Source organism: Gorilla gorilla, chromosome 5, assembly GCF_029281585.2.
Source record: "Gorilla gorilla gorilla isolate KB3781 chromosome 5, NHGRI_mGorGor1-v2.1_pri, whole genome shotgun sequence".
Lineage (NCBI taxonomy): Eukaryota > Metazoa > Chordata > Mammalia > Primates > Hominidae > Gorilla > Gorilla gorilla.
The window spans coordinates 32,588,672-32,660,760 of NC_073229.2; positions in this window are offsets into that span (position 1 = coordinate 32,588,672).

The following is a 72,089-nucleotide window of genomic DNA, read 5'->3' on the forward strand; positions in this document are numbered from 1 at the left end:
TTTATCAGCCGCATGAAAACAAACTAATACACATTCCCCCCAGGGGCCGGAGACAAGAGGAACCAACCCATGGTCCTGAATTCCTCCCCTCCCGTGGGATCACTGTGAGGCAAGATGTGTCCATCTCACCCAGTTTCCCCACCCTTCTGGCCCGCTGCAGTTACCTGAGAGCCTCCATCTCACTGGGCCAAACTTAATTCCTCTGCTCCAAAGAAAAGGTGACAATTTCTTTTTGTGCTAAGCAGGAGGATGTCAGGCTTCACACCAGAGCCCATCCTTACTCATTGTTCTCTGGTTCTCAGTCTCCCTCCAAGGCCAAGTAGAACCCTTAGATCTCCTAGTATCTTCTTCAATAAAGCCAATCCACACAAGTCTGTGCCTTCACTGAATTCCTATACAATCTATTCCCATATGGCATCATATTATCCTCTAGCTGACTTCTGCATGAATCTCCTCTGTCTCTACTAAATTTATAAAATATTTGGAAAGACAGACTGTGTTCTTTGCTATCTCTTTCTGTCCAGCCCAAAACTAGCCAGATAAAACCAGGGGTTTAATAAATGCTTGTTGTTTGCGTAGAGAATAGCAAATAGTAATCAAAAGCAATTTTGTCCTAGGTCCAGGTTAGAAAGAATCAGGCTTTGTTCCAGAGGAGGGCCAAAGTAAAACTCAAGTATAGTAATCATTTCTGCTCACGAGTTTTAGCATGTCTGAAAAGGAAAGAACGGCTCAGACCAAGAAGCAGGCTCAGCGAGGATGGCTTCTCCGTGTCCTCTAACTGTGCCTCATGGGGATATGCCGAAGGTGGGGACAATGGCCAGCAGCCCATGAAGAATAAGGAATCCCCTGTGTGTTAGTTAGGCTAATGCTGTCTGTCATAACGAGCACACTCCAAATTCTCAGGGGCTTCACAAGATACAGAGTTATTTAATTTTGCTCACGTCAATGGTAGAGACTGGTGGTTGGGGATGGAGGGAAGGAGGAGAATGGGGGAAGGGAAACTCAGTTCACACAACCATGGTGAACAGACCTGACAGAAGCTCTGCCATCTTCCACACATGGTCCCCATGCCCTGGCCCTGGGGGCTGAGGTCAGTTGGCATTCCTGGAAAGAGAAAACATGTACAGGATCCTGTAGGAAAGTTCTGGGGCCAGGACTAGAGGTGGCGTCATCATTTCTGCCCACACTCCATTGACTGGAACTCACTTTCAGGGCCCTACCTGGATCTAGATGGGCTGAGAAAGCAACAACTTTACTGTGGGAAGGGAGCACAAATCACCAACGGCAGCTGTCCTCTCTGCCACTTCCCAGGTCCAAGAAAAAAACCAACAATGGGACTTCCTGGCTTTGATCCTCCCTCTTCTCCTCAGGAAGGTCCATGCCTCCATGCCAAAACAACCTATGCCACCATGCAAAGCAACGATTTTGTCACTCAGTAAGCCCTACCTCCCATGCCTAACATCCAGGTTCCAGACCTTAAAATCCTTGCTATCCCTTCTCTTGTAAAGGTTCCCTTTTCTGCATCTAAGCCCCAAGCTACGTAACCTTCCTTTATCTGCACCTGCATCACAAAGCCTAGGTCTTCCATATAAATGAGTCTGGCCAGGAGTTCCCATAATCCCCAACAAGGTGTCTTAGTCCCTTTGCATCACTATACAGGAATATTGAGGCTGGGTAATTTAGAAAGAAAAGAGGTTTATTTGCCTCATGGTTCTGCCGACTGCACAAGAAGCATGGTGTTAGCATCTGCTTCTGGTGAGGACCTCAGGAAGTTTCTACTCATGGCAGAAGACAAACGGGGACTAGCAATGCATGGCAAGAGACAAAGGAAGAGAGAAGGGAGGAAATGCCAGGCTATTTCTAACAACCAGATCTCCTGGGAACTAACAGAGCAAAAATTCACTCAATACCAGGAGAACAGCATCAAGCCATTCATGAGAGACTTGCCCCCATGACCTAAACACCTTCTACCAGGCCCCATCTCCAACATCAGACATCAAATTTTAACTTGAGATTTGGAGGGGACAGACATCCAGATTATATTACAAGGATAAACCAAGTCAGAAGCTTAATCCACCCTGCTGTGTAGAATTTGTCTTGGGCATTCAAAAAGGGTGGATAGTTAAACCCTAGCAGAGTTGTAAATCACTCACAAGAATTGTTCTAAGCCAGGGAAGAATATCACTTGGCTGGAAAAGGTCAGTCAATACATGAGAATGGACCTGATATCTCAAATTCCTTTCAGCTCCGAGGGAGTCCAGTTCCAGTTGCTAGGTCCTAGTTCTGTGTGGCTAGAACACCCTTCAGTTGCTCTGTTCAAGTGAAGTGGCTAAAGTCCTACTTGTCATGTGGTCTTCTGCCTTCAAATGGTTCTCAATTGCACCGAGTGGGACGCAAACAACATCACTAAGGTTGGCAGTCATTTTTGTGTTTCGGTAGGCTTAGTCTCTAAAGAATGCTCAGGAATGGCTGGGTGCAGTGGCTCATGCCTATAATCCCAGCAGTTTGGGAGGCTGAGGTGGGTGATCATCTGAGGTCAGGAGTTCGAGACCAGCCTGGCCAACATGTTGAAACCCAATCTCTTCTAAAAATTCAAAAAAATTAGCCAAGCATGGTGGTGGATGCCTGTGATCCCAGCTACTTGGGAGGCTAAGGCAGGAGAATCGCTTGAACCTGGGAGGCGGAGGTTGCCGTGAGCCAAGATCGTGCCATTGCACTCTAGCTTGGGCAACAAGAGCAAAACTCCATCTAAAAAAAGAAAAAAAAAAAAAAGGAATGCTCAGAAAACCCATTCTATAGACTCAGAATACAGACTCAGAGATGCCAAAAGCTGTAGGATATTTAAGGGCATTCTCCAAGCTTCTATATCTCAGAAAGGGACACAGGGATACCCAGTTTTGATTTTCTAGACTCGGGTAGAAATTTGACTGTTTTCAGTCTGGAAATCTACTGCAAGTAGCCATTGTTTGACTTCGAAACATGTGCCACTATGAGTTACCAGAAATGCCACACTCTGAAATTTTTTATTTGTTTATGAGCCATGAAATGACAGTTAGAAAAACAGCTAAAGTGGGGTGAACACATCCATAGAGTAAGTTCCCCAAAAAGTGCCAAGTTAGAAGATAAAAGATCCAGAGCATAACTCAGACTGATACATGAAATGAGAGGAGAGAGATAATAAAATACTAAACTTAAAGACAGCATTCGTATGTGGAAACAAGTGGAGCTGAATTGAGACAACTATTGTGTCATGGCCCTTGAAGGAAAACAGCAAATAAAAAGAAATACTCTCACACCACCTAAAACAAATTTACATGATGTTAAGAATGTTGGGCCAGGCACGGTGGCTCACACCTGTAATCCCAGCACTTTGGAAGGCAAGGCGGGTGGATCATGACATCAGAAGATCAAGACCATCCTGGCTAAAACGATGAAATCCCATCTGTATAAAAAAATACAAAAAATTAGCCAAGCGTGGTGGTGGGCACCTGTAGTCCCAGCTACTCAGGAGGCTGAGGCAGAAGAATGGCGTGAACCCAGGAGGTGGAGCTTGCAGTGAGCCGAGACTGCGCCACTGCACTCCAGTCTGGGCAACAAGAGCGAGACTCTGTCTCAAAAAAAAAAAAAAGGAATGTTGAGCATGACAAATTTTAACCCTGGGATTTAGAAACTTGAATATATTTGAATTAATTTTACAGTAGAAGGGGAAAAATAAAAAAATGGAATGAGGAAGCTTTATAAGACAAAGATACCAATTTTAAAGCTGTTCTATTTAGCAAAAGAAGTGATGGAATACTAACAACCCATAAAAAGTGGATGGATCATCCAGGTCCTTGGGAAAGCAGAGATGAGACATTTATTAGCTGAACAGTACACAACAGCCTTAGATGAGACCACAGGGTGGGTGACAAATGGCCTCCCTTCTGAAAGACTCTCCTCTTTTTTTCCCAGGAGAATACCCAAAGTAAAACATATGCCTTGGGCATCTGAAAAGATGGTGAAATGTAAAGCCTCCTACTATGGCTTTAATCACGTAAAGCTCTCAAAATAAAACCTAAAGGGGAAAAACACAAGTCAAGCAACTTAACATTCAGCCTATGTTTAAGAAATAAAACCAAATAAAATAAGAAGTAAAACTCCATACTCCAAGGTGTGCATCTGGGACAATCTATATTGTGAAAGCCAGACTGTAATGGAAACTGCAAATGTCATTAGCTGCAGAGCTGCCAGCAGACCCTGCCACAGCAATGGCCATGCAGCCACACCCCACCAAGGGTCCCCGGAGGGCCCATTGATGGGATTCTCACAAGACACTGTACCCTTGATTGGACTAACTATGAATAGTTATTCCCTTCAAAGAAGAGGAGAGTTTAAGAAAAGAGGTTTCTGCTCCTTGACTTATGACAGAATCTTTTCTATATTGGAGAAGGAGAGCAAGAGCACACTGCCATGGTGGTCACCCTGGATGGCCTCCAATAACCTACTTCTTTTCATAGTCACCACCTTGTGTAGATCCCTCCCACACTGAGTCTGGGCTTGGCCACGTGACTTGCCTTGGCCAGTGAAACTTGGCAAGAATGACACAAGCAGAGGCTTATCCTTCGGGAATGCTTGTTCTTAGAGGCCTGGGCCACCAAGTGAAGAGGTCTCTCTATCCTACTGGTAAGTCCACGTGGAGTGACAAACCCATAATAGCAACCAGCTCTTCCAGCATCCCGGAGGCGGCACCAGACACTTGTTGAGTGAAACCCGTGGAACAGAATAGCTACTCAGCTGTGCTCAGCCCAGATAGCAGAGGTGGGGGAAATCATAATTTGTGATTGTTAAGCTACTTTGTTTGGGGTAGTGTATGATGCAGCAATCAATAACAGGTTTTGTATTTACCAATGAGAGGACTTCTTGTCAAATGCTTTGACTGTGGAGATCAGTTGGACTTTAGTGCAAAACTCATAACCACTATTGACTAGGAGTGTGATTTGGGGTTGTTTATTTAACCTCACTTCATCTTTTTAATGATAAAGTGGGTTCCTGTTGGTTGCTCCACCACCTTAGCATTTATGCTTTTCCCTTCTAGGGATGCCAATTCTACCATAGCTCCAGAAGTTGGACCAAGGAACCTTAGAAAAGCTATTAGTGTGTTCTATCACCTGGCCACATACACATACACACACACATGCACAATGGTTTAGGGCTAGTCTTTTATTTATTATTATTATTATTATTATATATTTTTTGAGACAGAGTTTTGCTCTTGTTGCTCAAGCTGGAGTGCAATGGCGCCATCTCAGCTCACCGCAGCCTCCACCTCACGGGTTCAAGCAATTCTCCTGCCTCAGCCTCCTGAGTAGCTGGGATTACAGGCATGCACCACCACGCCAAGCTAATTTTGTATTTTTAGTAGAGACAGGGTTTCTTCATGTTGGTCAAGCTGGTCTTGAACCCCCAACCTCAGGTGATCCGCCCGCCTCGGCCTCCCAAAGTGCTGGGATTACAGGTGTGAGCCACTGCACCCAGCGATGGCTAGTCTTATGACCTAACCCAGTCTGATCAGAATGAATCTCAGGACTTCAGCTGAAACTGTGAAAGATATTTCTTATTCTAGAAGCCAGCCTGAGGATGAAACCAACACACACTGCAGGGAATATTCAATAGAAAGAAATCAAAGGAAAAAGAATTTGAACCCAGATCCAAATGCTCCTAAGTGAGGATCTACCTTGAACTTTTTCAGCTATGTGAGCCAACAAATTGTCTTTATTGTTTAAATTAGTTCAAGATTTATTACCTACAACCTAAAGTATCTGAACTGAGACAACTGGTCGCCTAGTGTTTTAACTGCCTCACACCCCTTTCTTCTTCTGGAAACACTACTTCCCTTCTTTGGGGGAACTGTTCCTCCCCCCACCACCACACACACACGCACAGACATACACAGTTCTAAAGGAGGCTGCAAATTAAAGCCGGCCCCAACATCCCTTCTCAACCCACACGGGAAAATATAAGGCCCAACAGACATATCAGAGCCTTTCCCTGCATTTTAGGGACTGAAGGAAGACAGATGATCCCTCTCTGGTAGTGAAACCAAGAGCCGCCTACAGCCCTACTTCCAGCTTTGTGATAAAAGCCAACTGAGAGACTGAGAGGAGAATCCTAGAACATTTAAAACCCTGGTTCCAAGTGATCTTGAGGCCATCTGCCACCTTGAACCTTCGGTGAACTGGCTGTGTGCACCAGTGAATCCCCCCACTTCTCATCCCTGCATCTTTCTTGGGTGGGTTTCTTCCCTTTCTTTGACCAGGAGTCCTGATCCTACCTTTCTGACCTGAAGCAGACACCCAGAAGCTTCCCAAAGACAAGTCACAGAACCCTCTAGGCTGCCTTGTGCTCATCTTTGAAGTGAAGGGGTTGGGTTAGGCACAGTGGCTCACACCTGTAATTCCAACACTCTGGGAGGCCAAGGCAGGGGGATCACCTGAGGTCAGGAGTTCAAGATCAGCCTGGCCAACATAGAGAAACCCTGTCACTACTAAAAATACAAAAAATTAGCTGGGTGTGGTGGCATGCACCTGTAATCCCAGTTACTCGGGAGGCTGAGGCAGGAGAATCACTTGAACCCAGGAGGCAGAGGTTGCAGTGAGCTGAGATCGCACCACTGCACTCCAGTCTGGGCAACAAGAACGAAACTCCATGTCAAAAAAATAAAAAATAAAGTGAAGAGGTTGGATGAAACTTTGTCTGGAGTGCCCCTTGGCTTTATTCTGGGCCTGAAGCCCTCCCAGACTGCTGCTATGGTTTGAGTATTTATGTCCCCCTGAAATTCATATGTTGAAATCTTAACCCCCAACGTGATGGTACTGGGAGGTAAGACCTTTGGGAGGTGATTAGGTCAGGAGGGTAGTACCCTCATGAATGGAATTATTGCCCTTATAAAAGAGACCCAAGGGAACACATTCATTTCTTCTATCATGTGAGGACACAGCAAGGTACCATCTATGAACAAGGAAATGGTCCCTTACCAGACACTAAATCTACCAGCACCTTGATCTTGGAATTTTCAGCTTTCAGAACTGTGAGAAATAAATTTCTATTATTTATAGGCAGTTTATGATATTTTGTTATAGCAGCCTGAATGAAGTAAGACAAGCCCCTGTAGCCTCCAGCAAGAATGACAACAGCACCCACTTGGTCTACATATAACTTTGCACACCTTTCTCTTCTTCTTATCATGCCCCATTTTTGTTAAAGATTGATTCATAAAGTTAACATCGGCTATCAGCACATGCCTAACAATATCAACAGCTTCCATTTATTGGGTGCCTACTTGGTGCCAAGTTAGGTGTTTCATATATTGTTTCCAATCCTTACAACCCACATGTACCAAATGGTAGTAAAAATAGAGGCGAATTTTCAATATCATACTGAATGGGAAAAAGCTGGAAGCATTCTCCTTGAAAACCAGCACAACACAAGGATGCCCTCTCTCACCACTCCCATTCAACATAGTACTGAAAGTTCTGGCCAGGGCAATGAGCCAAGAAAAAGAAATAAACGATATTCGAATAGGAAGAGAGGAGGTCAAATTGTCTCTGTTTGCAGATGACATTATCCTATATCTAGAAAATCCCATTGTCTCAGCTCAAAAGCTTAAGCTAATAAGCAACTTTGGCAATATCTCAGGATACAAAATCAATGTGCAAAACTCACAAGCATTCCTATACACCAACAATAGACAAGCAGAGTCAAATCATGAATAAACTCCTATTCACAATTGATACAAAGAGAACAGAATAAATAGGAATACAGTTAACAAGGGATGTGAAGGACTTCTTCAAGGAGAACTACAAACCACTGCTCAAGGAAATCAGAGAGGACACAAACAAATGGAAAAACATTCCTAAGAATCAATATCATGAAAATGGCCATACTGCCCAAAATAATTTATAGATTCAATGCTATTCCCATTAAACTACCATTGACATTCTTCACTGAATTAGAAAAAACTACTTTAAAATTCATACGGAACCAAAAACGAGCCTGTATAGCCAAGACGATCCTAAGCAAAAAGAACAAAACTAAAGACATCACACTACCCTACTTCAAACTATACTACAAGGCTACAGTAACCAAAACAGCAGGGTACTGGTACAAAAACAGATACGCAGACCAATGGAACAGAATAAAGATCTTAGAAATAATATCACATACTACAAACAACTGATCTTCAACAAGCCTGACAAAAACAAGCAATGGGGAAAGGATTCCCTATTAGGAAATGGTGCTGGGAGAACTGGCTAGCCATATGCAGAAAATTGAAACCGGACCCCTTCCTTACGCCTTATACAAAAATTAACTCATGATGGCTTAAAGACTTAAATGTAAAACCCAAAACTATAAAAACCCTAGAATAAAATCTAGGCAATACCATTCAGGATGTAGGCACAGGCAAAGATTTCATGAGGAAAATGTCAAAAGCAATCGCAACAAAAGCAAAAATTGACAAATGGGATCTAATTAAACTAAAGAGCTTCTGCACAGCAAACTAAACTATCATCAGAGTGAACAGACAACCTACAGAATGGGAGAAATTTTTGCAATCTATCCATCTGACAAAGGTCTAATATCCAGAATTTACAAGGAACTTAAATTCACAAGAAAAAACAACCCCATAAAAAAGTGGGCAAAGGGCTGGGCATGGTGGCTCAGGCCTGTAATCCCAGCACTTTGGGAGGCTGAGGCAGGCAGATCACCTGAGGTCAGGAGTCCAAGACCAGCCTGGCCAACATGGTGAAACCCCATCTCTACAAAAATACAAAAATTAGCTGGGCAAGGTGGTGGGTGCCTGTAATCCCAGCTACTCAGTAGGCTAAGGCTGGAGAATCGCTTGAACCCAAGAGGCAGAAGTTGCAGTGAGCGAAGATCACACCATTGCACTCCAGCCACCTGGGCGACAGAGCAAGACTTCATCTCAAAAAAAAAAAAAAAGTGGGCGAAGGACATGAACAGACACTTCTCAAAAGACGACATGTATGTGGCCAAAAAACATGAAAAAAAGGTCAACATCACTGGTCATGAGAGGGATGCAAATCAAAACCACAATGAGGACCCTCTCGTGCCAGCCAGTCAGAATGACAATTATTAAACAGTCAAGAAACAACAGATACTGGTGAGGCTGTGGAAAAACAGGAACACTTTTACACTATTGGTGGGAATGCAAATTAGTTCAACAATTCTGGAAGACAGTGTGGCAATTCCTCAAAGACCTAGAGCCAGAAATACCATTTGACCCAGCAATTATTATAAGTGAGAACCTGCAGTGTTTGGTTCCCATTACTGGTATTTCTATCATTGGATAATACACCCAAATGAATATAAATCATTCTACTATAAAGACATATGCATGTGTATGTTCATTGTAGCACTATTCACAATAGCAAACACATGGAATCAACCCATATGTTCATCAATGATAGACTGGATAAAGAAAATGTGGTACATATACACCGTGGAATACTATGTAGCCATAAAAAGAATTGCAGGGACATGGTTGGAGCTTGAAGCCATTATCCTCAGCAAACTAACACAGGAACAGAAAACCAAACACCCCAGGTTCTCAGTTATAAGCGGGAGCTGAACAATCAGAGCACAGGGACACAGGGAGGGGAACAACACACACTGGGGCCTGTGGGTGAGGAGCTGGGGGAGGGAAAGCTTCAAGATAAATAGCTAATGCATGCTGGGCTTAATACCTAAGTGATGGGTTATAGGTGCAGTAAACCACCGTGACACACGTTTACCTATGTAACAAACCTGCACATCCTGCACATATACCCTGGAACTTTAAATTAAATTAAATAATAATAAAGGCGAATTTTGAGCCAACCCCTCCCTTTTCAGTCCTCCAGATCCTTGCCTCTGCTTTCCAGTAGTCCTCCTCTCCAAACATCTCTGAGAATCTCATGTTGTGCCTCCTCAGGCCATCATGGTAAGAATTTGTTCCTAGTTCCACCGATGTGAGGTTCTCAATCCCTCTCCTCTTGTGTCTTTCCTTGATTCCTCAAAAGCGGAGGGAGCCCAAACTGGAAACTACTCCCATTGCTCATCAGCAATAGAATGCATGAAAATGTTGTGGGATATTTACTCAATGGAATCCCATGCTGCAATGAGAGTGAATGAATGACACCTACCCACAGCCATATTTGCAAAAGAAGTAAGATGCAAAAGAAAGTACAGGAATGATTCCACTTATATAAAGAGCAAAATCTGGTAAAATGTACCCAAGGCTTTTTAGATGTCAAGATAGGGGCAACCTTGGGGAGAAATGACAGGGAGGAGGCAAAAGTAGTACTTCTGGGGTGCTGGTCACATTTTGATACTTAACCCTGGTCAGGGATTAGGTTCAGTTTATAAATGTTTATTGAACTGGACACTTAGGGCTTGTGAGTTTTCCTGTTCTTTCTCACACTCCAATACTGAAGTCTTAAAATGAGTATAGGAGATGTGCTATCCTGATGTCCGGGCTGCAGTGCTTGGCTGCTGCTATCCTGAGTTCTTCTCCAGGCCCACCAGTGTCAGAACCTACAGAGCTTTCATTGCAGGGCCAACACTGCATTTGGGGGACCTATTTACCTATGACACAGTGGTCCTGGTATCCTGTGCCATCTCTGCTGCTGCTGCTTTCTGGAAGCCTCATGTTCCATGCTGCTTATCTCCTGGACTTATCTCTCTCCATCCGATATGGAGAAGCCCTTTGTTTTTTTTTGTTTTTTTTTTTTTGAGACGGAGTCTCGCTCTGTTGCCCAGGCTGGAGTGTGGTGGCGCAATCTCGGCTCACTGCAAGCTCCACCTCCCAGGTTCACACCATTCTCCTACCTCAGCCTCCCAAGTAGCTGGGACTACAGGTGCCTGCCACCACGCCTGGCTAATTTTTTTTTTTTTTTTGTATTTTTAGTAGAGATGGGGTTTCACTGTGTAAGCCAGGATGGTCTCAATCTCCTGACCTCGTGATCCGCCCACCTCAGCCTCCCAAAGTGCTGGGATTACAGGTGTGAGCCACCGCACCAGGCTAGAGAAGCCCTTTTTATCTCAGGGGCCCAGCTCTTTTGATACAAGGGTTGGGTGAGGGTGAGGCACCTCTCATGCTACTGTAACTTCAGTTTTACTGCCCAACTCTCTGAGAAAGTCTTCCCCAGGAGAGTTTATTATATTTCCAGTAATAAAGAACTCTGTTTTCATCACGCTTCTCCTGCCTGGGATGTGTTAGCACTCTGGCAGGCAGTTAGTTCAATGAGGGCCATATGGTATTATGGTTAGGAGCATGGCTCTGGATCACTGCCCCCTCAGTCCTCACTCTGCCACTTCCTGGCTGTGGGTAAGTTCGTTAAATTCTCTGTGTCTAAGTTTCCTAATTCAAAAAAAAAAGGCCTTCTTTATAGGGATTGGAAAGATTGAGAGTATATTACATGTTAATTGCTTAGAACAGAGTCTGGCATATGGTAAGGTTTCAACTAAGCTTAGCAACAGTGATTATTTGTCCCTACCTGTAACCTGCTTTTATCTCTTGTCCTGCCCTGAAGCCCATTAGCCATGTCTGTTCACTCCTGAACCCTGGTTGAGGGCAGAGTTCGTGTTCTCGTCCAATATTTCATGCCTGTTAGAGAGGTTTTATCTATGCAAAGCACACAACCCCCATAAGTGGGCCACCTAAGTCTAAATGCTGGCATAGCCACGTCTTAGGTCTGAGCTGGCCAGGATACCATCAAAACCCCTGGCAGCCCTGTGAAATAGGAAATGTGAGGCCCGTGTTGCAAATGTGGAAACTGAAGCTCAGAGAGGTGTAGCAACTTGCCCAGACTGATGTGGCAGGTACATAGCTGAGCTGAATTCAAGGCAGGCTTTTGCTGACTCTAAAACTCAGGTCTTTCCCATTAGGCCACAGCATCCTCTCAGGCACCAGGCACTGTGGATGACAAGGAAAGAAGTGGCACTATCCACTTTACATAAATTGTAACCTAGCGCAGGAGGGAAGACATAGACACGAATCAAAAGTTAAAAACTGGCACAGCCACAGATTATTAGGTCTACACAGGCCGAAGCTTTGAGGAGAGCTGCCCTCAACCAACCGACTGAGGTTAGATATTTTATTCTTTAAAATGAAGTTTCCAGAGAACAATTCTTAGAGGAAACAGAAGGAGCAAAGATAGTCAATGGGTCCAAAGGGTCACAATTGGGATTATGGGGCTAGAAAGGATGGACAAGCCAAGGACCAGAAGTCAGGCAAAGGCAGAGCCAAACAGACTCTGCCAGGCACTGAGCAAAGCACTTTATCTATCCATGTCTGTGTTGGGGTCCCCACAACTACCCTCAGATTCAATGATTTGCTGCAGGGACTCAGAGAACTCAAAAAAGATGGAGTAAAAGTTACCATGCACTCCAGAGAAAGGACGCAGATTTAAATCAGCAAAGGTAAAAGGTATAGGCCAGGTGTGGTGGCTCACACCTGTAATCCCAGTACTTTGGAAGGCCAAGGTGGGTGGATCACCTGAGGTCTGGAGTTCAAGACCAGCCTGGCTAACATGGTGAAATGGTGAAAACCCATCTCTACTAAAAATACAAAATTAGTCAGGCGTGGTGGCGCATGCCTGTAATCCCAGCTACTCAGGAGGCTGAGGCAGGAGAATTGCTTGAGCCCGGGAGGTGGAGGTTGCAGTGAGCCGAGATCATGCCATTGCACTCCAGCCTCGCAACAAGAGTGAAACTCCACCTCAAAAAAAAAAGAAAGAGAGAGAGAGAGAGAGAAAGAAGGAAGGAGGGAAAGAGAAGAAAAGAAAGTTATACCAAAATAAGTTTACTGAGTTAGAGATCAAGCTGGTTAATGACCTACAGGACAATAAAACTATAAGCATTGAGGTTATCTTTTCTACCAATAAAAAATCATTTATGTCTCTAATAAACAAAAGTCTCTAAGTTAACGTGTAACTTCACAGCTTCTAAGCCCTAATCAATAGTAAACAGAATTCAATGAAAAGTACATTCTCTTGAGAATCAAATAATCTGTGGGTGAGCTTGTTAGACAAGACCCCAGGGTGACACCAAAAGTTTTGCATAATTTTTCTAAACGATTGTTATGGTTTGAATGTCCCCAAAAATTCGTGTGTTGAAACTAATCACCAATGTGATAGTACTAAGAGGTAGGCTGATTTAGGAGGTGATTAAGCCATGAGGGTACAACATTCACGAGTGAGATTAGCAACCTTATAAAACAGCTGGAGGGAACTAGCTAGGCCCTTTTTGCCCTTCCATCCCTTCCACCAGGTGAGGACACAGCATTCATCGCCTCCAGAGGTTGCAGCAACAAGCTGCTATCTTAGAAGCAGAAATTGGGCCCTCACTGGACACTGAAACTGCCCAGGCCTTGATCTTGGACTTCCCAGCCTCCAGAACTATGAGACATACAATGCTGTTGTTATAAATTGCCCAATCTCAGGTATTTTGTTATAGCAGCAAATAGACTAAGACAATAAAAGACAGGGGGTTTTTTTAATGTAAAAATAGTTGAGAGTCCTACATCAACAAATCACAATTTGATTGATAACTTCAGATTGTCCACTTTAGGTCTACAGCAATTTGCAAGCAACTATTTTGTCATTTCCCAAGCTTATCTGACAGATTTTTGCATTACAAACAGAATTGCATATTCTGTATTATAAGAATATTGTTAAAATGCAACATACTAAAAGGCTATTTCCAAAGCAAATAGAGGCATCAACTGCCAGGGAAAAACAGGGATTATCAAAGAATATCAGTTAAAGCTTTACCAAAAATACTAATCCCCTAGTATTATGGTTAACTATTTGTTTAAACACACTTAATCCATCAAAGATACTGTTTTGATTGAGTCACTTGTCTTTATGAATAAATGGTAATGGGCTTGAATTTCCACAGTACTTTTTACTCTTTAATTTAGAGTCCAATAATTCAGGTTTTTTGAAAATCCAGCAGAGGCTGTTCTGAAATTTGTTTTTGCACTGTGCATGAAAAAAATAGTTTGATAAGAATCTCAGTAGTGGCAATCAAGTTTGGAGAGCAGGCTTAGGAAAGAGTATTTTAACTACTTATTAACTTTAAAATATTGTGAACACTTTAGAAGCATCTATTTACATAAAATCAATGCAGTAATTAGAGATTATTCTTATATCTTCATTAAGATAAGTCTCCTGAGAATCTCTATTCATCACTTAGTGCAAGTCCCTTATCTGACTTCATCTGAAACACCTGGAAGATGCTTTAAAAATAGAAATACACAAGACCCAGCCCACCCCTGAGATTCTGATGCAGCAGATAGAGCCCAGGAACATCTCCTGAAAAGCTGCCAGTGACTATGATGCACGCCAGATATGAGGACCCCTAACCAGGAGGGACACATTCTTCTGCTGGACTATCTCATATGACAGTGCATCCTCAGGATCACTGGCTCCCAGGTCTGAAAAATAACTTAGCAAACATGTAGCTTGATATAGAAATTCTATATGTCCTACAATTCTGACTTTTAAGTAACGTGGACTGGACTTAGCCCCCAGATCGTTCTAATGAACTCTGTATTTCAATCTTGCAATTCATAGCAGGAACCCAGATTCAGTCAACCCTGTCCAGTGCTAGAAACTGAACCCAAAGCTAAGGGTTGGCAAGCCTTGGCCAACAGGTCAAATCTGTCCTTCTGCCTGTTCTTGTAAATAAAGTTTTATTGGAACACAGACATGCTTATTCATTTAGAGATTATCTATGACTAGGCAGAGTTGAGTAGTTAGAAGAGAGACGATATGGCCCACAGAGCCTAAAATATTATCTAGCCCTGGCCTAAATCTTCACTTAAATGAATGAATACATCATTTTTTCTTTACAATTAAATATAAAGAACTTCAATCCAAAATACAGCTCTTACAATTCAATAAAAAGAAGACAGTGCAATTTTTCAAATGAGCAAAAAATGTGAAGCCAAGCTTCATCAGAGAAGATACATGAATGGCAAATAAGGACATGAAAAGAAGCTCAACATCATGAGTTATCAAGAAAACATGCATTAAGACCGGGCACAGTGGCTCATGCCTGTAATCCCAGCACTTTGGGAAGCCAAGGCAGGTGGATCACCTGAGATCAGGAGTTTGAGACCAGGCTGGCCAATATGGCAAAACCCCATCTCTACTAAAAATACAAAAAAAAAAAAATTAGCTGGGTGTGGTGGCACATGCCTGTCATCCCAGCTACTTAGGAGGCTGAGGCAGGAGAATTGCTTGAACCCAGGAGGCGGAGGTTGCAGCAAGCCAAGATCATGCCATTCCACTCCAGCCTGGGCGACAGAGTGAGACTCTGTCTCAAAAAAAAAAAAAAAAAAAAAAAAAAAAGGAAGAAAATGTGCATTAAAACTACGTGCTTACTAGAATGGCCAAAAGTAAAAAAACTGATCATGCCAAGCACTGAGAAGGATGCAGAGCAACTAGGACTCCCATATATTGGTGATGGGAATACACAATGGTACAACCACTTTTTCGTTTTTTTGTTTTTTGAGACAGAGTCTCGCTCTGTCGCCCAGGCAGCAGTGCAGTGGTATGATCTCCGCTCACTGTAACCTCTGCTTCCGGGGTTCAAGAGATTCTTCTGCCTCAGCCTCCCAAGTAGCTGGGATTACAGGTATATGCCACCATGCCCAGCTAATTTTTGTATTTTTAGTAGCGAAGGGGTTTCACCATGTTGGCCAGGCTGGTCTCACACTCCCGACCTCAAGTGATCTGCCTGCCTCAGCCTCCCACAGTGCTGGGATTACAGGAGTGAGCCACCATGCTCAGCCAGTACAACCACTTTGGAAAACAGGTAATTTCTTAAAAAGTTAAACATAAATCTACTATACAACCCTGCCATCCACTATGAAATATTTACCTGTAAGAAATGAAAGTGTATGTCTATACAATTGCTTGTACACAAACATTCATAGCAGTTTTTTGTTGTTTTGTTTTGTGGGTTTTTTTTTTTTTTTTCTGTAGAGATGGGATTTCACTATGTTGCCCAGGCTGGTCTCCATACTCCTGGGCTCAAGTGATCCTCCCACCTCAGCTTCCCAAAGTGCTGGGATTATAGGCATGAGCCACCATGCCCGTCCACAGCTTTATTTTTAATAAAAACTGGGAACAACCCCAATGTTCATCAACAGAAGAATGAATAAACAAACTGTGGAATATCCATACCATGGCATACTACATGTAATAAAAATGAATGAACTATTGATACATGTAACAACATGGGTGAATCTCAAAATAATTACGCTAAGCAGAACAAGCAAATACAAAGTACATTTTAAAAAGGCAAAACTATGGAGACAAAAATCAAAGCAGTGATAGCCAGGAACTGGGAGTAGAAGAAGGAGACTGACTATGAGTTCAGTATAAAATAACTTTCTGGGGCTGGGTGCGGTGGCTCACACCTGTAATCCCAGCACTTTGGGACGCCGAGGTGGGTGAATCACTTGAGGTCAGGAGTTTGAGACCAGCCTGACCAACATGGTGAAACCCCATCTCTACTAAAAATACAAAAATTACCTAGCTGTGGTGGCACGTGCCTGTAATCCCAGGTACTTAGGAGGCTGGGGCAGGAGAGCTGCTTGAACCTGGGAGGTAGAGGTTGCAGTGAGCCAAAATCACATCACCGCACTCCTGCCTGGGCAACAGAGTGAGACTGTCTCAAAAAAAAAAAAAAAAGAACTTTCTGGAGTGATAAAATGTTCCATACCTTGACAGTGGTGGTGCTTACACAGCTGTATGTTTGTCAACATTTATCCAACTATTCTCTTGAAAGGGATGGATTTTTCTGTATGTAAATTATACCAAAATACACCTGATTTATAAAAGCACACAAAAGCCAGTTGGAAGGGACTCCCATCAGCCAAATCTAGGACAATTTAAACATCAAAATAAATAACAATATTAATGAATAATAAGCCACTGAGTGAAAAAAGATTCTCTGAGTCCATGCTGATATAAATAAATAAAGAAATAAATAAGGGAAAGGAGAAAGTTCATGCTAACAGGAAATGCCAGCTGATAAATGTGAATAATAAAATTAGAAAAACAAGCATTTGATTATTACTGTGATAATGATTAACTCATTCAAGAATCATCAAGCCAGGGCCCAGCATGGTGGCTCACACCTGTAATCCCAAAGGTTTGGGAGGCCAAGGTAGGAGGATCACTTGGGCCCACGAACTTAAGACCAGCCTGGACAACAAAGTGAGACCCCATCTCTACAAAAAAAAAAAAAATTTAAAAATTAGTTAGGCATGGTCGTGCACACCTGTAGTCTCAGTTACTCAAGAGGCCGAGGTGAGAGGATCCTCTTGTAGCTTGAGTTCAAGGCTACAGTGAGCTACAGTGAGCCACGTTCACACTACTGAATTCCAGTCTGGGCAACAATAACAACAACAACAACAAAATATAAATGATGCTAAAAATAATGGATAATAGTTTGTTGAGAAACAGAATACTTGTATAGTCTGGAATTATCTCCCCACATTGTACTTATTAATTGCAAAGGGAAAAATAATAATTTTACAATATAGAAACCTGGTAGACGAATAAAGTGATCAAAATCTATCCTCTATAATGAGACAAACTGACATTATAAGTCTTCTATATAAAACACTGAGAAGTGCTTTAAATCTTTGATATAAAACTTGACCCTGACCAGGCATAGTGGCTCACACCTGTAATCCCAGCACTTTGGAAGGCCGAGGTGGGTGGATCACCTGAGGTCAGGAGTTCGAGACCAGCCTGGCCAACACAATGAAACCCTGGCTCTACTAAAAATACAAAAATTAGCCAGGTGTGAGGGAAGGTGCCTGTAATCCCAGCTACTCAGGAGGCTGAGACAGGAGAATCACTTGAACCTGGGAGGCGGAGGCTGCAGTGATCAGAGATCATGCTGCTGCACTCCAGCCTGGATGACAGAGCGAGACTCCACCTCAAAAAAAAAAAAAAAATGGAGAATGATGATGAAGCACATGTGATGAAATTTTAATATTAGGGAATCTGAATAGAAGGTAGATAGAAATTGTTTCTACTGTTCCTACAACTGTTCTGTAGATCTGAAATTAGTTCAAAATGTAGATGTTTAGGAAATAAATTAACTGAGCCCTGATTCATGGATGTATTATGATTTTCTCGTTGTATAGACCTGACACAAATTAGGTACATTCTATGGCACATCTCATTTAGGGAAATTAAAGGGAAAAAGGTACATTCGGGAAAAGGTGAGCACAGGGATGAAGACACCATCTCCATATCCCTCGGCTGCTTCATTAACAGCCCGTTATTTTACAGCGAGGCCAGTGACACCTTGTCTATGCTTGAGTTTTCTCCACAACGCAAGCAAAGTATGATGAACAGTATGATGCGGTACTATTTCCACAGTACCATGGGAACTAGCTAGAGATTTCTCACCTGCTCCTTCATGTAACCTTTTGGCTTTTTGTTCCTGTCCTCTATTTATGAAAGAAGTAAAATGATAAGAAAGCATGCACAGTTTGTGATAGTGGGTTAGCAGGTCACAAGCAGGTCTGTCTGCCCTCCTTCCAGGACATCCGAGTTTCACCTTTGAAATTACAATGGTGGATCTGTCCCCTCCCCGATCTAACATTTTAATGTCCTCCTTTAGGCTTTAGACATCAGTGTCCAGACCTCCTATGAGTGGAGTCTCCAGCACCCACAGAAGTGGCTCCCTGTTGTCCCTGTGGCTCCCCAAATGTCACTGCTCTTCCCCAGCAAGAATTTGGCCATGGCTTGATCCGAAGCAGCTGTTGCATGGCGCAACAGTGCAGAACAGTTTGGGACAGGAAGTGAAAGAGACCACATCCTCTTGAAACTGCAGGGAAAGTTTATTAGGCCTCGTATCATGGCTTCACATTGTTAGGAAGTGGCAGTTGGACTCTCCTCTGCCTCAGGAGTTTGGATGAGGCATTGGTCACTGTGGTGTCTGCCTCTTGATTTTCATCTGGAGAAGAATGCCAATGCCTACCCCGGCGCTTGACCAGAAAACTGCTTAGACAATCACTGTGAAGGCTCCTAGAAAGTGAAAATCGTGAACATGTATTGAAGGCCTGCTATGCTTCTGTCTGAGCACTTAAAACACTTAGAATTTGAGAATCCTGGAGCCACTTAAAATTGGCCTTGGAGTCTGATATGGTTTGGCTCTGTGTCTCCACCCAAATCTCATGTCGAATTGTAATCCCCAGTGTTGGAGGAGGGGCCTGGTGGGAGGTGACTGGATCATGGGGGTGGATTTCCCCTTTGCTGTTCTTGTGAGAGTGAGAGTTCTCACAAGGTCTGGTTGTTTAAGGGTGTAGCATCTCCCCCTTGTCTCTCTTCCTCCTGCTCTGGCCGTAGAAGACGTGCCTGCTTCCCCTTCCCCTTCTGCCATGATTGAAAGTTTCCTGAGGCCTCCCCAGCCATGCTGCCTGTACAACCTGTGGAACCATGAGCCAATTAAACCTCTTTTATTTATAAATTACCCAGTTTCAGGTATTTCTTTATAGCAGTGCAAGAACAGACTAATACAGAGCCCATTTCACCCAATCTGACAATCTAGTTGCAGTCAAAACATACACACTAGCAAATATCCTTGCAGTTCCAGGCCATGAATTTAAGAAGTCAGATGTACGGTAGCGGTCGTAAGTGCAGGAGGCACAGGGAAAGCTGTGATTATGGAAATCTTAGGACTGCCCTCCTATACCCAAAGAGAGGAAGCTGAGGAACCCTGTCCCCAAAACCTTAATTTCCAGAACAAGCCCTCCACCTGAGGAAACAGGAATTAACAGGCAACAAAGATAAAAGGGGAGATGGGTTCAGGGTCTTAGGGCTAGGGAAGGAGAGGAGCAGGTGGCAAGTTGAGAGGGAAGGTTTAATAACATGAGATTGCCTCGGTTCAACAAAGAAGCTCCTAATCTCGAAGCTGAGTCTCTTACACATGTGAGTTTTTAATCAGAGGCCCCAAAACAGTAATCAATCTGTAGTTTCCACCAACACAAATGAGACGCATGGGAAGGAAGGAAGTAGGAAAGAAGTACTGCTTTGTTTTTGGTTTGTTGGGGCTTTTTTCTTTTCTCCTCTGGTCCACCTAAATCTGTTTGTGTGCTTAGCCCATTGCCTGAGGTATTGTTTGCATTGTCTTTCTCCTCTAGCCTCCCCAGCTACCATCCCCTTCATCTCACATCCAAAGCTCTGGATGTGGGTTCCATAGGAAGATGGCAACCACCAGCATGTACCCCAGATCAGACATAAGGAGTAGAGCCTGTCTGGCAAGCCACCAAGCTTGGCTCTCTTGGAGGTTCTGCAAAGGGAGATAAAATGTGCCTTTTGCAGTGAAATGTTTGTGGACTTTGTATCAAATTCATGGTGCAGACATCTCTGCGGGGCAGCCGGACACAAAGCAGAATCCCCAGTCCGGCTCGCTGCCAAGCCCCGCCTCCCACTGCGCAGCCCAGGACCGTGCAGCCCTGGCCTTCGGTGCTCACCAGAGCGGAAGAGAGCTGCTACGGGGCCTGGACATGGGGGCTGTTACCTCCCCACACACAGTGGTCAGGCAGGTGGTATGTAACAGAGGTCCACAGGCATGGCCTGCCACCATTGCCTGCAGGCTTTCCACTTTACGTTAGCCCACATGCTGGTGATCAGCCAGTCCACGCAGTTTGAGGTCCTCTGGTTTTCAGCCTGCATTGACTTATAATCTTCCTCATTTCTGAAGCTGAGTTAACAGACTCCCTCTGGAATGCCCACAGGTTCCTGCAACCACACAGTCTAGGGGTAAACCCTTCCCAAGACCAAGTCTGTAGGAAGCTCTAAGGTTAGAAATGGGTCACTGAGAGACAATATCAATTTCAATTACAGCTCTAGGCTCCTTGAGACCTTGTGACAAGCCACTTAAGGCAAGACTGAGTTTGACTCTGAGGCGCCTCTAGTAGTGAAGCTCCTTTGCCTCAAAGAGCAGCATAACATCATGCTTCCCAGTCATCTGTTCCTGGCTTCTCTGTCCCCTCCTGCTTCCGCCCACTAACAGATCAGACTAGGTCTAGGCAAAATCCCAAATCATTTTCCCTCCCAGTCTGTGGGTTCCTGAAGTCACCAGAATTAGACTAACTCATTCACCTTGCTCAGATGAAGACACTGTCACCTTGTTAAATTGCAAAGACTTCACCTGTTCTTGCTTTGCAAGAGTTAATTTTTCAGGAAGAGTTTACTTTTGCCCAGCAAAAAACCTGAGGAAATGCATTTGTTAAGGAAGCAGAGGAAAGGGAACTTTGGAAAAAGGAGTGAGGTAGGGTGATGACAGGATTACAGGGAAACAGTATAAAAGAAGAGAAAGATCAAAGCTGAATTGGGGTGAGGAGATGACACAGCTAAGGATATACTGTTTGCCTCTTACAATTTTTGCTGGAGTCAAACTTTAAAAGTTGAATAGCCTCCCGACAGCTGCTATATTTCTCTTCCCTTTGCTTGAAGTAGGATTTGGAAGAAAGTTATTTGTCTTTGTGCTCTCAATAAAGCATATTAAATAATATGTCTGTGTGTCTCAAAGACCTTGAACAACCTCAGATGGACTCTAAACCAGCCCTTATTCCTTCCTTCTGCAGGTTCAGAATTGTATTCACTTCCCAGGGCGAAGGTGACCCTCTGGGTGGCCTCCACCCTCATTCTAATTAGTATCAGCCGGCCTTTCAGAAAGGGAACGTGGAATAGAGAGGTAAGAACCATCGTGGATGGCAAAACCATCTGCCTTGATTAAGAAAACAATTCTATTTACAATAGCATCAAAAAGAGTTGAATACCTAACCAAAGAGACAAAAGGTTTACATACTGAAAACTACAAAATGTTGCTGAAAGAAACTAAAGACAAAAATAAATTAAAAAAAAAACCCTTGTTAATGATTGTAAGATTTAATACTCTTAAGACGTCAATACTACCCAAAGTGATCTGTAGATTTAATGCAATCCCAATCAAAATCCCAATGGCATTTTTTGCAAACACAGAAAATTTCATCCTAAAATTTATATGGAATCTCAAGGGACCACAAATAGCCAAAACAATCTTGAAAAAGAACTAAGTCGGAGGTCTCACACATCCTGATTTCAAAACGTATTACAATACCATAATAATAAAAAACAGCAGGCTACTGGCAAAGAGACAGACCAGTAGAATAGAATAGAGAATTCGGAAATAAACCTTTGCATATACGGTTAAGTGATATTTTGCCAAGACTATCCAATAGGGAAAGGACAACAGTGGGCACTGGGAAAGCTGAATATACACATACCATATACAAAAAAATTAAATCAATGTGGGTCAAAGGCCTACATGTAAGACCTAAAGCTATAAAACTCTTAGAGGAAAACAAAAAACCTTCCGAGACTGGATTTGGCAATGATTTCTTGAATATAACACCAATGGCAAAGACAACAAAAGAAAAAACATACCAATTGAACTTCATCAAAATTAAGAATCTCTTTCCATCAAAAACCACTATTAACAGAGTAAAATGGTCACCCACAGAATGGGAGAAAATATTTGCAAATCACATATCTGATAAGGGTTTAATAAATATCTAAAATATAGAGAGAATGCCTAAAACTCAACAGCCCCCAAAAAATCTATTAAAAATGGGCAAAGGACTTGAACATTTTCCCAAAGAAGATATACAAATGTGGTCATCTTTTTATGTTTCTGAGCTTCTGAAAGATGCTCAACATCATTAGTCATTAAGGAAATGCAAATCAAAACCACAATTAAATATCATCCCATACCAATTAAGATGTCTACTATAAAAGAGAAAAAACAAAAAACAGAAAATAAATATTGGTGAAGATGGGGAGAAATTAGAACCCTAGTGCCTTACTAGTGGGAATGTCAAATGACCAGCCTGGGCAACATGGCAAAACCCTGTCTCCACAAAAGTCACAAAAAATTAGCCAAGGCCAGGCACGGTGGCTCGTGCCTGTAATCCCAGCACTTTCGGAGGCCAAGGCAGGCAGATCACCTGAGGTCAGGAGTTCGAGACCAGCCTGGCCAACATAGGGAAAACCTGTCTCTACTAAAAATACAAAAATTAGCTGGGCATGGTGGCGGGCACCTGTAATCCCAGCTACTCGGGAGGCTGAGGCAGGAGAATCAATTGAACCCAGGAGGCGGAGGTTGTAGTGAGCTGAGATTGTGCCACTGCACTCCAGCCTGGGTGACAGCAGCAAAACTCCATCTTCAGAAAAAAAAAAAAAAAAATAGCCAGGTGTGGTGGCACATGCCTGTAGTCCCAGCTACTCAGGAGGCTGAGGTGGAAGGATCGCTTGAACCCAGGAGGCAGAGGTTGTAGTGAGCCAAGATGGTGCCACTGCACTCCAGCCTAGGCGATCCTGTCTCAAACAAAAAAAAAAAAAAAAGAGAGAGAGAGAGAAAGAAATTTACTATAAGCAAACCCTCCAAACCTACAATAGCTCTCTTTATAGTTTTATCAACTTGGCTTAATCCAAGTCTCAACTCTGATTTGCAACCCCTTCTACAATTCATCTCATGTTATCTCTTACTGGTCCTTATTCAGGGCATACCCTCTGGTCCAACCAAGATGCTGTTCCCTGGGTCATTCCTCTGACTTTTCCAATTACCAATGACACCCTCTCAACCCATTCAACCTTTCTACTCTTCCTTCAAGACCTAGCTCATATCCCCACCTTCTGCACACAGACTACAACTATTGGAACCTACCTCCTCTCCCAGTTCTCTGAGGTCCTACCATGCTATTGAGAGGTAACAGCCTGCTGGCAGCCCTCACAGCACGCTCGCTCTCTGCACCTCCTCTGCCTCGGCGCCCCCTCTGGCGGCGTCTGAGGAGCCCTTCAGCCCGCCGCTGCACTGTGGGAGGCCCTCTCTGAGCTGGCCGAGGGCGGAGCCGGCTCCCTCTGCTTGCGGGGAGATGTGGAGGAAGAGGCGCGGGCGGGAACAGGGGTTGCCTGCAGCACTCACAGGCCAGCACGAGTTCTGGATGGGCTCGGCAGGCCCCGCACTCGGAGCAGCCGGCCAGTGCCGCCGGCCCCAGGCAGTGAGGGGCTTAGCACCCGGGCCTGCAGCTGCGGAGGGTGCACCAGGTCCCCCAACAGTGCCGGCCCGCCGGTGCCGCACTGGAATTCTAGCCGGGCCTCAGCTGCCTCCCCACGGGGCAGGGCTCGGGACCTGCAGCCCGCAATGCCCAAGCCTCCTCCTGCTGTGGGCTCCTGCACGGTCCAAGCCTCCCTGACACGCACCGCCGAGGTCCCATCAACCACCCAAGGGCTGAGGACTGTGGGCACATGGCGTGGCGCTGGCGGGCAATTCTGCCAGGGGCCCTGGTGCGGGACCCACTAGGTGAAGCCAGCTGGGCTTCTGAGTCTAGAGGGGACTGTGGAGAACCTTTATGTCTAGCTAAGGGATTGTAAATACACCAATCTGCACTCTGTGTCTAGCTCAAGGTTTGTAAATGCACCAATCAGCACCCTGTGTCTAGCCCAAGGTTTACAAATGCACCAATCAGTGCTCTGTGTCCAGCTAATCTAGTGGAGACTTGGAGAATTTTTGCGTCTAGCTCAGGGATTGTAAATACATCAATCAGCACCCTGTCAAAATGGACCAATCAGCTCTCTGTAAAACAGACCAATCAGCAGGATGTGAGTGGGGCCAGATAAGGGAATAAAAGCAGGCTGCCCCAGCCAGAAGTAGCAAGTGGCTCTGGTTCTCTTTAACAGTGTGGAAGCTTTGCTTTTTCACTCTGTGCAATAAATGTTGCTGTTGTTCGCTCTGTGGGTCCGCACTGTGTATGAGTTGTAACACTCACCATGAAGGTCTGCAGCTTCGTTCCTCAGGCCAGCGATATCACGAACCCACTGGGAGAAACGAACAATTCCGGACGGAAGAAAGAAACAACTCCAGACGCGCCGCCTTGAGAGCTGTAATACCACAAAAATCTGCATCTTCTACTCCTGAAGCTAGCGAGACCACGAACCCACCAGAAGGAATAAACTCCAAACACGTCTGAACATCAGAAGAAACAAACTCCAGACACCCCACCTTTAAGAACTGTAACACTGACCGCGAGGGTCCGCGGCTTCATTCTCGAAGTCAGTGAGACCAAGAACCCACCGACTCTGGACACACTATTGTCTGAACACTGTAATTTAGTGCTTTCTTTATTGGGCTAACATCACCTGAACCCTCTTTGCATTCAGACCGCTAGGCTAGAGACTAAATTAGATTCCTCAAACACTGCTCTTCAGCTGACTCATTCACAAATCCTGCCCTGACTACCAGACGGTCAAGTTTCTTAAGGATGAGACCGTGCATATCTTTTCATTGCCTCTGCACAAGACGTAGTGCTAGGGCCAATAAAAAGGATTCATTGCTTTCATTGCAAATTTAGTAACAGGGTAGATATAATAGGAAAAAAAACTTTAAAATCTTAGAATTTGAACAAAAGTTCAAGAGTTCAGGAGTTTGAGCAAAAGCATTTATTCATGCAAAATTCTTCCTGGTACTCCTCCCTTCTCACCACCAAAAATCCCTTAAAGTAGGTAATGTAAGGGGAGAAGCATGAAATTAAGATAGGCGCTGTGGAAAAAAAAGTGCTTTGGAGTTTGTCATATTCCGTTTGACAGTCTATCTGTAGGCAGAATGTTGACAGTTTTGGCAAAGGAAGACAGTTTGAGGACAGAAAAGATGAGCTGAGAATCCTTCCTTGCGTTGCAGTTTAGATCACCATACTTCAGTTTAATCCCTTGCAACAGTAACTAGACATGCCGTTGTCAATCCAACCATCCACCAACAAGCTTGCAGAAGTATCTTCACGATTCAAAAGCCACACCTCAGACCCAGTGGGCCTCTGCTTCCCCCATACGCCATTTGGGAACATTTGGTTGAACTTGAGATTTCCTAGCAGAGTGGTCCCCTTGTCAGTTCAGTGAGTTCATACGTTAAGTAGAGTCTGAGTAAATATAATTATGTATGATTTAAGATTTCTTTTTTCAGCCAGGCGCAGTGGCTCTTGACTGCAATCCCAGCACTTTGGGAGGCCGAGGCGGGCAGATCACCTAAGGTCAGGAGTTTGAGACCAGCCTGACCAACATGGTGAAACCCTGTCTCTACTAAAAATACAAAATTAGCCAGGCGTGGTGGTGCATGCCTGTAATCCCAGCTACTGGGGAGGCTGAGGCATGAGAATCGCTTGAACCGAGGAGGCAGAGAGGTTGCAGTGAGTCAAGATGCCATTGCACTCCAGCCTGGGCAACAAGAGAGAAATTCCATCTCAAAAAAAAAGATTTTTCGAAAGGAACCAACTCATGAAAATTTCATAGAAAGGAAATAGGAAATCAAGCGCAGGATGTAAAAATGTGAAGAATCATAGAAGCAAACGTGTTAAGTGGGAACTTCCTAAAGCGTTTTTACTTTCTCTGGTTATGTATTCTACTTATCACCAAAATTGAGACTAACAAGCTTCTGTTTTCCTTAGCAGATCTCCTGAAGGATGGAACCAAAGGAGGCAGTGTTCAGCGAGTTCCTTCTGGAAGCTGCTCTGGGCACATTTACCTCTCTCCAACCCACCTCAAAGGACAGCGAATACTGGATCAATCCCGAAGGGTCTGGCAGCAACAAAAGGTGTTGACTACTCCAATGAAAGGGCTACTTAGCCCAAGCGCTGTACACACAGAGGTGTTTCTCCCCCAGCTCATGCTGGCCAGCACCCATGCCAGGTCAGGCCCTTCAAACAAGCCCATTATATCCCCAGGAAAGAGGCGGGGCAGGCCCAGGTGGGAAAGGGCCCATGTTTAGACATCCACAATTCATCAAGCCAAAGGGAAAGCAAAGAAAATATTTAAACAACCGCTAAACCAGGGCAGCTGGGCCAGGAGACAAACAGCTGAGGTGAGCTGAGGGATCTGAGGGGCTTTCTACACCCCAAGAGCTGCTGGAAGATTAACTTTCCTTTTCTGTCTTCCCTCCTTCAGAGTCCTGCCTCACTAACTGGCTCTGAGAGACCTTCTAGAAGCAGTTGTGCTGATCTTATTAGGTTTGTACAAACCTCAGAGCTTGTGTGCACTGCAGAAAGGCCAATGATCTGAAGGTGAAAAACAGATTTAGGCCATTTTTACAGCACAGCCAGCTTCCATGGCTTCTATTTGATCTTCCAGAATGAACGTTCTTTTTTTTAATTAGATACTGGGATCTCACTATGTTGGCCAGACTGGTTTTGATCTCCCAGACTCAAGCAATCCTCCCACCTCAGCCTCCCAAAGTCCTGGAGTGACAGGTGTGAGTCACCGTGCCCAGACACATTCATATTTTAGTTTCTAAAGATCAGTGAACTTTTCAAACATCAAGATCCCTTTTAAGTCAAATAATATCCTCAACAATCACATGATAATAATTGTATTTTAATTTCCTTGGGTGGAGAAAGCACATGGCCACAAAAGGCCACTGTCAATTATGTAATTCTTTTATCATAAATATGTATGATTTCACGACAGCCTTTTCAGATATTTGAAAAACTTAGAAGAAGACAGCCGGGCGCAGTGGCTCACGCCTGTAATCCCAGCACTTTGGGAGGCCGAGGCAGGCAGATCACGAGGTCAGGAGATCGAGACCACGGTGAAACCCCGTCTCTACTAAAAATACAAAAAAATAAAAATAGCCGGGTGCGGTGGCGGGCGCCTGTAGTCCCAGCTACTCAGGAGGCTGAGTCAGGAGAATGGCGTGAACCCGGGAGGCAGAGCTTGCAGTGAACCAAGATTGTGCCACTGCACTCCAGCTTGGGCAACAGAGCGAGACTCCATCTTGGAAAAAAGAAAAAGAAAAACTTAGTAGAAGACATTATTCTGGCTGGGTGCGGTGGCTCACGCCTATAATCCTAGCACTTTGGGAGGCTGAGGCAGGTGGATCACCTGATGTCAGGAGTTCGAGATCAGCCTGGCCAAGATGGTGAAACCCCATCTCTACTTAAAAATACAAAAATTGACTGGGCGTGGTGGTGCATGCCAGTAATCTCAGCTACTCGGGAGGCTGAGGCAGGAGAATTGCTGGAACCTGGGAGGCGGAGGTTGCCATGACACGAGATTACGCCGCTGCACTCCAGCCAGGGCGACAGAGCAAGACTCCATCTCAAAAAAAAAAAAGACATTTTTTTTTGCCATCTTCCACCTTATGTCCCATCAATCATCAATGTCACCCTCTGTCCCCTTGTCCCTCTTTGAGGATTCAATCTCGGGTTATCCTAGGGCCAGGGCTCAGAAATCCCAAAATGCATTGTCACAGCAGACAGAGGCTTGAGGGAGGGGCTTAAGGGAGGGGAATATTGTCTCACCCACTAACAATCTCCACTTGCTGGCTGCCACCTCTCTTTCTAAAAGCAGAGACCAGAAGTACAGCAGACACCAGAGCTGGAAGGGTTGGAGGAGTGTGCCCAAATGCACACAGTTTCCCAATGCCCACACAGGAGGCGACTGCTAAAAGTCCTCGGAGATGAGGTTTCGGTTTTCAATGTTATTTTCTCAAGAACAGAGTAACCAAGTGAAATCTGAGATTCTCCAGTTAGAAAACTAGGAATCACTTGTGATATTTGGGGGACAGCAGTTTGGAATCATCTACTGAAGAAACTAAAGCCTTGAGCTGGATGTTAGGCACCCTGGCAGGGTAAGAAAAGATAAAAAATAAATAAAAATTTAAAAGTTCTGGCCAGGCGCAGTGGTTCACACCTGTAACCCCAGCACTTTGGGGGGCCAAGGAGGGCAGATCACTTGAGGTTAGGAGTTCGAGACCAGCCTGGCCAACATGGTGAAACCGCATCTCTACTAAAAATACAAAAATTAGCCAGGTGTGGTGGCATGTGCCTGTAATCCCAGCTCTCGAGAGGCTGAGGCATGAGAATCGTTTCAACCCTGGAGACAGAGGTTGCAGTCAGCCAAGATCGCACCACTGTACTCCAGGGTGGGTGACAGAGTGAGACTCCATCTCAAAAAAAAACAAACCAAGCAATCTTTTTTACATCCACTAAATCAAATGTCAGCTATTGAAATAAAGCAGTTGACAATTCAGGCTTTTGTGCAGTCTTAAGCAGGCAATCAATTAATATTTAAAGAATGAATGAGAAAGAAGTAGCCATGGCTACTACCCAGATGACAACATGGGGATGCCCAAGCTTCTCCCCACAGTCTCTGTTCCTCCCTGCGTCGGGGACACCAGGGCCTGGGACAAATTTGATCTGGAGGTTGAGGCGCGTCAGGGCCACGCCCACGCTCACTTCCCATCTTTCACCCAGGCAGATCCCAAAGCACTTGTCGAGCCACGCTGATGGATGGGCCTGGAATGGCCTTGTTTGCTGCCAGGGTGAGGCGCAGCAGCTGTTTAACAGCCCTGTGAGTGACCCTGGTCAGCACTTTCAAGGCAGGAAGCACAGAAGAATAGAGTCCACTTAAAGCTACCACAAAAGCGGTGGGAGGAGGGACTTCCTCCCCTTGTAAACAGGCCAGCAGGCTGGTCACTCTAATTACACATGTACAAATGAGGGAGAAGGGGGAAGGGAGGATGAATGGAAGCAAAACTGCTCTCAAGCAACCCTAGCGTGGCCCCTCGTTGCCCTGGAAGACAATTGAAACCTGTGACCCTGTGCACCTTGAACACAGGACACGGTAAGGTAAAGTCTCCACCCTGGGGCTTATGTGACAACATCCCAACCTTTGCCGGTTTCCAGCTTTAGGAACCTTCGAGGATTCCTTTGGTCATCCTCAGAGGCCTCGGCAGAGCCTAAATCCTCTTCCTAATCCCTGCTCCTGGATGCCCTACTCAACTATACCCTCTGCTCTATGTCACTGTTGAAAGAAGAGGCGAAAAAAAAAAGGAAGCCAAATTCAAATGGACTCTCACTGCCTCCTTTGACAGAGCTGATGTTTGTTTAAACAGGGCTAGGGTGGGAGGGTCCTGTGCAGATATGCAGCTTCTGGTGCACATATCCTACTTCTCCCATTCATCTGATCCTTAGGGCACTCGTGACCCTGGTGCCTTTTCTCAGTCGGTTTAGTGAAATCATGTAAGATACCGGCCTATCACGTGCTGTGGTTTCTGAAGCAAGTCCACATTTTGCAAGACAGGAAGCATCTACAGTTTTTAAAATGTGAAGCGTTTACAAAATTATAAGTACAGATTAGTTGTGAGAACCTGAAAGGGGTCCATACAAGTGAAGGGTCCCAAAGTGTGTTTCATTAGCTTCTTGGCAAATCTGCTGCTGAGCATAAGGATGTGCATGAACGCCCCTTCTTCTTGAGTTTCGGCTTTCTGACAAAGGCCAAGCAAACTGACCCAAATCCAAAGTGTGTTCTAGGGAACCACTCACACCGTAAATGAGTCAGGAGGAACCGCCCTCTCAGTATCTTTCTTCTTTCTTTTGCTTCCTCCCTTCCACCTAAATGCTGCAGATATTTATTGAGTCTGAGCCGGGGACTGCGGGAAGCTATCGGGTCTGTGTTGCCTGGTTTGCAAATGAGTGCAGCCCTGTTAATGAGCTCCTGGCTGGAGCAGGCAGCCTACTCCTGAGTCACTCCCCTCGGCAGGCACTGGACCAGCCTGCATCCCATGCCCACTGAATGCACTGCACCAAATTACAAAAGAAAAGTAACAGCAGCAGTCATCTGCCCTTTCCTTTATATGGGAGCTAAAACTCCTGACTGAGGGGCCCTGGAACTTCTCGACCCTTAGCCACACCACAGCATACTGGGGTAATTCAGGGAAAAGAGCATGGGCTTAGGCCCAAAGATTTACGTGCTCAGCGTTGGTACTAACTGTGTGATGTGAGCAAGTCAGGAGGTCGTTCTGGGCCTGGATTCCTTCACCTGTGAAATGGAGCTGCAGAACTGAGCATCTCTGAGATCTGCTGTAGCCCGTGAATTCACGAGATTCCCATCTTGGGACTGGCCCTATTTATCTGAGCCATCACATTCCTTATACAGTTGTCAAGGCCTGTGCCTCACCAGAGCCAGCCTCCCTGGCTCCCACTGCCCGATCACCCTTCTTGCCCCAAACAAGACCCCTAGCTGATCAAGTTGCAGACAACTTTGTAACGAAATGGAAAAACAGGTGTTAGTGCACCAATTTTTGAAAGGGCATATTGAGACATGCCAGAGAGGCAAGGATTAAAGAATAGGAAAGGAAGAAAAAAACCAAGAGCACAACTTTTTTGAGGAACTTGTCTTTGTATAGCCATGATGGCAATGTACAAAAAAATAGGAACACAAACGATTCAACACACAAAGAGGTCAGTGCCATGGCTGAGAGGAGGTATCCCCAGACCTGCTCGAGGGGGGCTTACATCTACCCAGCCAGAGGGGCAGGCTCCTGAGAGGCCAGGCCAGCAAGGAAAGATGCCCAGGGCCCATACCCAGCTCCTCTCTTCTTTCCAAAAATACACCACGCTCAGGTTGTTCCCAAAGCTCCGGGACAAGTCTCCAATTGCCCCCAGATTCATACCTGTACTTAACCTCTGCCTCTTAAATCACAAAGGGAAGAAGATAAGTTCCTGTTCATTTTTGCTCTAAGACTCTGAAGTTCATCTCCCTCAGCCCTAGTCCGTTTGTATCTCTTGGTCTCCTTTCCCCTCTTCCCCTCTATACCTGAATGGCTCCTTCTGCTTTATGACCCCAGTAGGATTGCGACCTTCCTTTCCCACAGCCAGGGACATGTAAAACTATCCCTGTCCCCCCACTCCTCTTCCATATTCTTCAATGCTTTTGGCTCTGTTCTCAGGCTCACTCCAGCTCTCCCTCTCTTCACCCCACCCACCCGTCTTAATGCAATTCCTTGCAGAGGATGCTTCTCGAGGTGTTTAATAAACAGCATAGGTCATGACCTTGTCCTGAGGCCCCTTGTGACTGAGGTTTGTACAAATCTGATTTCATGGGCTGGTATTAAGTTGAGCCATACAAAATTGCCCTTATTCAACCATGTTGACGTCCAAAAAGAATGACAGTTTCGTAAGCCTCAATCTAATAAAAGAGCCTGGTATTCAAATATTAAAAACATATTATCTGACTTCCCACCTGCTCTCTTCCTAAATAGTACATATAAATTCAGAGTTGGGGGTGGGGGAAGAGAGCAGTGTGTTTTGTTTTCTGTAAAATGCAGTGTTTTTCAATTGGGGGCAATTTTGCCCCACCAGGGGATGTTTGGCAATGTCTGGAGATATTTTTGGTTGTAGCAGTGGAATGGAAGTGCTACCAGCATACAGGGGATAGAGGCCAGGAATGCTGCTAAACATCCTACAATGCACAGGACAGCCCCCACCGCCACCACCATGAATTCTGTATCCCAAATGTCAATAGCACCGCTGAGGTTGAGAAATCCTGGTGTCCAGCGCTACTGGGGACACAGATCCTTAGCTGTACATTGAGTACCGCTACTTTGAAAACAAGAGCTCCAGAACACATCAGGGAGGGCAGTGTGTTAGCCTCTGTCCTGAGGCAGGTCAGCACACCAGCTTCCCGGCCCCCAGGCCCACCTCTGGTCTAGAAACCTCCCCCCACACACCCCAGACCAGCCAGCTCTCAAAAGGTTCTTCCTCCAGTTCTGCTCAGGAGCCTGACGTGATGGGCATTTTCTGAGTATCGCAAACCCCTGCCCAAATCCCTGAGTTAAGAACTGGGCTCCATTCCTGAAGCTCCCTGCAAGGGAAGGAAGGACACTCAACCGGTTCTTGCCACCCACCCGACAGCATGCAAAGCTCTCCACAGGCTGTGATAGTCAGGCTCTAAAGACCAAAGCCCGCCCCTCCCAACCAGAAGAGAAAGCTCCCTCTGGCCAGCTGTGGTGGGCTCATGTTGCTTCCTGGAAGGGATTGAATGTCACTGCCCGTGATGGAACAGGGAGTTTCAGAGGCTCTGCAGCACAGTATCACTTACCCACCCCAGCTGCTGCCACTGCTCCCCATTAGGCAAAGAGCTCATCCAAAGAGCATGAGCAAACACAGTTCATGTTCGCTGAACACGAGCTATATTTGCCCTTAATATGCAACTGCCTTAGCTCTTTCCAGCTCTTTCTGTTGGCAGAAAGTCTGTATGAGGCTGAGGCACACTCACATTATTTGTGAACTTGAACCCAAAACACAGCCACAAAAATCACCCACTCAAAGCAATGGAAGGAATGTTAGGAATCATCTAAACAAGCCCAAATTGGAATTTCCAAAAATAACAGCATCAGAATATTTTGCTTCAAAAGATTCCTAATGCAAGAGACTCCTTGAACTCCTTGGAAAACCCTCCTTGGCATCACACAATCCTCAGAGGCAAAGACGTCTCCCTGCTGTCCCACCCTCTCCTGATCCAGCTGCAACTCAACACTTAGCAATAAAACAAGGGGGCGAAGGGGTGTGTTTCTGAAAATAAAACCGGAGACATATGATCCTGTTCCAATACTTAGTCTGTTCTCTGCTTTTCGGAACTTAAAACCTGCCTGCCGTCCACCAAATGACACAGAGTGCTGGCAGATGGAGAAGAGAGAGAAGGCTAAATGTATTTTAATAGGACCATTAGGATTATGTCAAAAGGTGAGAGAAAAGCACTTGCCAGCCAAGAAAATAAGCATTGGTCTCAAAGAAATATAGTGTGTTCCATCTCTCCCCCCATTCACTCCCTCTTTGCTTTCTTATGAGAATCTGATTCAATAGGAGAGTCACTAGTCATGTGTAGCAGGCAAATGCATATTTTCTTAAGTCAAGCAATGTGGGCAGAAATATATGAAGGCAGAAAAAGAGTAGCACACTGGTATTGGGTAAGCCAAATGGGATCGGTCCAACTCTCAGACTAAAGCAGATTACAGAGTTATGACCTTACTCTTGACAAACAAACCAGTCATCCATATCTTCAACGCTAGTGTTAATAAATAATCTCTTCTCTATGCTTCATAATACTGCCTATTAAGCCTTGGAAGTACACATAAAAGTTCAGAGCAGAACAGAGATTTTCATCTGAATCAGAAAATGTTCGATTTCTGGTTACTTTCTCAGACCTAACTCAACACCGTTGAAGGGTAGACAGGACTTCAGTTCGCTCCTGATTTTAGCAGATACCAGTGATTCAGTTCTCTATGCCAGGTAAGAAGCAGTTCCCCTGATCTTTGGCTTCTATTTGGTCTTCCTGGTGATAACAGTGAAAATAACCTATGTTAGAATGGCTTTTTACCATTCACCAGGCAATTTAACACACATCTCATGAGCTCCTCAAGGTAAGAAGAAAACCCGTTATTTAAGTACGCTTACTATTCCCATTTCACAGATAAGGAAATTTCCCAAGAAATCGATGGGGAGAACCTATCTGTCATTGGCTGGGCTGGCAGAAGTCATCTTAGCAATTCTTGTGAAGAAACAGAGCCCCTTTAAGGGAGGCAGAGCTGCAACTAAAACGTAGCCATCTGGCCGGGCGTGGTGGCTCATGCCTATAATCCCAGCACTTTGGGAGGCTGAGGTTAGTGGATCACCTGAGGTCAGGAGTTCCAGACCAGCCTGACCAACATGGTGAAACCCCGTCTCTACTAAAAATACAAAAATTATCCAGGCGTGGTGGTGGGCGCCTGTAATCCAGCTACTCGGGAGGCTGAGACAGGAGAATCACTTGAACCCGGGAGGCGGAGGCTGCAGTGAGCCGAGATCACGCCACTGCTCTCCAGCCTGGGCGATAGATCAAGAATTGGTCTCGAAAATAAATAAATAAAATAAAAATAAAACATAGGCATCTGCCTCTGCCCAACAACATTCTTCAGTTCCATAAATCTTACATTGCCTGTGTAGTAATTTGCTCTAAAATACTTCATTATTAACAATGTGATATTTGTGTGTGTGTGTGTGTGTGTGTGTGAATTATAATCTGTGCCCTAGAGATAGTTAGCATTTGATCTTTACCAATCACAGATACCCCAAAGGTGCTACAAGAGTGTATTAAAAAAAACCCAATGAAGAGGCCGAGCACAGTGGCTCACACCTGTAATCTCAGCACTTTAAGAGGCAGGCAGATCACTTGAGGTCAGGAGTTTGAGACCAGCCTGGCCAACATGATGAAACCCCATCTCTACCAAAAATATAAAAATTAGCTGGGCTTGGTAGCACGTGCCTGTAATCCCAGCTACACAGGAGGCTGAGGCATGAGAATCTCTTGAACCCAGGAGGCGGAGGTTGCAGTGAGCCAAGATCTCGCCACTGCACTCCTGGGTGACAGAGCAAGACTCCATCTCAAAAAAAAAAAGAAAGTCCACACCATAGGCATCATTATTAGCATTAAAGATGACACTTTGTTCTTCCTTTGTGAAGTGGTTACAGTGCAATATATGGTTGAGAGAAAAATTACTCAGGTACTACCACCCCATATGAATAAGGCATATGAATCCTGTAAGTCTTAATCTTAACATTTTAAAAACAACATAGTGGGCCTTCAACCCTGCTGAGGCCTATGCCACCCTATTCACATGGAACATTGTCACCTGATTCCAAGACAGGGCAACAATGTCACTTCAGAATGAACCTATGATGCAATGTACTTGTCCCTGTGCCAAAGGACAAAGAGTGCCACATCACCAACCTACAGGAACCTGTACATCAATGTTTGGTCTAAGACTTGGCTTTCGGCTGGGTGAGGTGGCTCACGCCTGTAATCCCAGCACTTTGGGAGGCCGAGGCAGGTGGATCACGAGGTCAGGAGATTGGGACCATCCTGACTAACACGGTGAAACCCCATGTCTACTAAAAACAAATAGCCGTGAGTGGTGGTGGGTGCCTGTAGTCCCAGCTACTCGGGAGGCCGAGGCAGGAGAATGGCATGAACCCAGGAGGCGGAGCTTGCAGTGAGCCGAGATCATGCCATTGTACTCCAGCCTGGGCAACAAGAGCGAAGCTCTGTCTCAGGGGAAAAAAAAAAAAAGTATCAGACAAGCAAGAGACATGCCTGCCTCTGCTGATATTCCTGTCCCTGTTGCTCACCTGAACACTCTGTGGCAAACTAGAGAAAGAGTGGGCGTGGCCTGCAAAGGAGAGGTGGCGCAGGTCTGTAATCTTAGAGCTTTGGGAGGCTGAGGCAGGAGGATTGCTTGAGGCCAGGAGTTTGAGACCAGCTTGGGCAACATAGAGAGAACCACATCTCTACAAAAAATAAGAAATTAGCCAGGCATGGTGGGGCACACCTGTGGTCCCAGCTACTTGGGAGGCTGAGGTAGAAGGATCCCTTGAGCCCAGGAGGTCAAGGCGCAGTGAGCTATGATCTCACCACTGCACTCCAGCCTGGGTGGCAGAGGGAGACCCTGTCTAAAAAACAACAACAACAACAACAACAACAAAAACCGGAAATCTCCCAGCAGCAGAAGTTGGTGGTGAAGAAGATAAGAACCAAAGAGAAGAAACTGACATGAAATCTTCTCAAAAAAGGATGGGTTAATGGGCAAGAGGATACTAGAATTGGGAAAGAATTAGGAAAAATGGTCATCCACATACCACCTTCAAAATGTGTGCCACATCCAATTCTACCTGCCACTTTCATCTTTAAATCAATTCACATTTTATATTTAAATATTCTGACGTTAAGTACAAATTTTGAACACTAATGGGGAAGGGAAAACCAATGTCACTTGCCATAAACACAAGGCAGCCAGAAAAATAAACATAATGGAGAAAATGTTCTAGATTCCAGCAAGCTCCTGAAAGCTGAGAGCCTGGGAATTGCTCCCTCTTTACTTACCAGAAGAACGATGATGAGGAAGAAGAAGAGAAAGCCAATAGAAAAGCAGAAGAATTGGTGTCAGAGAAGTGTTCAAGACATTTTAGGACTAAGCTGAGGCTCTCTGATCTAATCAGTGGGCATAAAAGGGAATTGAAAGATACTGCCTTCTTGCTGTGCCATTTAGTATATTATTTAATTTCCTGGTGTGACCTCTTGCAGTCACCTCCGACTCCCATGTTAAGGGGTCCCTAGTTTCCCTCCAAGCTGGATGCTATCAAACAGAAGACCCTAAGCTGTCTTCCCAGGACAGGTAATCCACCCCAAGCACTTGGAAAAGAAAGGTACATCTTCTTCCACAATAACCACTGCACAGTTTCATTTTCTTGTAAAATGAAAGGGCCATTTAGAAATAATGACGTGTATTCTTTGAAATAAGTACCAGATCAACTTTTGTTTTTTGTTTTTTGTTTTGAGACGGAGTCTCGCTCTGTTGCCCAGGCTGGAGGGCCATCATGCGATCTCGGCTTACCGCAAGCTCCACCTCCCGGGTTCACACCATTCTCCTGCCTCAGTCTCCCGAGTAGCTGGGACTACAGGCACCCACCACCTCACCCAGCTAATTTTTTGTATTTTTAGTAGAGACGGGGTTTCACCGTGTTAGCCAGGATAGTCTCGATCTCCTGACCTCGTGATCCACCTGCCTCGGCCTCCCAAAGTGTCGGGATTACAGGCGTGAGCCACCGCGCCCAGCCAGTACCAGGTCAACTTTTAACCCCAGAAATCTCCCTTTAAGATGATCTCCAAGCCTTTGCAGCTGTAAAATCCTTTAATAATACATCAACTGATTGCGTATCAATTGGATCAGGATAGGAGAAAGCCCTGTTGAAGTCCTATTCTTCAAAATATCTGAAAGCAGGCATTAGGAGTTGACACTGGCAGGCAGTTGAGCAGGACAAAACCATAAGGAAAAGTCAGCAGAAGAGGATGAAAGTCTACCTTCTGGGAATGGCCAGGGGAGGAACCCATAGCAGATCAGATATAAGATTCAAATCACAGCCTCCCGGAGGTAGCCAAGTGGCCCCAACCCTGGAAACTTAGCACTTGGCTTTAAAGCCTTATAATTCCCTGGTGCCAATACCAGATAAGAAAAAGGCTGATTGGCCCCGGGTTGGCCCAGTGAGTGGGTTAGAAGAGACACACCTAGAACCACAAAGTTAGGTGTGCCTGACGAATTACTAATACATTGAATAGGCATACAACTGGGCCCCACACCCCATCTTAAATCAACAATGCAAGACCTGCACACAGAGACTCAACCCCTCCCTCCAAAATGCCCTTTCCTCTCCTCCAAAACCCCATCACCCACTCTACAGATCTCAGCTGAAGCCCTGAGTGACTAATACACAGATTGGTTAGGACCACTTGCATTTAAATGCTGTCACTCAGAGTAAGATATTCTGTTATTTACTCACCAAATCTTTTTGGGTTGTTTTTTGTTTTTGAGTTTTTTTGTTTGTTTGTTTGTTTGTTTGTTTTGAGACAGAGTCTCGCTCTGTTACCTAGGCTGGAGTGCAGTGGCGTGGTCTCAGCTCACTGCAACCTCCGCCTCCCTGGTTCAAGCAATTCTCCTGCCTCAGCCTCCCCAGTAGCTGGGACTACAGGCGCCCGCCACCACACCCAGCTAATTTTTATATTTTTAGTAGAGATGGGGTTTCACTACGTTGGCAAGGCTGGTCTTGAACTCCTGACCTCAGGTGATCCACCTGCCTCAGCCTCCCAAAGTGCTGGGATTACAGGCATGAGCCACCATGCCTGGACTCACCAAATCTTTTTGGCAGGTTACTGGGAGCCAGGGGCTGTGCTGCCTGCTGTCTGGTGTTCTCAAAGACTTCCCAAGCCACAGAGAGGTCTCAGTAAGGACACAGGTATATGGGAAGAAAATCTTTTTACCTCTATCCTCCTACGTTATTGACTAGTGCCCTATAAACTAAGCTGATAAAACACAGATTCACGAGAGAAAAACGAACAGGAGTTTGTAAACCTGTGCATCTTCCTTACATATGAGAGCACCCAGTGAGGAGCAACTCACAGGGGTGGTTAGAATTTGGGGTCTACTGGCCAGGCACCGTGGCTCACACCTGTAATCCCAGCACTTTGGGAGGCCGAGGTGGGTGGATTGTTTGAGGTCAGGAGTTCAAGACCAGCCTGGCCAGCATGGTGAAACCCCGTCTCTACTAAAAACACAAAAATTAGCCAGGCATGGTAATGGGCACCTGTAGTCCCAGCTACTCAGGAGGCTGAGGCAGGAGAATCACTTGAACCTGGGAGGTGGAGGTTGCAGTGAGTCAAGATTGTGCCATTGCACTCCAGCCTGGGAGACACAGCAAGACTCTGTCTCAAAAAAAAAAAAGAATTTGAGGTCTATGTACCTAACTTACTGGAGGAAGGGTTGGGGAGAGAGGGCACTAATGGAAAAGCAAATGACTTTTGGAAGGAGAAATGGGCTCCTAGGAGAATGGATGAGAGATTTGAGAGTTTGATGATAATATCTGTTTGGGTGTGGTGCTGAGTTCTAGACTCTGAGAAGAGATTACTGAGTTGCTCTTGGGAGGGGATTTATGACAATTGAGTTTTTTTGAGAGGCTCTGCCTTTTGGAAGATAAAAGATTTTGGGGGGCCCGAGCACGGTGGTTCACACCTGTAATCTCAGCACTTCAGGAGGCTGAGGCAGGAGGATCATTTGAGGCCAGAAATTCAAGAGTAGCCTAGGCAATATAGCAAGCCCCCATCTGTTAAAAGAAAAACTAGAAGGCGAAGAATTTATCTTAAATGTTTTAAAAGACTTTTTATTTCTTTTCTTTCTTTTTGTTTTTTTTTTAATAGAGACAAGGTCTTGCTATGCTGCCCAGGGTGGTCTCAAACTCCTGGTCTCAAGTGATCTTTCCGCCTCAGCCTCTCAAAGTGCTGGGATTACAGGTGTGAGCCACCATGCCCAGCCTAAAGATTTTTTTCTTTCAATCCCTCCAGCTCAATTCTTCTGTCAAAGTGGTATATTTGGGGAGGCATGCCCCAGTCCCCTCTCAGGCCAGGCCTGCTCCCTCCAGCTGTCACACAAACACCTCCCAGGCGCTCTGCACAGGGGGCCTGCCAACCACAGCACCCCAGAGAAACTTCAGGCTCACAGAGAGGGCCCCCTGTCTTGACTAGACCAAGGCAGGGGAGAGTGTAGATGACTTCACAGGAGCTTCATGCACAGAATGTTGGACTCCTCGTCCCCTGAGATATGGTGTTATCTATGACAGGCCAGAGGGCCACTTGTCCAGGGCCAAACAGAGAATTTCCACTCTCTAGCCTGTCAGGCCAACACCTTTTGCCAGCTTGAGGTTAATAGACTTTCGAAAAGAAAAAAAAAGAAAGAAAAGAAAAGAAAAAAACCAGAAGAGGCCATATGCATGCCTCCCACTCACCCACCCTAGGAAAAATGGAAGCCTTTTATTCTCCTTATGCCAAAATGTGTTTTGCTGGGAGAAGCTTCTTTTCACCAAAGCCTCCAGGCTCTTTACCAGCCAGAGTCAAACAAAGAAGCTCAGAGAACCATGGAACAAATAAACCAAAACAGCCCACAGAGAACAAGGAAAGCCTCCGTTTCCAAACGGAAGCCAACTTCCATCTAGCCTGTGTCACTGAGCCTGGCCTGGCACAGCCCCTGATGAAGCCAGCAAGGGCTGCACTGTCTTCTCTTTGCAGCCTCTGAGAGCCTTGTGAGTGTCAGCCTAAAGAATCCATCCGCAGAACGGGTCTTCTCTCCCCACCCCCCTTAAAATTATTAACATCCACTTAAAAGAAAGGGGGCGGGAGTGGGGTGCAGGGTTTGCCCTCTTTTCAAATTGCTTGAGAAGGGAGTACTGCTTATCACAACAGGTGCACTGGCCACACACAAAAAAACAGGCAGTGCAGCGCTGAAAGGCTAAGAAATTACTTGTTCTCTTTGTAACGGCTGCTACTACATGCCATGCAAACCCTGCTTTGGAGAGAGATATTGTGTTCCTGTTTAAAAAAGAAAGAAAGAAATATAGCAAGTGGAAAAAAGTTTAAGGGTGCCAAGGGCTAAGGGGAGGGGAGAACAAGGCTGAGGGTGGGAAGGCCAGAGGGGGAGGGCTTGGTGTTCTGAGGCAATTGAGGAAAAGCAATGGGGCCTGGTGGCTGGACTTAAAAGGTGTGTGTGTGGCTTGTTTTGTTTTGTTTTGTTTTGTTTTGAGACAGGGTCTTGATCCATCACCCAGGCCGGAGTGCAGTGGCACGATCTCAGCTCACTGCAACCTCCACCTCCGGGTTCAAGTGATTCTCCTGCCCCAGCCTCCCTGGTAGCTAGGATTATATGTGCTTACCACCACGCCCGGCTAGTTTTTGTATATTTAATAGAGACAGGGTTTCGCCATGTTGGCCAGGCTGGTCTTGAAACCCTGACCTCAGGTGATCCGCCCACCTCGGCCTCCCAAATTACTGGGATTACAGGCGTGAGTCACCATGCCCGGCCAAAAAGATCTGTCTTGAACTTTCCAGAAAACTCTGGGAGCACAACCCAGGCCCCTTCGGCAGGATGGGAGGGATAATTACACCCAAGCTTGCAAAACGCACACATCAGGGTGACCAGAGAAAAGTCATAAGGAAAGGATACCCCCTGTATATTTTTAAAAATTAGATAAAAATATTGCTCAGAAACTGCGTTGCACACCAGGGAGGATTTCAACCCCCAGGCAGTCACTCCTTAAGTGGGAGTGTGTCTTCAAAACTATATTCCTCAAATGACTGTTCAGCCAGGCAGATGACTTTTATGGTGTTGGCCAAGTGACCTTGAGCTTCTGAGTCTCCAAACCCTCTGACATTCTCATCCTGTGCTCTCAGACCTGCAGAGGGGACCCAGCCAGCTTCATGCGGACAAAGCAGTGAGGGAGTTGCTCTCCCCCAAGCCAAGTGCAGACTGACAGGGAAGATTTGGATTTTCTTCCCCTTGAGAAAATTGCCATAAGAATCTGGAAGAGGGTTATTTGTTTTGTTTTAAAGTAAAAGTAAGACAGTGGACATCATGGCCTAAGAACCTGTTCCCTTGCCAGTTCGGTCTCAACTAAGCAATCAGAAGATAGGGCCACCAGCCACAAAGCAACTTGGACATTGGAGTTTTGCAATGATTCTCCGATTAAAAGGAGCGACCTCGACCTGGCTGTAAGACATGGAAGAGCAGCCATGATAGGTTATTAAGGTCAAAGAAAAAGTAGCAGTAGTGTGGTGAGCATGAATCCATTTTTGTTTACTATATATTGATCTTTTTTCTTTTAGTCTTGCAGAGAAATCTGAGAACCAAAACCCTCTAACTAAGCATATAGCTTTGGATGCTGAGGACTAAAATGACCCCACCACAACTCCCACAAACCCCCAGCTAACATGAACTTGACCTCACTGTTCCATCATCCTCATTAGCATGATTTTCCCATTCCTGCAGACTCTAGTGGTAACTGTCGTGATTGTCCATGACAGGAACTTCCAGAAGGCTCATTAACTCTTCCATGGAAAACAGAAAACAGATGGTGTGAGCCCTAAAATGTTTGAGCCCCTCACCTCTGAATCCTCACCTCACTGTTTCCATCAATCCTGGACAATTGCATCATGATCCTTACCCAATCCTAATCAAGCCTCCACACTGCAAAGACATGCCTTAAACTAAATTTCCACTTCTCAATCCATTTCCACCTTGCCACCCACTCCGGAGACACTGTCAGAGCTGTGACTAAGTGGCATCTCCCTGACCACAGTAAACACAGGTTTGTGTTGGTGACATTGGGAGACCCAGCATTCCACTGAAGGGTCCCTGTGAAGAGTCTTTTTGTTTAATTTTATTTTTTCTAAACTCCCCTCTTCTGCCTAAAAGCAGAGCCTCCCAAAAGAATTCATCTGTCAGCCAGGCACAGTGGCTCACACCTGTAATCTAAGCACTTCAGGAGGCCGAGGCAGGTGGATCACCTGAGGTCAGGAGTTTGAGACCAGCCTGGCCAACATGTGAAACCTTGTCTCTACTAAAAATACAAACAAAATTAGCCAGGCATGGTGGAGAATCGCTTGAACCCAGGAGGCAGAGGTTGCAGTGAGCCGAGATCACACCACTGCACTCCAGCCTGGGTGACAGGGCAAGACTCTATCTCAAAAAAAAAAAAAAAAAAAGAGTAGACTTTGACATTCCAAAGGGGTGTATACCCAGGTCTTCATAAATTCTCATATTCAATTTCTCCCATGAAACTTCTAGTCTTTCTAAGAACAATATTCATCAAATCTCCTCACTGCATTGGCAGCACTAATGGTTACATTTTTTTCTAGGGCCTTTTTTTTTTTTTGCCTTTTCTTTTTCTTTTTAAATTAATTATTAGACTTTATCTTTTTCTTCTATTATTTTTAACTATTAACTTGATAACTGTACACATTTATGGAGTACAATGTGATATTAACATAATTGTACGTATTTATGGAGTACAGTGTGATATTTCAAAAAATGTATACAATGGGTAATGATTGAATGAGAGTAATTAGTATATCCATTACCTCAAACATTTATCATCTCTTTGTGTTGGGAACATTAAAAAATCTGCTCTTCATGGTGGCTCACGCCTGTAATCCCAACACTTTGGGAGGCCGAGGCAGGAGGACAGCTTGAGGCCAGGAGTTTGAGACTAGCCTGGATAACATAGCGAGACTCTGCCTCTTCTTTTTAGCCAAGGTGGTGTCTCACACCTGTAGTCCTAGCTACTTTGGAGGCTGAGATGGAGGAACACTTGAGCCTAGGAGTTCAATGTTGCAATGAGCTGTGGTTGTGCCACTATACTCCAGCTTGGGCAGCAGACAGACATCTTGTCTCCAAAAAAAAAAAAATTAATTTTTAAAAAATCTGTTCTTCTAAGTATTTGAAAATATAAAATAAATTATTGCTAATTATAGTCACTCTGCAGTGCTGTAGAACACTAGAACGTATTTTTCCTGTCCAGCTATAATTTTATATCCATTAACCAATCTCTGGCTAATCCCTCTTTCCTCTTACCCTTCCCTGCCTCTAGTAACCATTATTCTATTCTATTTCCATGTAGTCAACTTTTTTAGCTCCCACATATGAGTGAGAACATGTGTGGTCTTTATCTTTCTGTGCCTGGCATATTTCACTTAATATAATGCCCTCCAAGCTCATTCATGTTGCTGCAAATGACAGAACTTTGTTCTTTTTATGGCTAAATAGTATTCCATTGTATATTACAGCACATATTCTGTATCCATTCATCTGTTGGTGGACACTTAGGTTGATTCCATATCTTGGCTATTGACAATAGTGCAGCAGTAAGCATGGGATTACAGATGACTCTCTGACACGCTGATTTCCTTTCCTTTGGATATACCCCCAGGAGTGTAATTGCTGGTCATATAGTAGTTCTGTTTTGGGATTTTTGAGGAATCTCCATATTGTTTTCAATAATGGCTGTACTAATTTACATTCCCACCAATAGTGGGAACAAAGAGTTCCTTTTTCTGTGTTTCCTTGTCAGCATTTGATATTTTTTGTCTTTTTTATATTAGCCATTCTAACAGCAATGAGATGATATCTCATTGTGGTTCTGATTTGCATTTCCCTAACGATAAGTAATGTTGAGCATTTTTTCATATACCTGTTGGCTGTTTGTATGTCTTCTTTTGAGAGATGTCTATTCAGCTCATTTGCCCATTTTTTAAAATCAGATTTTTTTTTTCTGCTGAGTTGTTTGAGTTCTTTGTAAAAACTGGATATCAATCCCTTTTCAGATGAATACTTTGCAAATATTTTCTCCCATTCTACAGACTGTCTCTTCTTCACTCTGTTGATTGTTTCCTTTGCTATGCAGAAGCTTTTCATTTGATATAATCCATTTGTCTATTTTTGCTTTTGTTGTCTGTGCCTTTTTTTTTTTTTTTTTTGATGGAGTCTTGCTTTGTCACCAGGCTGGAGTGCAGTGGCGTGATCTTGGCTCACAGCAACCTTCGCCTCCAGGGTTCAAGCGATTCTCTTGCCTCAGCCTCCCGAGTAGCTGGGACTACAGGCACGCACCACCACGCCCAGCTAATTTTTGTATTTTTAGTAGAGACGAGGTTTCACCATGTTGGACAGGATGGGACAGGATGGTCTCGATCTCTTGACCCCATGATCTGCTCACCTCAGCCTCCCGAAGTGCTGGGATTACAGGCCTGAGACACCGTGCCTGGCCTTGTTTTGTTTTTAGCTCCAAGAATTCACCTGGCTTGTTGTCTGTGCTTTGGAGGTCTTCTTTGCCCAGACCAATGTCTTCAAACATTTCAACTATGTTTTCTTCTACTAATTTCATAGACTGAGGTCTTACATTAGACTTTATCTTTTAGGACTGTTTTATTTATAGAAAAATTGAGGACACAATAAAGAGAATTTAATATATGCCCCATGCTCACCACACACCCAGTTTCCCCTGCTATTAACAACTTGCATTAGTATGGTACATTCATTACAATTAATGAGCCAATACTGATACATTATTATTAACTAAAGTCCGTACTTTATTCAGATTTCCTTAGTTTTAACCAAATGTCCTTTATGTCCTTTTTCTGTTCCAGAATCCCTCATAGGAAATCATGTTTAATACACACACACACACACACACACACACACATATATATTTACATTTTTTTTTTTTTTTTTTTGAGGCAGGGAGGCAAGGTCTCAGTCTGTCACCCAGGCTGGACTGCGTTAGTCCAATCACAGCTCACTGCAGCCTCGACCTCCCAGGCTCAAGCAATCCTCCCACCTCAGCCTCCTGAGTAGTTGGGACCACAGGCACAAGCCACCACACCCGGCTCATTTCTGTATTTTTAGTAGAGACAGGGTTTTGCCGTGTTGCCCAGGCTGGTCTCAAACTCCTGGACGCAAGCAGTCTTCCTGCCTCAGCCTCCCAAAGTGCTTGGGATTACAGGCGTGAACTACCATGCCGAGCAACCACATTACATTTAATTGCTCTGTCTCCTTAGGCTCTTCTTGGCTGTGAAAATACATCAGACCTTCCTTGTTTCTGATGACGTTGGGATTTTTGAAGAATACTGGTCAGGTATTATGTAAGATGTGCCCCTGTAGGAATTTTCTCTTTTTCTCTTAATTAGACTAGGGTTATGAGTTTGAAGGAGGAAGATCCCAGAGGTAAAGTGCCATTTTTGTCATATCATATTAAGGGCACAAATGATCAGCCTGATATCTCACTGCTGATGCTGATTCTGATCACCTGGCTGAAGTTATACTTGACAGATTTTTCCAAAGTTACTCTTTTTTCTGCCTTTCTGTAACTGTCCTCTTTGGAAAGAAGTCACTACGAGCTGGTCACACTTAAGGAGTGGGGAGTTAAGCTTCCCCTCATTGAGGGCAGGGTACGTATATAAATTGCTTGGAATTTTTCTGCACAGGAGGTTTGGCCCTTCATCCGCATTTACTAATTTACTTAGTCATTCACTTATGTTCATACGGACTCATGGATATTTACTTTATGTGTTGGACTGTAATTCAATATTGCTTTATTTACTTTGCTTCTCAAATCGTTGCAACTTTCACCACTGGGAGCTCTTTCATTTGGCCCCTGTGACCCTTTGACATACCCCCCAATATCGTGGGTACCCAGGGAGGTTTTGGTTTTGGGCTTTTTTGGTTCTGTTTTGTTGAGCACTGCCTTAACTTGCAGGCACTGCAATATGTTCCATCTCATCTTGTATATTTCCTGCCCCAGCCATAGAATCAGTCATTTCTACAAGGAGCTCCAGGGCCATTTTTCACAAAGAATTTGAGTTTCCATCACAAAACAAAAGAGTTACAGTGCAGACAAGGCCAGTAGAGAATAAAGCAGAATTGAGAGGCTGATGAAAGCTGGATGATCCATCTGCTGGGCACCCTCATTAGACTGACTTTTGCTGCCCACACCCCACCCTTATCCTGGTGGCAAATGTGATTCAAGTTCATGCCTCAATTTTTTTTTTTTTTTTTTGAGATGGAGTTTTGCTGTTTTTGCCCAGGCAGTAGTGTAATGGCGCGATCTCGGCTCACCGCAACCTCCGCTTCCCAGGTTCAAGCGATTCTCCTGCCTCAGCCTCCCGAGTAGCTGGGACTACAGGCGCGTGCCACCACGCCCACCTAATTTTTGTATGTTTAGTAGAGACGGAGTTTTGCCATGTTGGCCAATATGGTCTGGATCTCTTGATCTTGTGATCCACCCGCCTCAGCCTCCCAAAGTACTAGGATTACAGGCGTGAGCCACCATGCTCGGTCATATTAATTCTTTTGACTTATCATTATATAGCCCATTTCCTCTGGACTCTATTAGGAGCAATTGAATTTTTGCTAAAGAATGAATGACTGATATCCTAGAATTGGCTTCCTAATTACATATGTATTTTAATAAAGATCTGTGAATTTTTAAAGAAGCCCTAAGGGGAGCATTTCAGACAGTAAGGCAGTATAGTAGGAGACATTTTTGAGAAGACAGGCTTTTTCCCATTGTGACAGTAAAATACAATTATTTCAGCAATAATTATTATAATAATATAAATAAGAAATATAAGGCTGGGTACAGTGGCTCACACCTGTAATCTCAGCACTTTGGGAGGCTGAGGTGGGTGGATTGCTTGAGTTCAGGAGTTCAAGACTGGCCTAGGCAACATGGCAAAACCCTGTCTCTACAGGAGTGTCCCACAAAAAAAAAATTTGTAGTGCTTGCCTGTAGTCTCAGGTATTCGGTAGGCTGAGGTAGGAGGATCACCCAAGACAGGGAGTTTGAGGCTGCTGTGAGCTATGATACCACCACTGCACTCCAGTCTGGGTGACAGAGTGAGACTCTGTCTCGAAAAAGAAAAGAAAAGAAATATAATACTATGAACCAGTTTCTATTGTAAATTGTTAGTGCCTCGCATATACTAACTCAGTTAATTTAATCATCATAACAAGCCTACAAGGTAGATACTATTATCATCCACATTTCACAGAAATTAAAGCAACTGAGGTTCAAAGAGGTTAAAAACCTTTCCCAGGTTGCACAGCTTGTAACTGGCAAAGCTAGGCTCTAAATGTAGCCATTCTGGCTCCAAAGTCCATGCTGTTAAACAATATACTGCCTCTGGATACCATAATTTCTATAGTCAGTAGACCTGGAGCATATTTATTATTAATTTCTACATATATTGATTAAGGATCTGTCCTTGGCCAGGTTCTATCTCAAACAGATGTTAGAAGAGTGCATTTTTTTTTTTTTTTTTGACAGAGTCTCGCTCTGTCGCCCAGGCTAGAGTGCAGTGGCGCAATCTCGGCTCACTGCAAGCTCTGCCTCCCAGGTTCACACCATTCTCCTGCCTCAGCCTCCTGAGTAGCTGGGACTACAGGTGCCCGCCACCATGCCCAGCTAATTTTTTTGTATTTTTAATAGAGACGGGGTTTCACCGTGTTAGCTAGAATGGTCTCGATCTCCTGACCTCGTGATCCGCCTGCCTCGGCCTCCCAAACTGCTGGGATTATAGGCATGAGCCACCGCGCCCAGCCTAGGAGTGCATTATTTCACTGTCGCATGCATATTCAAAGGCTCACCCTCAAAGCCCTGTACAATGTCTTCCTTTTTCAGCCTCAAACATCCCACTGCAACCCACATGTATCAGCCACAGGGGCTTGTGGGCCATTCTTCAACATACCTTTGTGCTCTCCTGCCTGTAAGTGTTTGTTCAAGCTGCTACTAATAGGTCCCTCCTTGTCCTACTACTCTGGTGAAATTCTTTCGTAAGGCCCAGCCCTAGTCCTACCTTCTCCATAAAGTTTCCTGAGCCCCGGCCAGACGCAGTGGTTCATGCCTGTAATCCCAGCACTTTGGGAGGCCGAAGTGGGCCGATCACCTGAGGTCAGGAGTTTGAGACCAGCCTGACCAATATGGTGAAATCCCATCTTTACTAAAAATACAAAAATGAGGCCAGGCACCGTGGCTCATGCCTGTAATCCTAGCACTTTGGGAGGCTGAGGCGGGTGGATTGCCTGAGCTCAGGAGTTCGAGACCCGCCTGGGCAACAATGGTGAAACTCTGTCTCTACTAAAATACAAAAAATTAGCCAGGCGTGGCAGTGTGCACCTGTAGTACCAGCTACTCGGGAGGCTGAAGCAGGAGAATCGCTTGAACACAGGAGGTGGAGGTTGCAGTGAGCTGAGATCGTGCCACTGCACTCCAGCCTGGGCAACAGAGCAAGACTCCATCTCCAAAAAAAAAAAAAAAAAAATATATATATATATATATATATATATATAAATATAAAAATTAGCCAGGCGTGGTGGCGGGTGCCTGTAATCCCAGCTACTTGGGAGGCTGAGGCAGGAGAATCGCTTGAATCCAGGAGGCGGAGGTTGCAGTGAGCTGAGATCGCGCCACTGCACTTCAGCCTAGGAGACAGAGCGAGACTCCGTCTGAAAAAAAAAAAAGTTTTCTGGGCCCTTTGATGAAATTTCTCTCTACTTCCCTTGTACTTATATATATTGTCTCCGTACATCTATTATAGCTGCCTCATGGATGATGAGCTTCTTATACAAGATAGTATCTTTTTCATCTCCTACATCTCCAGCACTAGCACATATATACTGAACATGGTCAAATATAGTGAGAGCTCTAAAATTGTCTGCTAAAATGGATAAACAGCATACATTGGGTGCCCACTGGGAGCCTAACCGTATCTTAGAGAAGATACACTTCCACTTTTCAAGGAGATGATGGCCTAATCAAAGAGCCACAGAGAAAAGAACAACCATCCAAACTACGCTGATAGGCAGCAAGATAAAGCTGTCCCGTTGCTGAAACATAGCAACTAGACACAGAAGATCCGGGATTTAGTCCTAGCTACAATGCAAATTGTGTGCACTTGGGAAAGTAGTTTTATTCTTCTGAGCCTCAGTAAAAGGGGGACTGACGGTGTGCAGGTTTCTCGCAGTTCTAATACCTATGATTAGTCTACGAGCAGATTGGCAATTGCCAAGAATGCTTTCTGAAGAGCATGGTAGGGTTCAGGACAGGCTACCCCAAAATATGGCACCTTGACATTTGAGAAAATAGCAGAAGGAGGAAGGTCCCTCTCACCTTATCCCCACTGCCCTTCTCCCCTGAAGCAGGTCATGAGACCCTCATTCAACAGGTACCCTTGCTGTGTCCTGAAGAAAGGAACATCCTTGTCTCTGAAAACACAGGGACATGGAGAAGAATCTAACTAACAGGACTGGCTAAGTTTCCCCCAGTTTATTACCCCTTTGTCCAATCATATTTCTGCAAGACCATCTACTTCATCTAATCTAAGCATAACAATATGCAAGATTACCTGTTTCTTGGAGTCTTCATTTCTGAGGTTCCTGTATCACGTAAAACTTTTTTATTTTTTTTTTAAATAGAGACAGGGTCTCACCATGTTGCCCAGGCTGGTCTTCAGCTCCTGGGCTCAAGTGATCCTTCCACCTCAGCGTCCCAAAGTGCTGGGATTTCAGGCATGAGCCACTTCACCCAGGCATATAATACTGACATCAAATAAATTTGTATGCTTTTCTCCTATTAATCTGTCTTTTATTATATTATAAGGTCCTCAGTCATGAACCTAGCAATGGGTGAGAAAAAGAAATCTTTCCTCCACTATGAGTGCATCCTACAAGAGAGATGTGGCAAACTCTAACTCCTGAAATGAAGGTGCCTTGGAAGCAACTAATTTTCATACAAAATGAAATCAACAAAATATGAACACATACTCGAAGTCACACAGTATTATAATGACAGATCAAGTGGAGAGGGGAAAGTCTAGATGCAGCCCAGAAGGCGAGCTGGGAAGGAAGCAATGATTAGGGTTTACCCATCCATGAACCTGGCCACAGTCACACCATCATTAGAACGACACACTCAAGGCCAGAGCGCAAGTGCCAAGCCTGCCCTTCGCTTAGCCTGAAGTCTCCCTGACACCCTCCCAGCTACTTTCACTCTCATTCCCTGAAAACTGAACAACATTCTAATGACTAGTTTTGCTTTCCAGTTTCTGGTGTAATGAGACAGAGGAAATTTTTCTTCCTTAGCAGCTGGAATAAGACCTCCTCTTAGGGACAGTCCTATATTTACCAGGAAGAAATCCACTGATTAGCCAGATGGGTTGAGGAATGAGATTCCAAGCAATAAACAATAATGCCGATCTGCTTTCTCGGGAATTCCCAACACCTTAGGGTCTTTTATTTTGTGAGCATTTCAGTGGGTCTGAGTAGGTAAACTTGACTATGAATATGGTCACAGTTAAATTGCTCTGCATAATGAAAATGTAAAGAATTTTAAAATTACAGGAAAGGGTCAGGTGCGGTGGCTCACGCCTGTAATCCCAGCACTTTGGGAGGCCAAGGCAGGTGGATCACCTGATGTCTAGAGTTCAAGATCAGCCTGGCCAACATGATGAAACTCTGTCTCTCCTAAAAATACAAAAATCAGCTGGATGTGGTGGCAGGTGCCTATAATCCCAGCTACTTGGGAGGCTGTGTCAGGAGAATCACTTGAACCCGGGAGGAGGAGGTTGCAGTGAGCCAAGATGGTGCCATTGCACTCCAGCCTGGGCAGCAAGACCAAAACTCTGTCTCAAAAAAAAAAAAAAAAAAAAACACACAACTTACAGGAAAGTCAGGAAGCGGGTGCAGGGCAGAGGGAAGGAAAAGAACAGGCAAAGAGATTAGGCACTGGGTGGAATGGAAGGGGCTTTGAAGAGAACAGAAATATCAAAAGCATTTTAGGTTGTTTGCTGTTGAGATTTGATTTCAGTCCCCTTCTCTATCTCCCCTACACAGCACATTCACTAAAGCATCTGCTGCTCTTTTAAAGAACCTGTGGAGAGGCTGGGCGTGTTGGCACACACCAGCACTTTGGGAGGCCAAGGTGAGTGGATCACCTGACGTCAGGAGTTCAAGACCAGCCTGGCCAATGTGGTGAAATCGCATCTCTACTAAAAATACGAAAATCAGCTGAATGTGGTGGCATGAGCCTGTAATCCCAGCTACTCTGGAGGCTGAGAATCTCTTGAACCCAGGAGGCAGAGGCTGCAGTGAGCTGAGATCATGCCACTGCACTCCAGCCTGGGTGACAGAGCAAGACTCTGTCTCAAAAAAAGAGAAAAAACAAAACAAGAACCTGAGGAGGTTCTAAGTTCTACATTCAGATATGGAGCCATAGAATCAGAGCAGAGGGGGACAGTTGACATCCAGGTTTCATCAGGAGAAGAGAAGCCAAGGCAAAGATCTCCTGGGCAGTCATGATAAATATAGACCCACCATAAAGTAAGACCTCAGCTTTCTTGGGCATTAATCACCCTGCTGGGAGTTAGGCAAGATTGCATCAGTCCTCAGAGGATGATCACCCCTGGGAAAGTCTTAAAACAAACAACTCACCTGGCTGGGGAGCAGGCAGAGAAACTCAAAGGCTTTATTAACAGCAGTGCAGTGTCATTCTTCATCACCTAGAAGACTCCAGCCTTCTGCAGGTCTGTCAACCCACCCCAGACCTCCTCAGTCACAACCTTGGGAAACTGGATTACAAGACTGACAGATGATTGCAAATGTTTGAAATTTTTATATTCCCCCAACACTATGGCTCTCATAAAACTTCTCCATCTTACTCAAAACAAGCCACCCCCTGCAGCTTTCCAACTGGTATTAAATTGGCTGAATAATCCCCCTACTGTCAAAAATTTTGTCCTACACAAAAGGAGGGTGATCAGACAAGAAAAATGGACAATCGGCCCCCAGAAGTCACCTGGGCATCCCAGAGCCTGCTCTCTTGTGCAGCTGCACAGGGACATGAGGCCGGGCACAGTGGCTCACGCCTGCAATCCTGGCACTTTGGGAGGTGAAGGTGGGTGGATCACTTGAGGTCAGGAGTTCAACACCAGCCTGGCCAACATGGCGAAACCCCATCTCTACTAAAAACACAAAAATGAGCCAGGCATAGTAATCCCAGCTACTGGGGAGGCTGAGGCATGAGAATCGCTTGAACCCGGGAGGCAGAGGTTGCAGTGAGCCAAGATCGCAGCACTGCACTTCAGCCTGGGAGACAGAGCGAGAGTCCATCAGAAAGAAAGAAGGAAAGAAAGAAAGAAAAGAAGGAAAGAAAGAAAGGAAAGAGAGAAAGAAAGAGGGAGAGAGGGAGGGAGGGAGGAAGGAAGGAAGGAGGGAAGGAAGGGAGGGAAAAAAAAGAAAGAAAGAGAGAGAGAAAGAAAGAAAAGAAATAAAGAAAAGAAAGAAAGAAAAGAAAGAAGAAAGAGATCGGAGATGGAAGCCCCCATCTGCTGCACTTGCTCACATCCTGTCCCATCTAAATTACTAACTACTTTAAGGGATTAAGTAAAATGGCACATAGGAGGGAGGAAAGGCTAAGAGAAGATGAGGCATCTGGCTTTCTGTGTCTCCTTGGTGAGGGAAGACCACACCAATGCCAGCCAGCAGCAACAGCAGCTGTGAAGAGAAGCCGCCTTCAAGGAAATGCAACAGGAGAGAGAGAAGGGAAACATAAATCAAAAAAAATCCCCAGTAAGGATCAGATACCACTTTCCTGAGCATGCACACATCCTCTGCCCAAATGCCTGCGAAGTAGTCTGAGATACAAGTCATAATAATGTAAACCAGGTGTTTTAACTTCCGACCATAATGGCTGGCAAGACCATCAATGTACAATAATAACAACAACAACAACATCTGAAGTGCATCTGTGTTTAAACACATAACAAGCATATTTTTCTTTCTTCTCCAAGTAGGTGTCTGTTCTGCATTTATATTGGGATAGCGTCAAGGAGACTATGGACTAAGATCCTTTCTAGAAACAGTTCTGGCTTTGAGAGTAACACTGGTGTTTTGGTTTTTTGTTTTAAAGAAAACACTGATGACAGGAGATGTTGTCTGAGGGAGGGAACTGGAAGTCTTCAGTGGTAGGAGATGCGAACGCTCAGAGGTCACCCCAGCAAACATAAAAACTATAAACTTGGGTCTGGGTGCGGTGGCTCGCGACTGTAATCGCAGCACTTTGGGAGGCCGAGGCGGGCAGATCACCTGAGGTCAGTAGTTCGAGACCAGACTGGCCAACATGACACAACCCTGTCTCTACTAAAAATACAAAAATTAGCCAGGTGTGGTGGCACTTGCCAGTAGTCCCAGCTATTCGGGAGGCTGAGGCAGGAGAATCATTTGAACCCAGGAGGCGGAGGTTGTAATGAGCTGAGATCGCACCACCACACTCCAGCCTGGGTGATAGAGTGAGACTCCAACTCAAAAAAAAAAAATTAAAAAAAATAAACTCATGTTGTCCTACAGCCCAGGGAGAGGGAGGCTTAGGGATGTATTTCTTGATAGGGGTGTTACTGGCATTTGGACCAGACCAATGTTTTGTCGGATGAGACTGAACTAGTCTGAAATACAAGCATTGTTAGCAATTCTGGCCTCAGCCTAGGAAATGCCCATCGTGCTCTCGGACATTGTGACATCCAGAACAAAACAAAAACACACAAAAAACCAGAACAATCTTCCACACATTTCCAAATGCCCTCTTGGGGAGTACCACCCCTGAAAGAGAACTGGAACCAGATGTCCCAAGGGCAACTTTCAAGGTTGAGAATAGCTGTGCTCTGGAGGAGAAAAAAGAGAGAAGGAGCCAAGTACAGTGGCTCATGCCTGTAATCCCAGCACTTTGGGAGGCCCAGGCGGGTGGATCATGAGGTCAGGAGATCGAGACCATCCTGGCCAACATGGTGAAACCCTGTCTCTACTAAAAATACAAAAAATTAGCCGGGCATGGTGGTACATGCCTGTAGTCCCAGCTACTTGAGAGGCTGAGGTAGGGGAATCCCTTGAACCTGGGAGGCGGAGGTTGCAGTGAGCGAAGATCGCGCCACTGCACTCTAGCCTGGCGACAGAGCGAGACTCCATCTCAAAAAAAAAAAAAAAAAAAAAAAAAAAAAAAAGAGAAGGAAGAGCCTTACAGACATCAAAAATAACCTAGGCACAAACCTTTGGGGGTCAGTTGTAAAACCACTATAGCAAATTGCCCAAGAATGGCTGTAGACTTTTTAGAGTTAAGAGGAAGTGTATATGTGTGTTTGTGTGTGTTAATAAGTAAAATAACCATCTTCTCAAATAGCTTAAGCACAACTGCACTCAGACATAAGAGGTAGATGAAATGACTGCTTGGGCTCTGAATTCTACCTGGAGAATTGGTAGTGAAGGATCTAAAGGAACAGAGTTAATGTCCCATAGTCCATTAAAACAATATCATTACTGACAGACACAATTACACATTCATTCTTTTTTCCTTTTTTGGAGACAGAGTCTTGCTCCATCACCCAGGCTGAAGTGCAGTGGTGTGATCTTGGCTCAATGTAACCTCCACCTCCCAGGTTCAAGCAATTCTCATGCCTCCTGAGTAGCTGGGATTATAGGTGTGTGCCACTACACCTGGGTAATTTTTGTGTTTTTAGTAGAGACAGGGTTTTACCATGTTGGCCAGGCTGGCCTTGAACTCCTGGCCTGAAGCGATCTGCCCGCCTCAGCCTCCCAAAGTGTTGGGATTACAGGCGTGAGCCACCGCGCCTGGCCCAATTACACATTCATTTTAATGAGGCATGGTCACATGTTAATAGCAATTATGGTCATTTTAAAAAATGAACATGGGCCAGGTGCGGTGGCTCACGCCTGTAATCCCAAGCACTTTGGGAGGCCGAGGTGGGAAGATACCTGAGGTCAGGAGTTCAAGACCAGCCTGGCCAACATGGTGAAACCCCATCTCTACTAAAATAAAAAATTAGCCTGGCATGATGGCTGGTGCCTGTAATCCCAGCTATTCGGGAGGCTGAGTCAGGAGAATCGCTTGAACCTGGGAGGCGGACGTTGCAGTGAGCCAAGATCGTGCCATTGCACTCCAACCTGGGGGACTGAGCAAGACTCCATCTCCAAAAAAAAAGAAAAAATTGAACACGAATGCATAGACAATACGTCGTTACAGCATGCAAATGGACTACAGTCCTGCAAACAGACATGCACCAATGCTGGACCTGCCTCTAGGAATCTAGCATGCAGCCTGCTGCTTTGCCCACAACAGCCCTCACCTCCTATTGATTTCCTTCCACGCAGGCCAAGTCACAGTTCCCTTTGATAAGAATAACCAATAGCCTTCTAAATTTCCCCAGAAACATGGTGGGTTGAATTTTCAGTTGGATTTTCCACAGCTATAAGGAGAAAATTAATGTAGGAACCAACCCGGTCTTATTCTGCCTACTCACCCACTCCATCCCGACCTGACACTTTAATCAACTCGGCGTGTTTAAAAATAAATTTGATTGTATCAGGGAAGAGAAGTTGCTCAGAGCTCTGTGGCCACCCACAGCAGAATCTTCAAGGCATGCCTCATTTTTCAGGAGTTTGGTTGTTTTGTGTGTTTTTTCTCCATTTTATTCCAGTCCCCAAAACAAAGATTTGGAGGAGGGGAAGTACCTTGGCAATGGCCAAGGGGGGTTTCTTCCTAGATCCTTCACCACCTGCCAGTTTGTACATTTGGACCAGTGTTTACCTTTCTCAAGGTTTCTATAATGCGGTACAATAGACATAATAAAACCTTGCTTGCTTGCTTTGTGAGGTTATGATAAAGACATTGAAAGAGCTCATGTAAGGACTGGGCACGGTGGCTCATGCCTGTAATCCCAGCACTTGGGGAGGCAGAGGTGGGAGGATCACTTGAGCCTAGGAGTTCAAGACCAGCCTCAGCAACATAGTGAGACCGTCTCTATAAAAACTAAAAAAATTAGGCGGGCATGGTGGCACACACCTGTAGTCCCAGCTACTTGGTGGGGCTGAGGTGGGAGGATTGCTTGAGTCCAGGAGGTCAAGGCTGCAGTGAGCCATGATGCCGCCACTACACTCTAGCCTGGGCAACAAATGAGACCCTGTCTCAAAAAAGAATTTTTTTTTCTTTTGAGACAGTCTCACTCTGTCACTCAGGCTGGAGTGCAGTGGTGCGATCTCGGCTCACCACAACCTCCGCCTCCTGTGTTCAAGCAATTCTGCCTCAGCCTCCTGAGTAGCTGGGGTCACAGGCGCCCACCACCATGCCCAGCTAATTTTTGTATTTTTAGTACAAATACTAAAAATACACCGTGTTGGTTTCACCGTGTTGGTCAGGCTGGTCTTGACCTCCTGACCTCGTGATCCACCCGCCTCGGCCTCCCAAAGTGCTGTGATTACAGGCATGAGCCACCGCGCCCGGCCAAAAGAGAAATTTTAAAAAGAGCTCATGTAGAAGAAAAATGGTGCTGCTCACTGTGAATCTGGGGCATAGCAGTGAGGCGGCAGGGACATTGAGCCCCACAATTCTGCCAGGGCCCTCACCAGTAGGTGAAACCGGGTACTGGGTTTGGGGGAGTTTGAGCTCTTAGGGGCAATATACAAATTCTGATCTAAACCCTCCCATGTTTATCAAGCACCCATTACATATATTCAGCCAGAACCAGAGCAATCATTGGGTGCAAACCTCATGCTCGCCTCTAAAAATTTCCAATTTGAGGCACTCTGCCTGGTGCAGTTTGGGTTGCTTAGTCTGACCATTCAGGGAACCCCAGAACATCATAACACGGTTGCTTCTGGGATACTAGTTGCTCTGATCATTTCTATGAATGCACAGACTGTCTGTACTGAAAAAGGAATGCAGATTTCTCATTTTCAAGATAATAAAACTGAGGCCCAGATTAGCAAAGAATCTCATTTCTCAAATAAGAAAGCTTCCTACTGAAAGTTGCCTCCTTTATAAATCCTCAAATGAGTAGGTGATATTTGAATGCCAAATGATAGCACAAGACAGATTAGCATTGATTTAAATGCTGCTATCTGACAGATCTGGCCATCAATCATAACCTGATGTCTCAGGAGAGTCATCCTTTAGAAAAGGGCTGGGGAACAGCATGACCAGAATTTACAGCTGAACCAACTCTGCCTCGGAGCTGTCCTTTGTGCAACTGCTTGGGCAGCATCAGAATCACCTGAAAGGTTTGCTGGACCCATTCCTGGAGGTCCTAATGGAGTAGGTCTAAGGTGGGGAGTGAGTTTGCATTTCTAACCAGTTTGTGCTGGTGCTACTGTTGATGCTAAAGCTGCAGATGGTCATGGAGCCAGTGCCATATTTTGAGAACTCCATGCTAAAGCAAAGAGGGGGCCTACACATTTAATTTACAGACATTTCAAGAAAACTGGTCATTACAATCATAAGCCACTTATGTGGTGCTCTGGGCTGAACTGTGGGTCTCTCCCCTACTCCCAAAATTCATATATTGAAGCCCTAACTCCCAGTATCTCTGAATGTGGCTATATTTGGAGCTAGGGTCTTTAAGAAGATAATCAAGTTAAAATGAGGTCAGCAGGGACGGCCCTAATCTTATCTGACTGGTGTCCTTATGAGAAGAGATTAGCACTCAGACTGGCACACAGAGAAGACCATGTGAGGACGTGGGAGAAGATGGCACCTGTGAGCTGAGGAGAGAGGCCACAGAAGAAACCTATCAGGCTGACAATTTGATCTCGGACTTCTAGTCTTAAGAACTGTGAAGAAATAAAGCTTTTGTTTGAATCACCAGTCTGTGGTTCTTTGTTTTGATAGCCCTTGCAAATAAATACACATGGAGAAGCAAGATGGTGTGAAGGAAAATAGTATCTATTTTGCTAGGAACCAAGAGACGTGGGTTCTAGTCTCAGCCCTGCTGTGAGGCAGATGAGATTTCTCCTCTCCACTTCTCAGACTTCCCACCTCTTCCACTCAAGGATCTCTCCTGTCAAGTGGGAGTAGTGACCCAAGCCCTTTCTGATACACGAGGATTCTGTGAAGCTCAAACATGAGAACTTATAAGAAAGTGGTTTTGGCCAGGCCCGGTGGCTCACACCTGTAATCCCAGCACTTTGGGAGGCCGAGGCAGGTGGATCACCTGAAGTCAGGAGTTCGAGACCAGCCTGGCTAACATGGTGAAACCCCATCTCTACTAAAAATACAAAAATTAGCCAGGTGTGGTAGTGTGCACCTGTAATCTCAGCTACTAGGGAGGCGGAGGCAGGAGAATTGCTTGAACCCGGGAGGCAGAAGTTGCAGTGAGCCGAGATCGCACCACCCCACTCCAGCCTGGGTAACAGAACGAGAATTCATCTCAAAAAAAAAAAAAAAAAAAGGGGGGGGTTTTAAATTGTGAATTTATTGCTTTTGGTTCTGAACAACTAGAAGATCTGGATAAAATACAAAAATAATCTGTGCAGATGCACTGGGAAGCTATGGAATTCTCCAGAAGCACCAGGATCCAAAAAGAATGGAAGCTCCTGGAGAGAGCCAACACTTCATTTGCTGGTTTTCAAGCAGTTTTGAGCTAGAGGATAAGAATCAGTGCAGAGCTTTTGGCAATCCCTCAGGTCTAGGCAAACAAAAAATGGAGCTGTGGCTGTCAGGGCAACTGAGAGGTGGGGCCAAAATGCCAGAGAGGAGAGAGATGTGGAGAAGGAATCCTGAAGCTCCTCACTGGTTTCCCCTCCAGTCACTGGTTAATTCCTAAGCTATGTTTAGAAGTTTAGCAAGAAGCTAAGAGGGCTTACCAAAATCAGCTGAAAAGCTGAGTAAAGCTTTCAAGTCTCAAGGTGATGGGGAGACAAAAATTGGAGTTTGGGACCGCTGTGGTTGAATGTTTGTGCCTCCAAAACTCATGTGGAAATTTAATCCCCAGTGTGGCAGTATTGTATTGAGAGGTGAGGCCTTTAAGAAGTGATTGGGGGCTGGGTGCCATGGCTTAGGCCGGTAATCCCAGCACTTTGGGAGGCCAAGGCGGGTGGATCACTTGAGGTCAGGAGTTCAAGACCAGTCTGGCCAACATGGTGAAACCCTGTCTCTACCAAAAAATACAAAAATTAGCCAGGCATGGTGGCACATGCCTATAACCCCAGCTGCTTGGGTGGCTGGGATGGGAGGATTGCTTGAACCCGGAAGGTGGAGGTTGCAGTGAGCCAAGGTTGTACTACTGCCCTCCAGCCTGGGCAACAGAGTGAGACCCCGTCTCCAAATAAAAAATAAAATTAATTAAATTTCTTAAAAAGAGGTGATTGGGTCATGAGGGCTGTGCCCTGAGAAATAAATTAATCCACTCACGGACTAATGGATTAATGGGTGATCATGGGAATGGGACTGGTGGCTTTATAAGAAGAAGAAAAGATACCAGACCTATTGCATTCAGCCCCCTCACCACATGGTGCCCAGCATCTCCTCCAGACTCTGCAGAGTCCCCATAGCAAGAAGGCCCTCACCAGATGTAGCCCCTTTACCTTGGACTTCCCAGCATCCGTAACTATAAAAATGAATTCCTTTTCTTTATAAATTACTCAGTTTCAGATATTCTGTTATAAACAACAGAAAATGGACTAAGACAGGAATCTTTAACTGAATACAATGTATATTTAGGACACTCTGCTTAGAACTTCAGTTAGAGAAATACCAACAGAGCAAAGAGATATTTTACCAAAACAATCATTTAAAAATTTAAGAATCTGCAATCTTCTAAAGCAAAGGTTCTTAAACTGGAGTCTTTAGACTCGTCAAGGTGCCCATAGATAGAATTCAAGGTAGTCAAAAATAGGGGAAAATATATTTTTATTTTCACTAGCCTCTAATTGAAATTTAGCATTTTCTTCTATTATGAATGTAGGCAATAAACCACAGTAGTATGATCAGTAACTGTGATTTTTGTCATCAATAAAAATCACCTACGGTTGTTATAGACATCACAAAATATCATTTCTACATACTACTGCTTTGAAATTATGGTAAGTATTAGATCTGCCACGAGGTCTTGTTGTTTCAGGCACCAATAGAGAAGCACATATACTACTATATGGCAAATCTGGTCTTTAAAAACATTTTTAAATGCACTTTCATTTATTAGATTCCTCTGTTATTTAAAATGTTTTATCTCATACACTTGAAGACATTATTCTAAAGAGTCCATGGTATTTTTTTGTTTGTTTGTTTTTGAGACAGAGTCTCACTCTGTCGCCCAGGTTGAAGTGCAGTGGCGCAATCTCAGCTCACTGCAACTTCTGCCTCCCAGGTTCAAGTGGTTCTCCTGCCTCAGCCTCCCAAGTGGCTGGGATTGCAGGCATGAGCCACCACACCTGGCTGATTTTTGTATTTTTAGGAGACAGGGTTTCATGTTGGCCAGGCTGGTCTTGAACTCTTGACCTCAGGTGATCCACCCACCTCGGCCTCCCAAATTGCTGGGATTACAGGCGTGACCCACCATGCCTGGCCGTCCACGGTATTTAAATATGTTTTTAAAAATGCTTGGTCAGGCTAGGTGGCAGTTATCTTGGGTCATGCCCTGACTTTCATACATTGCAAATATTGCAGTCAGATTCACTGCCACTGAGGGGAGTTAAGGGGAGGATTTGTGCCCATGCTTGGGGTGAAATCAAGGGAATGGCAGCTGCCTACAGAGTCAGGTTTCAGGACAACAAGGAGGGTAGAGCCATGGCGACGGGACAGATGGTGGCTGAGGTGGCTAGTGATAAGCGGGACAGATTTGTGGAACATGTGGGCATTCCCTGGGGATCCCCACTGCGATGTGGGGAAGGGAACCTGGTAGAAGTCTTAATTCCTGCAGTCCAACACAGTGGGGCTCGTGCTGGGATGATCTGGGTTTAAGAAGGAAGTGTGACCTTGTTACGTAGGTCTGAGATGGTTGCCCCTCAGGGCTGGCTACTCTGTGGCATTCTGTCGCTTGCCTCTCCCCTCTGCTAGTGCCCACCTTTTGCAATAAAACTGACATTGCAAAATTATAACTGAGACAGTGAAAGAGATCTGACCTAACCAACTCCATCTTGCTTCTACCCTCCAAGCTAATAAATAAGGAATGAACCTTGTTTATTCCTGGGCGTAAGCTGAACTAACTTTGGGAGGAACTTAGTTTACAGTTTAAAATAAAGATGGGCTGGGCATGGCATCCCAGCACTTTGGGAGGCTGAGGCGGGTGGATTACTTAAGGTCAGGAGTTTGAGACCAGCCTGGCCAATATGGTGAAACCCCACCTCTACTAAAAATACAAAAATTAGCCGCATGTGGTGGTGCGTGCCTATAATCTCAGCTACTCAGGAGGCTGAGGCAGGAGAATCGCTTGAATTTGGGGGGTGGAGGTTGCAGTGAGCCAAGATTGCACCACTGCATTCTAGCCTGGGCAGCACAGTGAGACTCTGTATCAAAAACAAACAAACATGGTAACAGCCCTTTCCCGAAACAAGCCTCCTTCTTGCCTAGGGACTAGATTGCCTTTGTAGGACTAACAAAGTAGCCACAAGATTAGAAACAATGGCTTAGGAGTCAGGCAGCTTGAAGCTACAAAATTCTGACCCTCCCTAAACTGCTCCTAAAATCAGTGCTTGAGATATTTTGCAGACCCTGCACTTGATGGATCAGCTGGCACCACCCAGATGGATAAACTGGCTCACCTGATCTTGTGGCCCCCACCCAGGAACCGACTCAGCACAAGAGGACAGCTTCAGTTCCCTGTGATTTCATCTCTGACCTGACCAATCAGCACTCCTGGCTCACTGGCTTCTCCCCACCCACCAAGTTGTCCTTAAAAACTCTCATCCCGGAATGCTCGGGGACACTGATTCGAGTAATAATAGAACTCTGGTATTCCACGCAGCTGGCTCTGTGTGAATTACTCTTTCTCTATTGCAATTCACCTGTCTTGATAAATTGGCTCTATCTAGGCACCAGGCAAGGTGAACCCATTGGGTGGTTACAGGGGGTTGGGAGTCCTCATGGTGGGTATGGCAGTCACTTGACTGGCTTGAAGTCTACCCAGTCTGTGTTTTGATTCTGTGTGGTAGCATGTTCTCTGAGATCCTATTAGAGAAGTGGAGAGAGCAGGGAGGGGCAGAGAGGCACAGGTAAGGTGAGAGAGAGAGGTTAAAAAGAAGAGGCTCTAAAGAGGGGCTTTTACATTTTATTATATTATTATATGTTATTATATTTATATATTATATTAATATTATAATGGTAATATTACTGTTATTTTTTATTATTACTATTAATGGCATTATAAATGCTTTGGTAAAGACTGAATGCATTTGTAAGTCTTATTTTGGTCTGAGCCTGGGTTCTCTCATCTGTAAGTACAGGGACTAAATCAGATCAACCTTTTTCAATCTGTCTGCCTCTCAGTCCTGGGGTTCTGAGGTGTTTCCTGAGGACCTCGAAGGAGGAAGCTCAGCAAGCCTTTAACCAGAGGAATTTCACTTTCCTGACTTTCACAGGAGATTGCATTGTCGTTTTTTTTTGTTTTGTTTTTTTGTTTTGTTTTGAGATGGAGTCTTGCTCTGTTACCCAGGCTGGAGTGCAGTGGCTGGGTCTCAGCTCACTGCAATCTCCTTCTCCTAGGTTCAAGTGATTCTCTCACCTCAACCTTTCAGGTAGCTGGGATTACAGGCATGCACCACCATGCCCAGCTAATTTTTGTATTTTTTTAAGCAGAGACGGGGTTTCATCATGTTGGCTAGGCTGGTCTCGAACTCCTGACCACAGATGATCTGCCCGCCTTGGCCTTTCTTTTTTTTTGTTTGCTTTTTTTTGTTTTGTTTTGTTTTTTGAGACAGAGTCTCGCTCTGTCACCAGGCTGGAGTGCAGTGGCACGATTTCTGCTCACTGCAATCCCTGCCTCCCAGGTTCAAGCGATTCTCCTGCCTCAGCCTCTCGAGTAGCTGGGATTACAGGCACATGCCACCACCCCGGTAATTTTTTTGTATTTTTAGTAGACATGGGGTTTCACCATGTTGGCCAGGATGGGCGCCTTGGCCTTTGTTTTTCTTCTTCCTCCTCCTCCTTCTTCTTTGATAACATATTGGAAGCCTCAAAAAATGTAAGTGGCCTGGGCTTCTCTCCATCTTTGCAAGGCCCTGGCATCCTGGATATATACAGTGCTACTCCCTCTGGGAAGGATGGCTTTGAGGAGGGATGTAGTGATGAGACCAGTTATGAGTCTGATGTTGAGGTTCAGGTGTGGGGTGATGGGAATGGACCATGAGGATACTGAAGGCATGAAGAGGGGGCAATTCTGAGAGCCGCCCCAAAGCTAGACGGGTGGGTAGGTCTGGGAGGACGCATTTTGGCTGGCTTTCCTCAAATCTAGCATGCTCCTAGGCTGTCTTCCCTGGCCTTGGGTTGATGTGTGTTCATAAAAGGTCAGTTCTTCTCCTATCCCCAAATAACACATATAATACATAGATACAAATAACATATAGATCCTTAAGTCAAATAGAGATGACTTTTGCATTATTTTATACTGTTATGGTTTAATTTACTCATGTAATACTTGTAAACATGGCAATCAATTTCTGTGTACCTGGAAATTAGGAATTAGTGTCTTATTGAATATAGAGGAGCTTATCTTCATTTATGAGAAAAAAATTTAATTTTTTTGGTGGGGCGATGGAGTCTTATTCTTGTTGCCAAGGCTGGAGTGCAATCGCGTGATATTGGCTCACTGGAACCTCTGCCTCCTGGATTCAAATGGTTCTCCTGTCTCAGCCTCCCCAGTAGCTGAGATTACAGGCATGCGCCACCACGCCTGGCTAATTTTGTATTTTTAGTAGAGACAGGGTTTCTCCATGTTAGTCAGACTGGTCTCGAACTGCTGACCTCAGGTGATCTGCCTGCCTCGGCCTCCCAAAGTGCTGGGGTTACAGGCATAAGCCACCATGCCTGGCCAAAAATTTAATCTTAATACAACTTTTATATCCAGAAACTGAAATCAAGGGACAGTAGTAAAAAGGTATTGCTTTTATTCTATTTTTAGTACATTTTTGGGATCTTTTTTGATCAGTTGATTTTTTCCTGATGTAACTTACACATATGCATATACATATATTTTAGCACTCAAACTGAAGCCAACTCAAGGTACAGCAGAGAAGCTGAAATTTTAGAGCAGATAAGCGCTTTGATTTGAATTGATTGATTAGTTATCCTGATGTTTGAATTAGGTCCGGTTGGTGGGGACAGGGAGGGTATGATGTTGGAACAGCCCAGTGTATGCCCATCAATGAGATACTGGTTAGTTAACATTCAGGCCAGGTGTGGTGGCTCACACCTGTAATCCCAGCACTTTCTAGGCCATAGGCGGGAGGATTACTTGAGTCCAGGAGTTTGAGACCAGCCATCGCAACACAGTGAGATCTGGTCTCTATTAAATAAAAAACCCAAAAATTAAAAAAAAAAAAGTAACATTCTTCAACACAAGGTTTCCCAAACAAGGTAGGTTGAAAATTGGAAACATCTGCTTTTGATAGCTGACGCTTGTCCTGGTGGCTATTCAGAGAAGGTGCTTTCCACAAAAGGAATACCGAGGAGGAGGAAAGGGGAAATGAGAGAGGGAAATAGCATTAAAAGTCTAAAGCAAGGGACCTGGCTTAAGCAATTATTCCTAAATTAGGAGCCTAAAACAAAAACCTGATTTTACAACCATCTTCTCTTGATCCTTTAAGCTAACTGATGAATACAACCATTCCTGCTTATTTTGGAGCTTTTGATTCTCTCCTTTTGATGGCATCTGTTTTAAATTCTACCTTTATTCAATTTGAATAAGATAAAATTACCTTAAAAACTGATTTTGAGAATTTGAAAAGTTGACCAATTCAGTTTTGACTTAATTTCTTTAATTCAGAGGTTCTTAAGCTTTTTTTTTTTTTTTTTTGTGACAGGGTCTCCCTCTGTTGCATAGGCTGGAGTGCAGTGGCGCAATCGCAGCTCACTACAACCTCTGCCTCAGCGGTCCTCCCACCTCAGCCTCTCAAGTAGCTGGGATTATAGGCACGTGCCACCACAACCCAACTAATTTTTTTTTTTTTTTTTTGAGACAGAGTTTCACTCTTGTTGCCCAGGCTGGAGTGAAATGGCGCAATCTCGGCTCACCACAACCTCTGCCTCCCGGGTTCAAGTGATTCTCCTGCCTCAGCCTCCTGAGTAGCAGGGATTACAGGCATGCACCACCACACCCAGCTAATTTTGTATTTTTAGTAGAGACAGCGTTTTTCCACGTTGGTCAGGCTGGTCTCAAACTCCTGACCTCATGTGATCTGCCCCTCTCGGCCTCCCAAAGAACTGGGACTACAGGCATGAGCCACCACGCCTGGCGAGGATCAGTTCTCTTTCCCCACCAGAATGTCCAAGCCCAACCTCCTGAAGATTAAGGAAAGCTTTTTCCAGAAAAACACATCTGCAGAAACTTGAAATAAGACAAACTTTAAGGTCATTAGTTCTTAGTGTCTCAAACTTCTCCACTTCTGAAAAGGATCATTGCTTCACCATTGTTTAACTAAAGGCCCTTACAGTTATTTTCTGTAAAATAGTCTGTCCTCAAGGTGAAACAAAGCCCCTACACCAGAGAAATAGAAACAAAATAACACAAAGACATCAAAACAACTAGTTAAACTTCTTTTGCTGTTGTCGTTGTTGTTATTCAGAGACAATGTATTACTCTGTTACCCAGGCTGGAGTGCAGTGGCACAATCATGGCTCACTGCAGCCTCGAACTCCTGGGCTCAAGTGATTCCCCTGCCTCAGTCTCTAGAGTAGCAGCGACTACAGGCACACCCCACCACACCCAGCTAATTTTTGTATTTCTTAAGACACAGGGTCTTATTTAGGTTGGTGCAAAAATAATTGTGGTTTTCGCCATTAAAATACTTTGCCATAAAATACTTCGTTGCCTACGCTGGTCTCAAACTCCTAGCCTCAAGCAATCCTCCTGCCTCCACCTCCCAAAGCACTGGGATTATAGACACGAGCCACTGCACCCAGCTGTAGTTAAACTTTTTAAATGGCATTTTCCCCCTACTTTTAGCCATTGATGTTTCACAAAGTAAACCTTGGCCAATAAGCACATGAAAAGATGTTCAACATCATGAATCATTAGGGAAATGCGAACTGAAACCACAATGAGAAAACACCTCATATCCATTAGGAGATCTACCTTCAACAAAAACCAAAACATGAGTGTTGATAAGGATGTGGAGAAACTGGAACCCTTATGCATTGCTGGTAGGAATGTAGGGTGGAATAGCTGCTATGGAAAATCGTGTGATGGTTCTTCAAAAAAATTAGACACAGAATTACCATCTGATCCAGCAATTTCACTCCTGGGTATACAGTATACCCAAAGGAATTTAAAGCAGAGACTCAGAGAGATATTTCTACACTCATGTAACTAGCACAGTTATTCACAATGGGCCAGCCGCGGTGGCTCATTCCTGTAATCCCAGCACTTTGGGAGGCCGAGGTGGGCAGATCACCTGAGGTCAGGAGTTTGAGACCAGCCTGGCCAACTCGGTGAAACCCCATCTTTACTAAAAATACTATATTACTGGACGTGGTGGTAGGCGCCTGTCATCCCAGCTACTCGGGAGGCTGAGGCAGGAGAATCGCTTGAATCCAGGAGGTGGAGGTTGTAGTGAGCTGAGATCACGCCACGCCATTGCACTCCAGCCTGGGCAAAAAGAGCGAAACTCTGTATCCAAAAAAAAAAAAAAAAAAAAAGTATTATTCACATTGGCCAAGAGGTAGAAGCAACCCACATGTCCATGAACAGATGAATAGATTAGCAAAATAAGCTACATCCATACAATGGAATATCAAAAAAAGAAATCCTGGGCTGGGCATGGTGGCTGACGCCTGTAATCACAGCACTTTGGGAGGCCAAGACAGGCAGATCATGAGGTCAGGAGATCTAGCATTCTGGCTAACATGGTGAAACTGCGTCTCTACTAAAAATAAAAAATAAAAAAAATTAGCCGGGTGTGCTGGTGGGCGCCTGTTGTCCCAGCTACTCGAGAGGCTGAGGCAGGAGAATCACTGGAACTACGGAGGCGGAGGTTGCAGTGAGCCGAGATGACGCCACTGCACTCCAGCCTGGGTGACAGAGTGAATCTCCATCTCAAAAAAAAAAAAAAAAGGTAAATTTTATGTTATGTGTATTTTAAATAAACAAATAGTGGGGGAACTGCCTTGGGTCCCAGTCTTAGCCAGAACACCTCATAGCACACACATCTACACTCTCCATAGTAGGTGAGATTTAAAGAGACCTTAAGTCACTGTATTAGAGAGACTCTGAAGGTATAGAATAGGGGTGAGTTCCAGTTATCTCAGGTAAGGATACATGGGGAAGTGATGAGCACAAGAAACCGTATAAATCTTTGCTGTCCAACAGAAATTTCTGTGAGGACAAACATGTTCTTGGCAATCTTCAATTCTGGGGCCACTCACCAGGCACTGAGCACTTAAAATGTGGCAAATGTGATAGAGGTGTTGCATTTTTCATTTCATTTTAATTATTTTATTTTATTTCTATTTATTTTTTTTTTTTGAGACAGAGTCTCACTCTTGCCAAGACTGGAGTGCAGTGGTGTGATCTCGGCTCACCGCAACCTCCGCCTGCGAGGCTCAAGTGATTCTCCTACCCCAGCCTCCCGAGTAGCTGGGATTACAGGCTCACACCACTACTGCCCGACCATCATTTTAATTATTTTAAATGGAAGCAGCCACATGTGCCTGGTGTTATCATGTGGGCAGCATAGGGCTGGACAGCCACAGACAGCAGGCCCTGTCTGGAGCATACAGCAGTGCTGTTGGCTCAGCAGCCACAGTGGTGGCTGCCCCGCTGGGAGAAGGCACTTACTGCCCCCAGGGCTCCACCATCACGGGGTGACTCCACTCTCCTCTGCTCATGCCTCCAGGAACAAACCACGTCCTAGCTTTCCCTTACTCTTGGCTTTTTCTCTCTTTTGCTCACTGTTGCCTTTGGAAGATCCTTTTGTTTGAATATCATCTATAGCCGGCCCAGCCAGTGTCCCCCAGAATCTATTCAAATATGTCTAAGCACTTAGAAACTCAGCACCTCATAAAGCATCCTCAGTCTCTACAGTGATCCCCCTACCTCAATCTCTAGAGTAGCTGGGACTACTCTAGACTACCTTTTTTTGAGACAAGAGTCTCACTCTGTTGCCGAGGCTGGAGTGCAGTGGCACGATCTCAGCTCACTGGAACCTCCGCCTCCTGTGTTCAAGCGATTCTCCCGCCTCAGCCTCCTGAGTAGCTGGGATTACAGGTGTGTGACACCACACCCAGCTAATTTTTGTATTTTTAGGAGGGGCAGAGTTTCACCATGTTGGCCAGGCTGGTCTCAAACTCTGACCCCAAGTGATCCACCCACCTCGGCCTCCCAAAGTGCTGGGATTACAAGTGTGAGCTACCGTGCCTGGCCTGTTTATGTCTTTGGACTGTTCTATTAGAAAGTTTTTTCTAATGAGTGACTCAAACCTTTCAAAAAGGGAGCTCTTGGATAAATGCCTAATAACAACAACAACAACAAACTGAAGCAAAGTGTTCCATTCTTCTGTCCTTCTCTGCACCTAGAGGTGAGGTTACTCCTGACCTCAGGTGATCCGCCCACCTCTGCCTCCCAAAGTGCTGGGATTACACGCGTGAGCCACCGCGCCCGGCCATGAAAGCTATTTTAAACTTCCAAAGATTATACTGTCCATTGATAATGGGAGCACCTAAGTGCCCTGGTGTTATGGCCCCAGTCAGCACGCCATCTAAATGCTGAAGATAATAATCTTGCTTCTAATAGGAACCCCTTGAAAAGGAACCCTGTTCAATGCAGTGTTGCATTAAATGGAACGGCTTTTGAATAGGCGAGGCTCTATTTCTTTATGAAGAAAATCTCTCTGTGAAGCACCGTCTCCCTGCAGTGACATATTCTTGTATTCAACTGGATGCTTCACTGGTTTTTTGTGTGTGTAAGCTGAAGCTGAAAATATTTTACTAAATATAAATATCTCTATATAGTTATAGGTGATTTTCTGCCTATTTTCTCCCTTTTATCCATTCCCTCTTTCTTGTCGAGTTCTCACACCTACCATTCAGGGGATATCTTTTCTTTTTTTATAGCTTGTCTAGTTTTCAGTATTTGTCAAAGACCTAGTGTAACCGCTGGACCTTTTGTTTTTGTTTTGTTTTGTTTTTTCTTTGAGACAGAGTCTCGCTCTGTCGCCCAGGCTGGAATGCAGCAGCGCGCTCTTGGCTCACTGCAACCTCCGCCTCCTGGGTTCAAGCAGTTCACCTGCCTCAGCCTCCTGAGTAGCTGGGACTACAGGTACCGCCCAGCTAATCTTTTTGTATTTTTAGTAGAGACGGGGTTTTGCCATGTTGGCCAGGCTGGTCTTGAACTCCTGACCTCAAGTGATCTGCCGAATTCAGCTTCTCACCACTGGATCTTCTTTTTTTGTGTATGTGAGATGGTGTCTCACTCTGTAGCCCAGGCTGGAGTGCAGTGGCACGATCTCGGCTCACTGCAATCCCCACCTCCGGGTTCACACCATTCTCCTGCCTCAGCCTCCCAAGTAGCTGGGAATACAGGTGCCCGCCACCATGTCCAACCAATTTTTTTGTATTTTTAGTAGAGATGGGGTTTCACCGTGTTAGCCAGGATGGTCTCGATCTCCTGACCTCGTGATCTGCCCGCCTCGGCCTCCCAAAGTGCTGGGGTTACAGGCATGAGCCACCGCACCTGGCCAACCACTGGATGGGGTCCTATCTTCTTAATGGTTTGAGGATCCCTTCACAAATCTCCAATAATAATAAGCACCATTGGCTGGACATCCTGGGCGCCAGGCAGTAGGTTAAAAATGTGCATTTATATGCTTGATATTATTCCATTTGTAATCGAGATGTATTTGTACATGAGAAGTTGTGTCCAAATCATCAGTTATCAGTCAAATATGTTGGGGCTCAGGAAACAGTACCCCAAAATAGGGTGCTTTGACCTGGAGAACTAAACAAATAGCCTCAAGGTCTCTCTGACCTCCCTCAGCCCTGTTCCTCAATACTCTGCCTCTCTCAAAACACAGAAGGAAGCTTTTCTCTGAAGTTCCCTTATCTACCTAGAAACTAGACCCCCAAAGAGAAACACAATTGCCTTCAACCCCTTCCCTGAAATTTCATTATCCAGAGAAAATTAAAATTAAAATTAAAACTCATATCACAGAGCAAGACTCCGTCTCAAAAAAAAAAAAGAACAAAAAAACTGAAATACTCCACCTAATTTTTTTTTTTAATTTAATTTAATTTTTTTTAGAGACAAGGTCTTCTGTGTTGCCCAGGTTGGTCTCAAACTCCTGGGCTCAAGTGATCTTCCCACCTTGGCCTCCCAAAGTGCTGGGATTACAGGCAAGAGCCACCACACCCATCCAATAAAATGTTAATTCCTAAAATAGAAATAAAGTTCAGAATTGTCTTTCGTATGAAAAAAAAAAAAGTAGCCATTGAGGGTATCCAAAAACTTCAATATAAGAGATCAGGCTTGGGGGCCTCCTCCTGACCTCTAAAAATGAGTCCTGGCCGGGCGTAGTGGCTCACACCTGTAATCCCAGCACTTTGAGAAGCCAAGGCGGGCAGATCACAAGGTCAGGAGATCGAGACCATCCTGGCTAACACGGTGAAACCCCGTCTCTACTGGCAATACAAAAAATTAGCCAGGCGTGGTGGCGGGCACCTGTAGTCCCAGCTACTCGGGAGGCTGAGGCAGGAGAATGGCGTGAACCCGGGAGGTGGAGCTTGCAGTGAGCCGAGATCATGCCACTGCACTCCAGCCTGGGCGACAGAACGAGGCTTCGTCTCAAAAAAAAAAAAAAAAAAAAAAAAAAAAAAAAAATTTGGGAGGCTGAGGCGGGTGGATCACAAGGTCAGGAGATCGAGACCATCCTGGCTAACATGGTGAAACCCTGTCTCTACTAAAAAATACAAAAAATTAGCTGGGCGTGGTGGCGGGCACCTGTAGTCCCAGCTACTCGGGAGGCTGAGGCAGGAGAATGGTGTGAACCCAGGAGGCGGAGTTTGCAGTGAACTGAGATCGCGCCACTACACTCCAGCCTAGGCTACAGAAGGAGACTCCGTCTCAAAAAAAAAAAAAAAACAGTCCTAAGGACTCCCAGACACTACTCCAACAGCATGAGAGACTCCTGTTACCACAGCAACTGCCCCATGGCATCACTGTCCATGCCAAAATCCTCCTCCTCGCATCCTCTGAGGGCTCTCGGCCGGGAGTGTGAAAGAGAGCTTCGCGGCAGGGGCAACATCAAGGGTTCCCAATGCCTTTCCT